This window comes from Salvia hispanica, chromosome 5, assembly GCF_029641045.1.
Source record: "Salvia hispanica isolate PSC_SH4W2 chromosome 5, Shi_PSC_v1, whole genome shotgun sequence".
Lineage (NCBI taxonomy): Eukaryota > Viridiplantae > Streptophyta > Magnoliopsida > Lamiales > Lamiaceae > Salvia > Salvia hispanica.
The window spans coordinates 33427495-33499583 of NC_142696.1; the positions used below are offsets into that span (position 1 = coordinate 33427495).

Here is a 72089-nt window from a genome sequence, read left to right on the forward strand (position 1 = left end):
AAAGCTACATAATATTCCCTCACTCTTTTTTTTGCAAATATTAGAATTCCTAACTCTAAACAAATAATACTCCGCACTATCTTATAATATTAGCAGAGTTTATGATTCTTATTACTTTTAATTATTAATCAATTAGTAGTAGTTGACATGTGGTATATTAAAATAATCTAAAATGAGAAAAGTAGATTCATCCAATTATTTTTGTATTAAATTAATAATTTCTTTGATTTTTAACATTTAAAACGATATATTTGAATCTGAATAAAAATTAATTGTATTTTCTTAACTCATCTATTTAATATTTTAAAATTAAATAGTTATATTAAAATATTAGACGCCCTAGCTTAATTAAATAAAAAATATTAAATTTAGTTAAAGCAAAGAAAAATAACAAAAAAAATTGAAAAGATAATGAAAAAATAGTATATTATTTTATTATATAAACCAAATTGAATAAGATAAATGTTTAATTTTTTAAATATTTTTTCATATACTATTAAATGAATGATTTCATTGTTACTATATTGACAAAATGTTTCAGAAAATTTAAGGAAAAAAATAAGTTATGAAAGAATAGCACAACGTAAAATCTATTTGAAAAAGCATATGATGCTATTTAAGTAATCAAATTATTTTACAATTAAATATAATAATTTAGTTATGTAGTGTGTTAATTAATACTGGTAATCTAAATTACTGATTTTTTAATTAATTGTTTTAAAAATTTACACGACAAGAATGATTTTGATTGAAAAAATTTTAAATTCATTACTCTAGTTGCATGATTAAGTTTATCTCCAATTAACATATATGCATTTAGATAAGAATAATTAATTTGGTTAAATTTTCCTTAATTAGGTATATATCTATTTAATACTTTAATGTTAGGGTAAATTAGTCACAATGTTATTATGGCTTGGAGACATTATGTCTCTAAATCACTACTCTTATAATTAATTCATTGTACCACTGCAAAGCAGAAAAAAAAAAAAAAAAAAAAACAGAAATTAATGATATTTATAGTAGTTATGTTATGTTCCAAACAAGATGTACAATTAGGCGACTTGCCGTTGGTTTGGGCCTTGGGGTGCTCGAAATCTAATGTCGGGAGGTGGGTAAATCAGGGCCTAATTAATTAGAGAAGTTGGGACAATTAATGGATCACAAAAGCTATATACAAAGCATTAATAGAGAAGTGATGAAAGCCAGTTTGATCACTAAGGGTAACAAAATCTGATTTCATGCATTGATTACAATGGACTAGACTGCAGGGAATTTTGGTTATGATGCATCACTTATTGAAATGATCCTTTTTTTGTTACATATCAAAGTAGATGGGATTGAATGCAATGTTCCTCTTGTGAAATGAGAGTTTGGATGGATTGGGTTGGATGGCAGATCTTCTTCTCTTTTTAATTTGAGAATTTTATGGCAGATTCTGAAAGGGTGAAATTTTATTGCATATTGTGAAACAGTGGGAGAGCAGACGTTAATCTTGGAGATAATAAGGATATGGGCTCAAAATAAATCATCCTCTTGGGCTTTATTTGATTGATTTCGGCTTCTAATAATTGAGCCTAAAGGTTAGTTAAATTAATCCCTTAGGCCCAATTGTATTATATTCACATTTTGCTTATTTAACGCCCACTTCTCTTAATTAATTAAATACTTGTACTTCGATTTTATTGCTTGAGCAGGCCTAAGTAAGTATTTATATTTTAAAACATTTCGTTCAAATTATTTAATAAACTCTTTGGTTTGTAACGACACACTATTATTTGCCTCGTAGTATTTTGGTATTATTCCATATATCAACATAAATTAAAATCCTCTTGATCATAACAAAAAGTAATGCTTTTTCTTCATTCGACAAAAAAATCAAACGCCAAATTCATCTTAAACAAATGATGTCATTTCAAGTATAATTAAAAAGAGATCGTCCATTACACAATATTCTACTCCCTCCGTCCCACTTAAAATGCAACATTTGAGAATCGGCACAGGATTTTATATAGTGTTGTTTTGTGAGTTAATGAATAGAGAGTAAAGTAAGAGAGATGAAAAAGTAGAGAGAGAGTTGTTTCCATTTAAGGAAACGTTTCATTTTTAATGGGACAACCAAAAAAGAAAAATGTTGCATTTTTAATGGGATAGAGGGAGTATTTCTTTAAATTGTGTTGTCTCCGTCCTATAATAGATGACAAATTTGGATAATGGTACGAGACGTTGTTTTGTGTTTTAAGTGGAGAGAGAAAATAATATATTTATATTAATATGAAAGAGAACTTTTTTTTGAAAAGAAAATGTGAAATCTTTTATGAAACAAATTAAAAAAAAAAATGTATGAACACCTATTATGGGATAGAGGAGATTTTTTAGATTTGAGATTTGTTTCGAGTGTAGGGAAAAGAACATTTTGTAAGCTTATTATGGTACATAGTAGAATTTTTTCTCTAGAATTCGGTCTCGTGGTTTTTTTAAAATTTGGGTTTCCATGTACAATTCTTGGCTCGTAATTTAATATATTGCATTATTTTTCTTTTTATTGGTTTGGACCCATTTTTAATCAAGCAACAGAGTAAACAATTAATTTGATTTCGTTGTGGAAGTATCACCTTTATTAAAATGGTAGATAGACACACATTTCACTAACTTATTTTATTCATATTTTATTATCAAACTATATAAAAAAAAGTTCACACATTCATTCCACTATATTTTTCTATCCACTTTCATTTATGTTTCTTAAAACTACTTGTTGAAAACAAATAGTAAGAATTTTCCTAAGATACATTGCACATAGGACAGATTGATTCCAATGCCTAAGCCGAGATATAACACTAAATTCGTAGACCTTTATATAAATGAAAGAGATCTCGCGCGGGTGCTCCACATTGTTACGTGTTATTCATACGTCGATGATGTATGAATAACCTTTTAGGGTAAAGTAAATTGAATCCTGAAGGCTGAAGTTTTCAGATCAAGTTTGAGGCAATAAGAGGATGCATTAATCCCATATATACAAAAGGAAGCAATCCTAATGTAGAAAATAATGATAAGATATGTTACTGATTAAAAATTAAAATAACAGATCAAACCAATATCATCAGCAACGGACCGAAAACTGTTTAAACATCACCCCGAAAAAGGAAAAAAAAAAAAACACATGCCAAAGTAATGCTACATTTAAAACAAACTTACTAAAATGACTCAGAAAAATGATGCACGAAAGCATTGTGTTTGTTCTATCCAGATTCATCACCAAAATTTTCGATGTTACTTGTAAGCTTTACTTGCAAAGTTTGTAGATCGATACTCGGACGTCCTTCCTGTAAAATATAAATGATTCAATACATAAGTCAAATTGGATATTGCAATCACCAAATTGGATAGTAACACTCACACACATCAATACCTCACATTGGATGGTGCAATGTAACCTCCCATCAAATTTGGTGCAGTTACAGTCCACCACGTTCAGCCCTTCCTCGACCAACAGCTGCAGGATGCTCGATAGGCGAAGGCTTCTCCCTTCCGCTGTCGCGAAGATCAGCACCTCGGCGCTACCCGTGCATCGCTGAACCCTTACTGTGATAGGCAAACCCTTGCTAGAGCTCAACAAACCCTTTTTGTTATTTTCAGCCGATTTCATCATCTTATCCCTCTTCACTTTTAGTTGCCTCACTTTATTCTGCATATATCTTATATACTTTGTAGCCTCAGCAATTTGATCAGATGCCGATCGCAAGCCCTTCAAATTTAAATAAAAAATCATTAAGATCATCTTTTTTTCCCAATTCATCAAGATTAATCACATTGTTTTATTTGATAAATATAAATAAAAAAATAAAAATTACAAAATTGATAATTTAAATTGCTTTTTTACCTTGATAGAGTTGGAAGGGAGGACTGAACGGAGAGAATCATAAAGGGCGGCCATTTCTTTTCTTCTTTGCCTCTCAATTTCTTTGTGCAATTTTTTTTTCTCCACCTCATTGATTCTTGCATCTTCGATCACTTGTAAATCACCCTCACCCATTTTATTTCCTTCGAGATTGGTTGGATCGTTGTGAAATAAGATTTGATCAAAACCGGCTTCCCATATCGAGAAATCTGGAGTACTAATGGGAATTTCATGTTCTTGTGAAGGGATGAATTGGTTGCTACAATCTTTTTCCATGTTGTTTTTGGGACTATTTAATTATTTAAACTATAGAAATACTTAGAGAAATGGGACGAAATAAACAAATATAGAGAGAAATATATGTATCATGATGTGTACATTGCATGATTGATATCTTTAGTAGGTATTTTTCGAGTGGCTTGGGATCATTGGAAATCTATTAATATAATTAAGTAATCAAGTATATTGGTGTCACTATTGATTTGGCGCCTTTGTCTGCGTGTGTACAGAGATAGGATACTGAGATTTCCGACAGGTTTTCTTATCCATCGGCTGTTGTGGGACAGCTGCTACGCCAATAAGTGCGTATATGTTTCATTTCAACGATATATACAGATTCACATTGTATTGATGTATATAAGTAATATATTCTCAACCACAAATTCAAGTTTTTTGGAATTTATATTCTAATAATAGTAGCAAAAATTATAAATTTTGGTAATTGTCCCACAACTTTGAAAATCGGACATAAACACCGTAAACTAAAATTAAAACATCTTTTCTATTTCTGAAACATGTTTAGATTTGGTGTTTCACTTTGACGGTGTGATTGAGTTATTTGTGTTGAAAAAATGATAAAACTCAAGGACGATGTCAAACTTGTAGATTTTGGGATATTACATTAAAATACATCACTTTAGTTAAACCTCATGGAAAATTGAGAAGATGTTAAAATTTAGAGGGAACATCATTTTTGGTCCACGAACTTTGCCAAAGTATATTTTAGGTCCGTGAACTTTGAAAATATCATTTCAGGTCCATCAACTATGGGTTGATATCATTTGGAGTGCTTTTTAACTATTTTCAAGTTTTTTTGGACAAAAATACCCTTGATACCTTAAAGTGTATATATTTTTAATAAACTTATGATATACTCATATTTTTTATAAATATCTTTACTATATATTATTGATAAATTTTCTAAATATAATTTGACCTTCAATATTATCACTTAATTTTGTGACATGCAAGAAATAATCCTTATTCAATTTTTTTATTATTAAAGAAGTTCTATATTCAATTTTAAAATTCTTTAATATAAATAATTGAAGAAGCAATTTAACTTGCATGTCACAATATGGTCAAATTATATTTAGAAAAATCGTCAAAAATATATTGTAAAGATATTTATAAAAAATATGAGTACATGATAAGTTTATTAAAAATATATACCCTTTAAGGTATCGAGGGTATTTTCGTCTAGAAAAACTTGGAAATAGTAAAAGAGTACTTCAAATGATATTATCCCATAGTTGATGGACCTCAAATGATATTTTCAAAGTTCACGGACCTAAAATGATACTTTGGCAAAGTTCATGGACCAAAAAAGAAGTTCCCTCTAAAATTTATGGTTTTCACAATCGATTGTAAAAGTTATGGGACAAATTAAAATTTCACTAAAATTCATGATTTTTATAATAATTTTAACTTTTATATATATATATATATACATATAGTTGCTGAGATGCTATACTCAAATACTGAATTTCCATAATACTCTCCCGTAACAAAAAATAGACATAGGTTTTTAATATATATTACTAGTTGATAAAGTAAGAGAGAGGGAGGGGAAAAAGATATAAAAATAATGTTAGTGGATTGTGGAATGCACATTATTAGTTGTTGAAATATATATTATTAAGTTGATATTTTAATGAAATACTCCCTCCGTCCCAGATTTGTAGTAACATTTTGCCATAAAAGTCCGTCTCATATTTGGAGTAACATTTAGAATTTACCATATTTGCACATAAAATTTTACCCCATTATTCACTAAAATTACACCCAAATGCCATTATCTATATTAAAATAAATCAAAACAAAAATAGAAAACCAAAAAGTCAAAGAGGGACCATCTCATTTCATTTATATACACTCCATCATCTCACTTCATTTATTACACACTTCATCATCTCACTCTACCATCTCCATCTCATTTCATTTATTACGCACTCCACCTCTCACTTCATTAATTACACACTCCACCAATTCCTTAAAATCCGTGCCATAACTAAATGCTACTACAAATATGGGACGGAGGGAATATGTTGATATCGGTAAAACCCTAAAAGTTATTATATTATGAAAAATTGGCGATTTTACCCTTTTAATGATTTTTATCCACTATTTAATGATACTGGTGAGATTGATATCATTCACTTATATTGACATCTAATGATTTAAGATTGGTTTTAGTTATGTACTGGAGTTCTATATGCATTTGAGATGTGATCAATTGTAAGGCTGGGGAAAAATATCGAAATATTGAAATACCGGTCTTATCGTACCGAAAAAATATCAAAAATACCGAATTTTTGGTATACCGTGACTTACGGTACGGTATGATACCTTACCGAAAAATTCCGGTAAGGTGGCGGTATGAATTTTCAAATACCGCGGTATACCTCTGCATCGAAATTCGGTATATACCGTAAATTAAGGTATATACCACAAAAATATAAACACAATTATATATAAAATATATTTTATATATTTTTAAATTATAAAATCTATTGTGAAATATAAATATAATTATGAATAAATTATATTTAATTTATTTTTAAAATTTTAAAATATAAATAATATTCTAAAAACTCTAATTTTCTATTTTCATTGATGTTGAAAGTGAGGTATACCGAACTTCAATACGGTATATCGAAAATGAGGTACGGTATCGATATAAAAATTCATCATACGGAAAATAAGGTATACCGAAGTTCGGTATACCGAAAACTTTGGTAAGGTAAAGGTATGACTTTTCCGCATACCGTATTTACGGTAAGTTATACGGTATGGTGATTTCGGTAAGGTATACCGTACCTACCCACCCCTAATCAATTGGTAACTTATCCTTTAATTGCTAACTAAAACTAACTTATGATCATAGGATTTTAGAGATCTAGTGGTCTATAATTTGCCATGTGTAATTTTGTTTTTTATTTTTTAATATTGAAAAAATAATAACAACTATCAAATTTGAGGTTTAGGAACTCAATGTCAAAGTAATGTATTAAATATATCAACACGAAGACATGAAAATGTCAACACAATTTCATATTGACATTGTAGAAGCATTATGTTGACATATTATGTAAGCCGTGTTGATATGAACTGCTTCTTCAAAAATACGAAAATTCAAGATTTTTTTAAAAAAAATTGACTTCGAGATATATGCATGTAGGATCTCGTAGGAATCCTTATAAAATTATCTTTAATTTGATATATGTTGTGTGAAAAAATAATTTAAATGAGATAGTTATATGCATTTAAAGTTTTGAGATATTTTTAAAAAATTAGTTATAACTACTTTGTTGTTAATTGACTTAAATACCCCAATTAATATTTTTTGTTCACTATATTGATACTCGGAATTGAATGATATTAGCCTTTGATTTGATGATCTAATGCCTATATTTTAGGCGTGAGTTAGCAATTTAGGCGTGAGTTAACAATATAACACACCTCATATGCATTTTAACATAATTCATGTTGGAAAGAGGAAGATGGCCGCCCAAATTAATCAGGGAGAGTTCCTAGAGCATTGAATAAGTGTAGAGTCCCTAGTGTTGTATGTTTCTAATTACTCCCTCCGTCCGCCATTAGGAGTCCATTCATGGGCGGCACGGTTTTAAGAAATGTTAAGAAAAGTGGGTGGAAAAAAGTTAGTGGAATAGGAATCCCTTTTGTTTATATTAGTTTTAAATGAAATGTGAGTGTAATGAGTTAGTGGAAGGTGGGACCCTATTACCATTTATGGCATAAGTGAACTGGGACTCCTATTGACGGACGGACTAAAATGGAAAAACGTGACTCTTATTCGCGGACAGAGGGAGTATCATTTATTGGTGTAATTCACAAGACACTAATTTCCCTGTAAATACTAGGGAAATTAGCAAGATCATAGGCAAGAAACATTCACAACAAGAAATACAATTTTCTCTACATTCTACCTCAACATGTCTATCCAATCTTTCTTTATCTCTCTCGATTACCATCTTTAAGATGGTATCAGAGCAGGAAATCAACAAAGATCCTCAAATGGAGGTCAGCCAAATACACACTCTCGAGCTATTGATCGAGACTATCTCAAATCTAATTGATTTGTACAAAGCCAACACAAATCAAAAGCAAAAATCCTACCAGTCAAAGAACTTTGGCGTAGAGTCCATTCCTACTGCATCAACAACACAGATCCAGTATGTGGCTTCTCTGGTTCGTGGTGGTGGGGAGTTCGACTTGACCTCGAATCATTCCTCTACAGCAACAGCCACGAGCCCCTGGCTTTCCAAGAAGTCCCAAAATCTAAATCTAGTCCCTACTCCGAAGAAAACCAGCGGCAAATCTGCCACTACTTCGAAGAAAACCAGCGGCAAATCTGCCACTACTCCGAAGAAGACCAACGGCGGCAAACCTGACATCTCTTTTTTTTCACAAACGCAAAAGCTCAATGGATGAATTTGATGGAACTGGCAGCGAAAGCGGTGTTACATGGATTAACATAATTTAACAATTATTAATCACACCAATAAATCACATAATAATCAGATCTATTTAGCAGATTATTTAGACAAAATATATTCGCGTAATTCTTACATGTATCATGCTCATAACTTGAATTAATCATGCTTTAAGTATATTGAAACCTAAAACATGCTTTTCTACGGTGCAGAAAAATACCTTATTAATTCTCCAAAGAATTGAAGATGGCTAGCTGCTTCTCTACGTGACGCTTTGAATACTAGACCACAAATCTTCTCTCTGGTTCCCGAACTGTACTCCGATATCAATGTGGGCTGATCTCACCAGAATACTAGGACTTAAATAAAGAAGACAGAAGAAATCCTTTTGGGAATATGAGTAGAATTCGAAATCCTCTTCAGCTAGAGGAGTCGAAATTTTCGAAAATTTTAAGTATAAAAATTGTGTTGATTCTGTCTCCTTTATTCTCCTATTTATATTAAGTTACTTTTGGACCCAGACAGGGATCTATGGAAGGTTTTGGGTATGGGCTCATCCTATTTACTTTTTACTAATTAAATAGAACCCACTACAGAAGTAATATTGAACTCTCCCCATCCAAATCCAAAATTACAAGTAATCCGGATTTCCGTTCAACTTTCATTTCCCGCGCTTAAGATAAAAATGTCCATTAATTAATTAATGTCTGCTATGAACTTAATTAATTAACTTCTTATTAATTCCAAGAGTGGACTTAGCATGAAACGCTTATTTATTATTCATAGAGTAATCAAACTCCAACTAGCTAGGTTCCGAATAATAAAAACTTGTTTCGCGCTCCTCTTGAGGACATTATCAAACGATACTCAGCTCGTGCACGATTCAATATAATAGCAATCATAGCACCGCTAGATATTGATCACCACTACCCAATATATCAGGATCATTGGGTTACGAAAAACACGCACCATTTGATAAGTCAAAGTAATGCATAATCAATACCGTATGCTCAATGCTAACGTACATTGATTAAGAAACAAATATTTATCAAGACCTCGCCTTTCAGTAGATAGCCTAAAGACAAGTCTTTCTGTTAGATCCGTTCAGTGCTATACCACACCAATGTCATCTTATTTCAGTAAGGCTTAGAAATATGCGGACTGACATTGCAACCTTTCTCGATGGATAGTCAAATTCCAACTAGGTTGTGAAATTCATCTTTTTTTCTTTGTTTAGAACTGACCGTGTTACCTTAAAGTGGATGCCACCCACAACCGGTCTACTAAAACAAAGACTTAGACTTTGTTAAATTAACTTATACATTTAAACATGCATTAACATCCATTAAATGTAAAACAAAACAACATTATGACAAAAATAATCTGTTTTATTCATTAGAAAATAAAATAAGGGTTTTACAGTATTCAATCACTCGAAACGTGATTTCTAGTATACAAACTCTAACAGTATTTGGAGGTGGTGATGCCTCCCGCTCGTGTAACCGCAGCAACGATTCATCTTCCGATCGACTCCTCGGAGTATACAGTCAACAGCTGGCGGGACCAGCGCTAGAGCTCTCGGAGGGTGAACGAGCGTCGGCGGCTTTACGGTGGGGAAGGGGGAAGAAGCAAAGGAGGTGCAGGGCCAACGCACCGACGGATAGCGCCCATCCATCGGATGTCTTCGAAAATAGCGTCGGCGTCGGTGGCTTTGCGTTGGGGAAGGGGGAAGAAGTGAAGGAGAATGAAGGGGAGGCGTCTAGGATGAGCGAGGGTCCGATTTGGGGGTTTTCTAAAAACCTCACCTCTATTTTGCAGCTCACCTCTATTTTGCAGCTTACCCTCCCCCCCCCCCCCCCCCCCCCCCCGCCCCCAATTTTGCAAAAAAAAACCCCTTTAGTCCGAATTTCGAAAATACACCCCGAACTTTCGGAAAAACTGAAATTACACCCCGATTTTGTGAATTTCATCCTTCTATTACTTGTGCAAACACTTTTCAAGCCCTCGCATAATCATCTTCCTTAACCATAGGACCTTAAGACCACCACTGGATTTTTTATTGTGAGGCAACCGATACCATGTCATTTGATGCATCGGATTTCCTCGATATTTCCCGTTCCACAAAACAATTCGTCCAAACCGCCAGTGGGGATTTAGCACAAGTACAGGGGGCGGGCACTATTACTATCTCACCAACCCTTCACCTCTCCAAATGTCTTTATTTCCCGTCATTGTCCCACAAACTTTTGTCTATGAGCCATGTCACAAAGGATCTCAACTGCAAATTGCTAATGCAACCTCGTTTTTGCATATTACGGGATATCAAGACGGGAACGCTAGTTGGGCGTGGCACTGAACGGCATGGATTGTACTACGTGGATGAGATAGCCCAACAGAGTACTGCGATGCTAACTCACGGCGTGACTGACATACAGATTTGGCTCTTACATCGCCGGTTAGGACACCCTTCTATAGGATATCTTCGCCTACTATTTGCTTAGTTTCTTCCAAACATGTTTTGAATTGCGAAACTTGTGTTTTGTCAAAGAGCCATAGACATTCTTTCAAAATAAACAACACTAGAGAAAAATCTCCTTTTGCTTTGGTTCACACTGATGTGTGGGGTCCTGCCCGGTAACTGGAGGACAAGGGTTTCGATATTTTTTGTTGTGTATTGATGACTTTTCTCGTATGAATTGGATTTATTTTTTGAAAACAAAATCAGAAAATTTTGAGAAATTCACCGAGTTCTATCGTCTTGTTCAAACCCAATATAACTCCAAAATTCAAGTCCTTAGATCTGATAACGGGAGGGAATACGTGAATTCTAGGATGACATCTTTCTTCACTGAAAAAGGTCATGTCCACCAAACTTCGTCACTACAAAAAAGGCGTGAAATAGTGACGAAAATAGTGACATAACTCAATTGCTCAAAAATTAGTGACGAAAAAGTGTCAGTCAATAACTAGTGACAAATTTTCCATCACTAATGTGATATAGTTGCCTATTATTTCCGTCACAGTAACTTTAGTGGCGGAAATATTCGTCACTAAATTTTTTATTGACAAGTATTAGTGACAGATCTGCTGAAACTTGATTTGCCACCAATTTATTTAGTGAAGAAATTTCACTGTTAGTGACGGAAAAATCCATCACTAATTGGCGAATTTTTTGTAGTGCGTGTGCATATACACCAGAACAAAATGGGGTAGTTGAGCGGAAAAATCGATGTATCTTAGAAATTACTCGTGCCCTCCTCATTGAATCAAACATCCCGAAATCTTTTTGGCTAGAAGCTATCGCAACTGCTGTATATCTCTTAAACCGTCTACCCACAGGGATCCTTAACATCAAAACCACTCTTGATATCTTCTCTTCCCATAACACGGTGCCATCCTCCCTTCTTCTCGACCCCAAAATTTTCGGATGTACCGTGTTTGTCCACATTCCAAAACATGACTGTGATAAATTCTCGCCTTGTGAAGTTAAATGTGTCTTTTTGGGTTATGGAAAAAACCAAAAAGGTTATCTGTGTTATGATCCTTCGACAGATCGTATGAACACAACTATGAACTGTGACTTTGTTGAAAGTGAATACTTCTATAGCCAATCTAGCGGTCAGGGGGAGAGTGGTGAGTTGGTGAAATCAAGTAGTGACACACTAAATTGGCTACCTCTTTGGGAAGAAATCATTCAGGTGGAGGAAGAGAACGATCAAACCCAACAGCCCGACCAAAATCCTGTCACAAATGTCGGTCCAACAGCCATTCAGGGGGAGGAAAAGAACAACCAAACACAACAGCCCGACCAAAATCCTGTCACAAATGTCGGTCCAATAGAGGAAGTTAGCAATACCACCGGGCAATCAGATCTCCAAGTACAGAACATGCCGCTTCAGGACACTGCTGAGCTATCCGACCAGTCTTTAAATCCTAAGGTGAATACTCTTGATCCCAATATTGGTCCTCTGCCTGAAAATACTAACAGTGACAGGGAAACCAGAAGTGATACCGATGAATCAGTGCCAGAACAAGTGACAACGCACGACAGACTGCCCCATAGAAGCACATGGGGCGCTCCTCCCCGAAGATACTCACTAGATTGGAAGGGTCGGATTTCTAAATACTCTGTGGCAAATCTTACTCAGGGTCACCTCACCAAAATGGCTAGGGCATTTGAAGCTGCACTTTACGAAGAGGAAGAAATTCCGCAATCCTCCGAGAAGGAAAACCATGAAGAGAGAAATTGATGCCTTGATAAAAAATGAAACATGGGAGAAGTGTTATCTACCTCCGGGCAAGAAGCCAGTTGGATGTCGTTGGATCTTCACCATAAAACGACGAGCAGATGGTTAAATCGAGAGATACAAGGCAAGATTGGTTGCTAAGGGATATATACTCAGGTGTATGGAGTAGACTATGAAGAGACTTTCTCACCCGTGACCAAACTAAATACAGTAAGAACTCTTCTTCCTGTAGCTGCGTGTAAAGAATGGTCATTATATCAGTTCGATGTTACAAATGCCTTCCTTAATGGAGAACTGGAGAAAAATAAAGAAGTCTACATGGAAGTTCCCCCGGGATTCTATGCAGAATTTGGAAAAGGGCACGTGTGCAGATTGAAAAAACCCTTTATGGGTTAAAGCAGTCTCCCAGAGTGTGGTTTGGAAGATTCTGTCAGGCAATGTTCAAACTGACTCAACTTTATTTTACCCAAATAATACCTGCAAGTGTACAGGGTTATTGTAGCAAATAGCAAGCAAGAGTATATCGTATCCCACAGAGACAATTAAGTGTAAACCTAAGTACCACGAACAAATTTCAACTACTATCCAGACGATCAAGAGTTTTGGGTTTTTTTCTAACAACTACGAAAAGCATATAAATTCAGAGATTAAAATAAACACTTAAACAAGAGAATAAAGAAGCAAGTTGTAAAAATGATAGAGAAATATGCAGAATTCAAGGATCCGATGCTCAACTCATAGCCTAACCCAATTGAAACCGATTTACCATTTAAAGTCTCCAGAATTGTTGAATCAATCACAAATATAGATTAAACCCCCTCCCGAAGTGAGAAATCCGTAGATTAGGTGTAATAATTGAAGTCCCCTTCTAATTCTTAGACCTAACTCCTAATAGTTCGATTAGATTAAAGATCCCACTCAAAACCTCAACTCTCCCGAGTTTTATTGAATTAAGGTGTGAATAATTCTTCTTTCAAGGTTAAATATTTCATCTCCCGATTATTCTAAGAAACCCTACACTCCCAAGTGGTGATCAAGCAATTGTTAGGAAAAAACACAAGAATAATTCAAACAATTGCAAGAGCAAGATAAAAACAAAGTCAATTGGATTAAAACTATAAATCAATGCATCTTCACCAAGAATTCTACATAAAAGATGTTTAGCTAATCATGTTCATGGTAGAAAACAAATAGAAACAAGGAAAAACAGTGGAAATCATGATGCGAATCGCAATTGGCGAAGGAATTGAAGCTTGGATCTTCAATCTTCTTCCAAGAGTTCTTCACAAAGAGAGAGTGTGTGTTTTCATCGCTTGTCGAGAATGAATAGAATTGACCTAATTCTTCCTTCTTATTTTTTTCTTCAAAAAATTGCGTTTCAGCTCTAAAAAAAACGCCAAACTGACGGACCCGGCCGGGTGGAATTAATCCATTGGAAATTCACCCGGCCGGGTGGGACTTCTTTGGTACTCTCTGGAATCTCGCAGGCATAAATACGCCACCCGGCCGGGTGGAATTATCGGGTAATAATTCACCCGGCCGCATGAGATTTTCTGGACAGCGCAGTGTTCGTATAACAGCCATAACTTCTTCTACCGAACTCCGATTGAGGCGTGCGAGATACCCACGCGAAGCTCTTTCGAAGATATTGGTATGCATTAGGGGCTGATTGGACTTCAAAATCTCCAGTATATATTGTCTCAAACCAAGGCTGCTGCACATCCACATATTTTGTACCTTTTTCTACACATTCTTAACAAAATGGTCAACATACCAACATAATAGAGAAGTAGATATAAACACGCCTAATAATAGACGAAATATGCTCAAATTCATACAAACCCACCCTCTAAAACCATGTAAAATCCAAGTATGTCACAAACATGACTTCAAACAAAGCCATTCAGATCACACACTATTTCTAAAGAACATGAAAGGCAAAATGACATGTCTGATTATATATGTTGATGATATGATCATAACAGGAGACGATGCCGAAGAGATCCAAAATCTGAAGGAAAACTTGTTCAAAGAGTTTGAAATGAAGGACTTGGGAGCATTGAAATACTTTCTAGGAATTGAAGTGTTAAGGTCTAAACACGGGATATTCTTAAGACAGAGAAAATATGTTCTTGACATGTTAGCGGAAACGAGCTTACTGGAATGCAAACCTGCTGAAACTCCAATGGTACCCAATCATGGGTTGAAAATTGTGGATGGGGCCAAGCCTACAGATCGTGAAAGACACCAACGGTTAGTAGGGAAGCTTATCTACCTTTCTCATACTCGGCCAGACATCACATATGCAGTTGGAGTTGTCAGTCAATTCATGCATCAGCCTCAGGAGGATCATATGAATGTTGTCATGAGAATTGTGAGGTATTTGAAAGGAACAACTAGTTATGAGGTTTTCTTAGAAAAAAAGGAAGATCTGGAAATCGATGGATACACCGATGTCGATTGGGCTAGTAATCCAGTTGATAGAAAATCCACTACAGGGTATTTTACCTTTGTTGGAGGTAACTTAGTCACTTGGAGGAGCAAGAAGCAGAAAGTCGTGGCACTATCAAGCGCGGAAGCCGAATTTCAGGGGATTAGGAGTGGCCTTATGGAGATACTTTGGTTTAGAAGATTGTTAACAGAAATTGGCTTTCCACCTACACGGAAAAGCCAACTTTTTTGTGACAACAAAGCGGCAATCAGCATTTTAGAGAATCCCGTACAACATGACAGAACGAAACATGTCGAAGTTGATCGTCACTTCATCAAAGAAAAACTCGAAAGTGGCATCGTTGAATTTCCATTCGTTCGATCTGAGGAACAACTCGCAGACATATTAACGAATGCATTATGTCCGAAAGTCTTCAAAGAATTTCTTGACAAGTTGAGTATCGGCGATACCGTTTCTCAACTTGAGGGGGGGTGTTGGAAAGAGGAAGATGGCCGCCCAAATTAATCAGGGAGAGTTCCTAGAGCATTGAATAAGTGTAGAGTCCCTAGTAGGGATGTCAATCGGGCCGGCCCATCGGGTTTCGGGCTGGCCCTACTCGGGTTGCGGTTTAATCGGGGTGGACTAATCGGGTTGTGATTTTTTTCAGGTTATAAAAGTTCAACCCTAACCCTAAAAGCTTGGGTTTCGGGCTAGCCCAACGGGTTAATCTGGTTACTACCAATAAGATTAACATGCGATCAATCAAATAAATAATGATGAAAATTAGTTATATTCATAAAGTGTAAAATATTTAATTATGATAAATTTGAGATATATGCTCAAACTCAATCATAAACACGATCAAATACTAATTTTTGAGATATTTCGTGAAATTTTAATGCATGCTTTAGGAATTTAAATATTTTTTAAAGTGAATTTGAAGTTTTTAATTACTCCATTTATTAATTATTGTATTAATAAAAATTCAATATATAATTTTTATATTTAATAAAAAATTAAAAGGTATTTTTTTAGTTATTTTTACTCTAAAATTAATCAATGAAGTGTCGAATTAGAAGTAAAATAATAGAATAATATAAACTTTATCAGGTTTTCGGGCTAGTCCATCGGGTTTTCGGGCCTGGCCCTAACGGGTCGCGGGTTAATCGGATGCGGGCTAATCGAGTTTTAATTTTATTGGGCTAGAAATTTCTAGCCCTAACCCTACAAATTTGACGGGCTATTCGGGCCAGCCCACGGGCTACGGGCTACATTGACATCCCTAGTCCCTAGTGTTGTATGTTTCCAATTATAATTTATTGGTGTAATTCACGAGACACTAATTTCCTTATAAATACTAGGGAAATTAGCAAGATCATAGGCAAGAAACATTCACAACAAGAAATACAATTTTCTCTACATTCTATCTCAACATGCCTAACAATCTTTCTTTATCTCTCTTGATTACCATCTTTAACAATTCAATATAATGGTAAATTAATTAATTTTCATGTGGCTGCCATAATTAAAATAGCCCAGCTGCCCATGAGCTGATGCAGCTCAGCTTTAAAATGCGCCCATAGCATGAATGGCCCAACAGTCATATGCCCAATCACAATGACTCAAGTCCAAACCTAACCCAGTTATGGTTTATTGCAGAGAAACATGCGTTGCCTCTTCAGGCTTCAGCAACGCCGCCACCCACGGTGACATGCCCACCGGTAAGATTATTTTTCATTAAAGTACATGCTATCCAACAATAATGAGATTATTTTTTATAGATGAAAGGACTATAGTTTATGTAAATGTTTGAATTATCTTACTATCTTAGTATAAGATGAAATATTATCAATGTCTGACGTGCCTAGAGTTTTGGGATATAGTTGTACATGAGAAAATATGCCTCTTCATTTCAACTTTTGTAAATAACATTGTATATAATTAAATACTACTTCCTCCGTTCCTATAACATAGACAATATTGAACATGACACGAGTTTTAATGAACAACGGTTAATGTAAAAAATCAACAAGTTTGATCAAATAATATTGGTCAATACTGCAGGTTTAAAAATTAGCCGTTATATAATAATTTTGACATTTTTCATTTTGACATTTTTCTCAGTGTCACATGATAGAAAATTATATTATAATTTTGACATTTTTCTCAATTTTCACATGACAGAAAATTTTGGCATGCTAAGCATCTGAATTTATTGACGTAAAACAATACATGTGTAAAAGTTACAGACATGACTAATTAAATATAAAACAATTCGTTTAAGTAGACGAAACTTTTTTCCACGTATTATTTTCTGTTTCACGCATCATATATAATATCCCTAAAATAAGAAATTACGATGAAATTGAAAAAATATCGAAATTATGATATAATTGACCACTTTTTAAAATATGAAAATATAATTTAACTAAACCTAGTGATTTTTATTACAATTTTCCCTTTAATTTATATCTTAGCATACAAACATGCAATACTCTTACTACCTAATACTACTATATAAATATCGATTTGAAATAAATGAATATATTTATATTATGAAGAGTACTTTTGTAGTACTCCACTAGATAGATTTACGGGTCAAAATCGTAACATGATACAGTAAATAATATTGATAAAACTTTACATAACAAATCGAGAATGTCAAGCAAAATAGTTTATTTTAATTTCCCCTTCTTAACAAGGACCGATCCCTCACGTGGAGCTACCTACACCATTAATTGGTTGCTACTTTTATATTCTCTGTTTAACTAAAGGTATATGATAGCTCATTGAATAAAAGTATCGAAAATATCAGTCTCACTATTAAAACATAGCAAGATATAATCAAAAAAATATTTATTGGAATTATTCTTTTTAAAGTAGAAAAGGCATAAAGTGACTATCTTCTTTACATTATTATTACAAGGGCAATGCGGAATTCAGTCAGCATCCCCACCAACTATATCCATTGCAAGCTTAAAGATGTCAAATTGAAAATTAGATATTAGCACCCTCATACATATTTAATTATATGCACGTATATTCTTTTTCCTTTACAACCCTTGATGATCAATGAGGACGAAATCCTAGATGATATGATTCTCATCATGTATTAATTCTAGCTAGGGTTGCAATATGAATAATTTCACAACCACCAAAAGCAGACAGCTGGGGCAGGAACAAAAAACAGTCCAAGATACATGGATCTGAATTCAATATCATGATCGCTATCTGATTTTATTTATTTTTTAAGTATTGTGATCGCAATCTGATTTCTTTATCAGATGCATCCATCACTATTCATACTATTATATAGTAGTACTATACTTGAGCCCTATCAAAATTTAGTAATATAATACTAATATAATAAGTAAATTCAGAAATATATTTATATACTAATATTGAATATAATAAACTACTCCCTCCGTCCCAAATAATTCGACCCAGTATTTCATTTCGGGCCGTCCCATATAATTTGTCTCATTTCACTTTTACCATTTTTGGCAGTTGACCTCATATTCCACTAACTCATTCATACTCATATTTTATTATAAAACTAATACTTTAAAAGTAGGACCCACATCCCACCAACTTTTTCAACTCACTTTCCATTAGATTTCTTAAAACTCGTGCCGGGTCAAAGCGTCCCAAATTATCTGGGACGGAGGGAGTATAATGGATATTCGTATACTCAACAATTATTTCTAATGAGCAATAAAGTGTATGCTCTATTAACAGTCATATGGAAGAAACTTGAGAAATTGCTGATTAAGATTGAATCAAGAGAGACGTACCAATTAAAACAAATTATCCTTTAGATAGTGAAATGAAGAATAGAATTAATACTTTTAATAAAAGTGTGTGAATGCATTTTAGTGATACAAAACCCCAAACTGAAAGCTTTCCTAAATTTCCGGCGCCTCACGACAATGATAATAATGCGTTTATTTCAACGTATGAATTGCTTTCTTTAATCTATTTGTCTATAATCAGTCACTATACACATTAACACAAGTTTAAAATAAAAATATTCAACGTAGGGTCATATCATCCCTTTTCTTTGAAAGATTTTTCATGAGTTATAGAGATCTCAACGCACTGAACCAACCAAATCCTCTTCTCCGACAAAAATCCCATTGAATATAGGATTTTGAAGATCCTCAAATAACTCAAGATGTTTCCCTTCCAACCAAGCCACGATGACTTAGGTTTTGGAATCCCAACTACTTCTCAATCATGCCAAATCCAGGATGATATTAGTATGGATTATCATTTCTTGGAACCTAATTTAATCAATTTCTCTGTGGGAAGCAATGATGGAGAAGTGAGTAAAAGAATAGATCTGGAGTTTTGCAAAAAAGGGCAAAAAGAGAGGAGCAACCATGGAGGCACTAGCAAGAAGGTTATGCACCGCGAGGTGGAGAGGAAAAGGAGGCAAGAAATGTCACACCTTTATGCTTCTCTCCGCTCCCATCTTCCTCATCATCTGCTTAAGGTCAATTTATTTTGTTTTTTTAGTTCGAATCATGCCATTCTAAAAAAAGTCTCTAGATCGAAGCTCAAACCCATAGGTCGAATACGCTTTTTTTTTTTTAATTTTAAGAAGGATCGATGATAATTAATTCCCTGTTTCTCATATGTGTGACTTGAGCCACTGATCTATTGGTTTGAAGGGAAGTTCCTTACGAACTGAGTTGCGCTTTGTTGTCTTGAGTTTAGATGGTTTGAATTTGCATAGCTTCTGATTTTAGGGTTTGAGTAATAATATTATGTACCATAGTCCATTGTTACTTAGATAGCTTAACTACGATCTATGTATATTATATTATAGTTAAAGTTGTCTTCGTGGTATTGAAATTTTAGGGAAAACACAGTGTTTGTGATCAATTACAAGAAGCTACCAGTCACATTAAAAAGATGGAGAAAAATATTGAAGAATTGAAAGGTCGTAGAAACAAGTTGAAGAGTTTGCTTAGTTCTTCAGGTGGAAAGGATGAAAGTTCAAATGGCAGAGGCAATGTGGCAGTAAACATAGTCTCGGATGGAATGGAGATTCTTATCTCACACAGCATCGAAAGATCTGATGATTTTGAGCTGTCTCAAGTTCTTGCAGAATTACAGCGGAGTGAGCTTGATGTTATTCACATTGTTTCTTCTAGAACTAACGAGAGATATGTCCACAAAATCCAGGTTGAGGTAAAATTCAAGAGACTAAATATACTAGTAGTAATATTTCTTCAAGAAGTAGAAGAGCTTGTGTTTTGGTTGAGTTTCTAGCTTAATTTATGTGTTGTTGCAGAGCCAAGGAATGGATAAACATGGAGCGTTGGTTCTGCAAGAGAGATTGAGCAAGGCCATACAGTAATATTCTATGAATACTTTGTCCCTTTGAGTTAGAAACATGGTGTGGTTAAAATGTAACTTATATATATGCTTTCTGGTTATTCTAAAAATGATCATATATATTCTGTATGAGCAACATTGCTAGTGATTTTCGGTGAAAGATATCAAATAATGATGAACATTATTCACTTGTTACTTAGTATATATATAACAGCATTGTTAGTGATTTTTTTCCCCTTTTGTAAGTTGCAACATATCAACCAGCCAGCATGACCTTGAGAGAACATGCATGAGAAATCTGAATATATGTCTGGGTGATGGATATGTGATATGGGGTTAGTATATAAAATTATTCTTGGGTACTTCTCGTACGGATAATATCATACTTGTATATCTATTTATCATGGCAATATATAATGAAGCAGCCTGCTGTACTCGGATAGATATCATCTTGAATTTGATAGTTGATTGTGATTTGTGTAAATCATCATAATGTCAATAGTTGTGGGTTTCAATATTCTCTCTTTTATTCCTGTGTGAGTTCATCACCATGCAGTCAGCTTCGGAAGAACTGAGATGAGATGCTAACACGGACCTATACATAAACATATTGTATTCTAATAGTAATATTCATATTGTTATTTAGCTGCATTTTACTTATAATATATAGAGTATTTCTTAGGAGTTGATATAATTATTTTCATAGTTTTAGGAATTTATTTGATTTATTTTAGTATGTAACTATATATATATATATATATATATAGGGGTGCGCTATGGTCCATAAGTGGAATCCTGTCAAAAATCAAAGCTAATCTCAGCCCTTGGATTCTTAGATTGGATGGTCGTGATCATAATATCCGAGCTACATTATTACAGTATAAGCGTTACGTTATTAGCCGAGCTACATTATTAGACTATACAGTTTACATTATTAGACTAAAGCGTGTTACATTATTCATCGAGCTACATTATTAGACTACACAATCTACATTATTATATGACACGTGTCATTAATCTAACGGTTACATCACAAGATCCAATGACTGAGATTTGCTTTGATTTTTGACAGAATTTCAGTTATGGACCTGATCACGTCCCTATATATATATATATATATATATATATATATATAGGGAGATTATCAAAACAAGTATGAGTTTAAATCCAGAAATGCAGCCCAAATCTTGGCCCTAGGATTAGATGATCTAATGGTCAATAATTAACCCAAAACACGGAAGGTCATAATTAAGTAGTTTTAGGTCATATTATAAGATTTGGGTTTATGTCATGTTAAGATCATTTTAGGTCATGCTTTGTTAGCATGACCTAAAAATAAACTAACTATGACCTAAAAATGCCTTACGTATGACCGTGTTCTGCATTTCTGTATTTAAATCTGGTCTTCATAGATCAAAACCCTATATATATATATATATATATATATATATATATATAGAGTTGTGATCAGTGTCGAACCAATTTTAAAGACCGAACTAGAGACCAAATCTGGGCCATTAGATCTAGTTATTTTGATGAGATGTGCTGCTGTGAAAATTTTTTCTGCTTCATTACTAGCCATTTTACTTCATTGTATAGGTTTATTACTTCATTCTGTACCTAATACCTTGAAACTACAACATGTTTTTACTTGCTTCCAGTAGGTTTTGAAATGATTCAACATATGTTTCATTCAAATTCATTGACGTGAGTTTTTGCTTGATTGACATTTAAAGATGCAATTTATTCAAGTGAGTTTATTACTTCGTGTTCGTGTCGTGTTCATGTTACACGTTAAGAAATAATATTAATATATTATAATATTATTATCTTTTATTTATTTTAAAATATTAAAATTAGAATCTAATATTTAATATTAGAAATAATATTAATATATTATAATATTATTATTATAGTGTCGTTATTGTGGCGTGTCATAGTGTTGTTATTGTGTTGTGTTGATCCGAAGTGGTTTGTGTCGTTAATGTGTTCGTGTCGTGTTCGTGTCTGGGGAAGCGGGTCGTGTTCGTGTTTGTGTTTGGAGTTTTCTTAACGGATTGTGTTCGTGTTTGTTGTTATCGTGTCGTTGACACGATAACGATACAATACGCATGATTTGCCACCCCTGGACTGTTAACCCCTAATAGCACTACTTGGATTCTAATAAATTTGAACTATACGTTGTTGAAGTGCATGGTTTAAAATTGAACATTATTACTAGGAGATGAGGCTCGCCTCATTAACAGCAAATTTGCCGTAAATAGATATAAACTTAACAAAACTATTTTCATAAAAGTAGTGATTTAGAGACATGTCTCCATGCCATAATGTCCCTATGTTTTTTTGCCATAAGAATAATTTATATATGTACTAATATACCCTTATTTCAAAAGAAAGGAAATTAGATCCGTTTGATTATAAAAGAAAAGTCCAATCAAAGTACATTAACTATTAACTTTCAATAATTTTGGAGAATTATAATTAAGTCGTTAATAACCCTCTTTAATTTTGCATAATATAAAAGGATTTGAATTGGTTTACCTTCAAATGAAAATTCTTATTTTATTTTATTTTATTCAAACACTAATATAAAAATTAACTTTTCAATTGAATTTGTTCATCTAATAGTAATCAATAGCAACTAATTATTTTATTATTAGATAATTCTTAAAATTCTAAATTATAAAAATAGTTTATATACATGTATATTAATTTCTTAGTATTATTATCAAACAAATAATCAAGTCTTTTGATCTAATTATTTTATGAGTATTAAATCACTTTTAAAATTTGACTTATTAGTAGTCATCCACATCTATTTATTTTATTGGTATTAAAAACTTACTTATTTAGTAGTCATTCATAATAAATTATTTTATTATTAAAGAATTAACTTTATACCATGGAATTACTACGATTAAATATACGGAAAAACTTGTAAATATATTTTTTCATCGAGATTCTACATAATGTTCCAAAACTTAATGAATAAATTATGAGATAGAAAGAGAAAAAATTAAGAACAAATTTCCATAAATAAAAATGATACTGCTGATTATAGTGAATGGACCAAAATGAACATAACCAAAAGAATTAGTATTTTTATAAAATTATTAATGCATTAGAAATTTTAATTTTTGAAAAATATTTATTTTTTTATATTTTCATTTTCAAACAAAAAGAATAGGTGAAATTGATAAAATTTTCTTATACTTTTCTCTTTTCTATTATAAACTGATTATAAAAATTTGAAGTGAATTACATTTAAAAAATTATAAAAGTGTGTAACAAAATGTGGGTCCCATTTCTCTAATATTCTATCTTCTTTAGGTATATATTTTAATTTTAATTCATATCTTCCACATTTATATATATTCCATAATTAAGCTAGCACATCCTTATTTAAGCCATTATGCGCATAGTTGCTTTTTTTAAGATGTAGGGGCAAAAAGGTAGATGTAAAAAAGTGTAGATTTAATTAAAAATATAATATAGTATAAGATTACAATTTTAACCTTATTATGGCATTATGGCTTGGAGACATTATGTCTCTAAAACATTTTTCTTTTCGTAAATGAGTGTAAATGTTCACGTCGTACACCAAGATTTTGCATTGAGCACTGTAGTTAAATACTCCATCTGTCTATAATTTAAATAACCATTTTGCCATTTTAAAATATTCATAATTTAAAGAACCAATTATTTTTTCCACTTTAAAGTTAGTGGAAATTTTCACTAACTTTTTCACTCACAATCCATTACTCCCTTCGTCTCATGTTACTTGAATCATTTCTTTTTGCACTTGTTAGGAAAAATGATACTATAAATAGTTAAAGGGAGAAAGAGTAAAGTAAAAGAGAGAATAATGTATAGAATAGTATTCTTGTTCGTTTTTTTTTTTTCTTATTTTACTCTCTCTACTTTAACTATTTATTAAAAAAAATTCGAAATGAGTGCAAAAGAGAAGTGACCCAAATAACATGGGACAGATGGAGTGTAAAATATTAAAAATGAGACTCATATTTCACTAATTACTTAATTTTCAAAGTTAAAAAATTTCCTAAAACTCGTACGGCTCTTTAAATGATAGATGGAGTGAGTATTTAATAAATTATTGTAAACTAGACTGTGTTTTATATATTAACATTCCTTCATTTTATTCAACTCTTGATTAACTAATATATAAAAATAAGACACGCATTGATTCCACTGACTTTTTCAAATTACTTTTTACTTTATATTTTTTTTAAGACTTTGTCCAGCACTGACTTTTTCAAATTACTTTTTACTTTATATTTTTTTTAAGACTTTGTCCAGCACAAAAATGGACTAAAATGTTGGACTAAAAAATAGAGGAATGAGAAAGTATCTCAATTATCTAATCATTATTTATATGACTTTCGTTTATTTTCACAAACTTTGAAGTAGGTAAATATTACTACTATGAATTTTGTAGGAGTGTGAACTTCCCATTAAATCCCGTTTATTAGAAATGATGTGGAAGATCAATTTCCATTGTTTCCATTATGTGTGGAAGATTGAATTAAACATTTTTTACGAAAATAGATGACATGACACTTAAAGTTACTCCATCGGTTCCACCTTGAATATTTTTTTCTATATTAGAAAGTTCTATTTTTAGTTGAATCATTTTTATACATAGTAATAATTAATTCAATTTTCATTTTTCTCTTATTTATTCTAGTTGAATCATTGTATATAGTTACTTTATTTTTTCTATTTTTTTTTCTTTCTCTTACATTTTTCTCTTTTTCGTTCAATACAATAATAGTGCAAAATATACACACCACCACAGCTACAAATGACATCACCTCATCAAAAAAGTACTCCATATATTAAAAAATCATAAATTAAAACCCCATTTTCCCCACCATTTCACGCCCACCCCGACAGTAGATCACGACGACACATCATTAATGTAGGATCTTGAAGTGGGAATCCCCCGAGCTTGCCGCCTGCCGTGTCTAACAACGTCGATGGATCAGGGCATGGGCAAGGATTTTATTTTAATAGATCTGGGTAAAATTTAGAAAATTTGAATTTAATTGTAAATCTTCAAAAAACAAAGGGACGCAGTTTAATGAAACTACTTATGAGTTCACTATTGCATACCGATCGTGCCACGTCGTATGAAAAATTAACACTTCTTTCGTTTCGTTATAAGCGAGGTGATTTTTTAGCATAAAATTTAAAATTTGAATATTTAAAAAATTAATTAGAGACACAGTCAAATATGAGAGATAAGAAAATATCAAATTTTTAATATTAAAAGCAGTGTGACTAAGGAAGTAATTACAGTCAGATATTTATAATAAAATAAATAGGGTCCTATTGAAATACTACCATTATCATTGTAATACCCGCTCTTTGTTACCTTTTCTTTAAGACTAATGTCAACCTAGAGAAATGTTTGTTGTTTTCAAATCAGAAATATTAGTCGATGGTCTTGCTTGGTTGCTAATTTGAAGAGTGTCGATCAAACTAAAACAGATTTTCGTATATAGTGTGAAATACAATAAACGTCAAGAAATAAAAATGATTTACACATGTGTTGACAAAAAAAAAAAAAAAGAATTTAAGAATACAAATATACAAAGAGTTGGGCCTCGACTCTCGAACACGAGATTTCTTTCGGCCCAAAGACTTAGAGGGCAGCCCGAAGGCCCGTGCAGCCAGCCCGACTGCCTCGTCTCGATCCCAGGCCACATCCCCAATTTTTTTTTAAAAAAACCCTTTTCCTTTATCTGCCATTAAACCTGCAAGAACCTACAAAACTAATAAATATTTTAGATTACTTTTCCCAACATCAAACCAAACAAGGAAGGAGGCATCCTTTCTTTACCAAAGGAGGTCTAAATGATCCCAAAATGGGAGGTACACTCCTACACAGCCAATGCACCAAACCGAGAGCTGTATGTGAAAAACAAAAATTCTTAAAACTTAGGAGTACAAGGCTGCAAACCTGTGTACTAAGTAATAAATGAAAGAAGGGACAACTGAGATAAAACATTTAGAATTTACCTCTCATTGCTGCCAAGAATTTGAGACTTGCCTCTTTTGGAGTGGCAACCTATCCTTTGACCGATACCTTGCTGATCAGCTAGCCCAAAACGTGTCCCTCCAGCTGCGCCAAATCAGCCCAAACCGAACAGCCACCTGCTTCCCCTGCACATCAAACAAAGTAACCTAATGAAGGTAGTACTTATGTTTCAAGAAAGAGACAAAGGAAGTAAACTAAAGGTGCCATCTGCAGCATGAAAATAAAGAGCTTTGACAGCCATTTAAGGCCTCACGAGTACACCACACTTCGCCTATATAAACCACCATAAACCGCCCCTGACTCCCTCCCCAGAAACCACAAATTCACTCACAATCAAGGAGTGCAGCAAGGAATCGGGAGGAGCAAGAAGGCGAGGAGGGGCAGCGGCAACACGGAGAAGCAGCCGTAAAACGAGAATCGCAAAGGAGAGGTATTCCATAGCCCACCCTCACCAATGCATCATGATAGCCAATCATAGATAATCAAGAACTTAGAACTATAGGTGCTCAAAAATCCAATGTGAACTTAGCAATATCGACTGATAGAACCCATACTTTGAGTAAGAATACAAACCAACACAGTAGGCCTCATGTACAAGTTTTGATATCAAAGTTTTCCCCAATTAAATTACTACCCAAGATGGTTTCAACATCACACAGTAAGATACACTAAGACTTCATCTTTGAAACATAGTATTGTTACAAGGAAATAAATGAGAGGAAAAAAACTTAGCTTTGGAGCGAGGAGTGATGGGAGAGCTGCCGGACGGCGAGCTGCGATGACGGCGGTAGAGAATTCGCCGGAGGGAGCCAGGAGAACGCCGGAGGCAGGGAGAAAGAGAGGCGATGCCTCCTTCCTGTCGGCGACTCCGCTAATAAAGATGAGGCGACGGCGGGCTGGTCTTCAAGGCGGGCCAAGCCGCGTCTACCTCAGCCGGAGACGTCGGCGACGGCGCTGAATCGCCGAGAACGAGCAAAGGATGAGCGGAGAGGGGAATTTCAGAGGCGCGGCGTAGCAGCCGAAGGAGGGAGAGATTAGAAGGGAAGAAGGAGAGAGAGAGTTGGAGCAGCGGCGACGGCGGAGCTCGCCGCGCGATAACGGCGACACAGGCGCGCCGTCGATCCAGAGCTGGAGCCGGCGACGAAGGGGGGGGAGATGCGCCGTCGTTCCTCTCCGAAGCAAGGATTAGGAATTGGGGTTTTTGATTTTGATTTTGGGGATTTTGTGTTTTGAGAGAGAGAGGCCGATAGTTTTGAGGGAGGAAGAAATTGGGCCTCTTTCATTTGGGCCTCTCCTTTTCTTCTTTTGGGCCTCTATAAATTAAATGCATGGGCTAAGGTTTTGTTAATTAATGGACCAATTCTTTAAATAATCTAAAGAGTTAGGCTAATAATTAAAATAAAATGGGAGTTTGCTCTAGCCTAATTAAATCATGAGCCCACCTATGTTGCTAAATCAAATAATTGAGGTTAAGTAATGGTCCGCTAATTTTTTTTTTTTTTTTTTCCACGATGATAAATTTAATTCCCAGACTTTAGTATTAGCGCTCGAGTAATTTATGGTGCGAAATGATGAAAAGACCTCGAGTCTATTTTAGTACTCAGGGACTCTTTTTATGAATTAAGGAAAAGGAATAAAATGATCACGCACTTAGGATGCATCCACGTTTAAGCTTAATTGATTTATCAAAGTCTAATTAAATATTATGTTATTTCCTAAAGGGGCGTCTACGAACGTCATCTAAGGCCAAGTTAAGGAAATTACGGAAAGAGCTTTAGCTTTTGAGGTGGGCATTCTTTCAAACGTGATTTCAGTATGAAAATGTGATTCTTTGCTCAAGTATATTGTCATGCCATGTTTTGTTTTATGATTACCTATCTGCTTGGCTATGCCAATTCAAGTTAAATCGAATTCGGGTCCCAGTAGGGCCGCAAACCCTACTCGGACTAGTGTACACATGAGGGGACCGTGAGCTAACAAAAGGGGTTGGCCGGTCCAGTGACCGTCGTGGAATGTGGCCACATTCCCGGTTCACACAAGGTTCAGATATGGTATATCTATGTTATGTGATTGCGCAATCAAATCTTTACTAAAGGAAAAGTATTTTAGTGACTCGGGTCTTTTTAAGTAAAACCCCGTGATCACTCAACTCTGGCATTGACAATTAAAGATAAAACCATTTTTGGCAATGTGCCCACTGAGTATATCAAATACTCAGCCCTGCATGTTATTTTCAAATGTGCAGGTTGAACGTGTACGAGGAGGCGAAGGTGTTGGGACAAGGCTTTTAAATAAGTAGTTAGGTAACCCAAAGTAGCATGTCTTCATACGTGCTATTTTGTCTTGGACTCTTCCGCTGCAAATCTAGAATTATGTGCTAGAAAGCTATGAACTTAGTCTTGATACTCTGAACACGTTTTGACTATGAACCCATATGCCTTTGATACTATTGATTTAAGTGATTTCATCCTTTTATTGTTGTCCCTTGATTATTGAGAATTTTTAGTCGCGAAATAGCTACGCTCACTAGCACTAGGGAGTTGTGGTCGTGACAGAGTGGTATCAGAGCACCGTTCTTTCGCTCTGGACCCAAGAACCTTCTTTTCAAGCCTTAGTCGAGAATGATAGTACTAGACTAGGATAGTACTAAAATGGAAAGCTTAAAAGGACCCAACACCTCGACTCGTCACGTTCAACTGCAGCAATGAGGTAAGAAAGAAGTTTTTACCAGAAAAATTTTCAGTTATTCATGAAAGAACTTGAAAAAAAAAAAAATGATTTCTTTTTGAAGATATTGTGAAAATATTCAGGGTTTTCAAGGAAAAGCATGTAAATTCCATTTTTCCTACGAACCATGGAATTTCAAGTTTAAATTGTTAAGCATAAGGATGTCTTTGAGACAAATGCTAAAGTATTATCAGTTACACATGCTCGATTATGTGAAGTATGATGATAGATTAAGGAACTTTTTAGGAAGTTACGGAATGACTAACGCATGCGAACATAGAATGCCTAAGAAGTACGTTAGACTAAACGCTCTTGAACAGAGTTGTAAGTTGATGACTTCCTTACTGCTTTTCTAAGCGATAAAATGAACGAGTATATGCAAGTTAGGGCAAACCCCTAATTTTGTTTTAAGAATGAGGAAATAATAGATGAATGTGTCTAAAAGTGGACCCCACACCTTTTCCTCTACCTTATCTCTTGACGAGACCACGATCCATGATGTTGTAATTGGAACAATTCCAAATGTACAAGAATGAACCTAACAATTTATAAATAACCCATCTATTCTTAGATGGTAACGATCAGACGAGATACGAGAAACTACCTACGGCACATGGGCGTCTGTTGAACGTTTTAAATGATGGGAACAACATGAAGTTCCCTTTGTCTTCATGAACTCAATCATAATCAAAATGAGCGTACCCTTGATCCAGTAAAGGAGGTGTATCCTTACACGAAAAGATATCGTACTTACGATCAAATTAAGTGATCCAGTCTTGCGTAGCAAGTCAAGGAGGCTACGTGATCTAGAAACAATGCTTATAGCACGCTGTGAAGCACGATGGAGAGTGCAATGTTTTACGAGAATGAACGTCCTGACTTATCGAGATCATTATGAAAATATGACCTTCAACGACAGCTATTAGTTGTAACACCAGGAATCCTAGCTTGGAATCTATGGTTTCCTGGAACGCTCTGATCATGTTCAAGCTCCGAAAGAACAAACAAGAAAGTGTCACATAAGTGGAACAGATGATTATGATCAACAGTACTTACTTGGATTCCCATCGATTTCTTTCTATGAACCTCCTTAATGAAAATGCCCTCGTCTACTTTAGACCTTAGATTGACTTGGATTTATGCAACTAATGCCTCATTTTTTTTTTTCTCCTACGAAAGTTGTGACTCTCTTTCAATTTGTTGGCTATAGTAGTTGAGCTCATTGTTCAGAAAATGTAAGGTGTTGACTTCATAAGCTCCGGTCATAAACCTTCGACTCTAAAGTTGCTTACGGCCATGCCCTCCAGAATAATCTCATTTTGAACATCCTGAACAAGGGTGTCCTGCCGTCTTTTTAAGACTTTTGATTGACTCACGTTTTTGCAAGTAATAAGTCACTATCATTTTATTTATTTATTTTTTTTTACGAAAATGGTGACTTACTTTCAAATCTTAAATTCGAAAGACTTATATGTTCTCAAGCATCTTTGTTGTTTGTTGTCCCCCGTATGACCCACCATTGATAAAATCAATATCCCAGATTCTTTAACTCTCACGGTATAACTTCACCCTTAAGTTGCTGATTTTTTTTCAGACATTTCTTCTTAGAGAATGGCACAATAAGTGGAACTTTTGTTCACCTCCTTATTTGGCAACCATATTGTGACTATTTCGTTCTTATATGAGTGAATTTTTCTTGTCCAGTTCCACTACATGCATTATTTCTAGCTCAAGATTTCTTTCTGAAACACTAAGTTAAGGCTAATGTATTGCATTTTCCTTGATGGTAGTTGACTTTTCCAAAAATATTTCTTTCACTTTGGTCGCTACCTGTGAATCCATTGATGTATTTCCATGATTTCCACATTATAATGTTGGTGAACCATGATCAACGTTAATCAATGGCAATTGTTTACATTTCTAAACCCTCTTGCGACTAATCATCTGAGATCTTGACATGTTGAAATCATCATCCTTGATGTCCGGATCTAGTCAATTTGAACGGACAATTTAACCATCTTATTTGACAAGCCTACTATGGAAATTGAGAGTTCATACAGTATCATCTTATTCTCATGACCTACCTCATGTTCTTTCAAGTTCCCATAAGAATTGAATTCACAAATTCGATGGGTTTAAGTATTTGAAACCATTTGAACCTTGAAGTTCTTTGAATGGATACGATAAGTTCAATTGAACTTAGTACTTGCCTTCAAAATCAATTGTCACGATTTGAGGTCGAAAATTCACAACAGTCGAGCAAGAGATGTTATTCTTATCCCTTTGGATATTCTATAGTCCTTTCAATAAAAGAAATTTGCAGTCATGCTTCTTCTAGGTGACATCAGTACCTATCCAAGTTAAGACTGTTTGATTAATCATCGAGTTCTTAGTACAAGGCAATCACGAAGGGCATAGTTGTTTGGACTTTTCGCACTTGTGTGCCGCCGGTCACGAGCTGCTATGGGATGGATCGTTACGCTATATACATAGAATGTAGGCCACAAAAAGAGAAATGTAAAGGAATCTTATATACGTACAGACCTAATGACTTTTCGTTGTGCAAGACTTATTTATCTAAGTGATTAATCGTTTGGGGCACAAATAACAAAGTGAACTAGGAGAGCCACGAGGAAATGGAGATCAAGATCATCGTTAGGTAACGAAATCTAGTGAAAATATGAACACTCTCATAGATTACGTTTTAATGAACGGATGTCTTCGACAAGAGGAAAATCATCTGAGATATGGCGCAATAAAACCAACGAATGAAGGAACGATCGGGAAAACGAAAACGTACTTCAAATGAGAATAAGAAGCAACAACTTGCCCCAAAACCATCGCAGAATGGCGGTAGAGAAGCCGATCTCAATAAGAAGGTTGAGTACCGACCTAAGGCCCATCCCCGCGCTAAGTGGTCAAGAAACCACCGTGGAAAGTGCATAGTTAGGACACATAGGTGCCTTAATTGTGGCAGAAGCGGACATTTCTCCAGGGAATGCTGTACAAGAATACTAGGACAGAAGGGAGGCAGGACTATTAAGGGTAGCGTCCGTAGTTGCGGGCACTTCAAGCTGAGCCCAGAAGAAGAACAGTCCTAATCACCATATCACCAGCGGCAGCTACGCCAGAGGTTTCCCACTCAGACTATAGTTACTGCACCGAGGCAGAAACAGCCTAAGATTGAGCAGGGAACCAAGAGCAAGACAATTTAGCAAGTATGGGAACTCTCCTCAACATACCTATTGTCATTCTTTCATGTCAGCACCTTGCGTGGATACTTTAGAATTGCCTACTGATGAAATCGAACATAAGATGAGGGTGTTCTCACCCATAGGAGGCCTTAAAGATACCTCACGAACTTGCTCGAACGTAGAATTCACTATGGGAAACCTTAAGTTAGTGGCTCACAATTTACATGTAACGTTGATGTGGAACGTCGACATCATATTGGGAATGGATTGGTTAGCCGAGAACTACGCTACCATTCTTTGTAAGGAAAGGCAGATCTCTGTGCAATACCCAGGGAAAGAACCCACAATCTTTCACGGAATATCCGTGAGGCGACGAAAGTCCATAGATTCTGCGCTACAAGCGGCCACTATGATAAGGAAAGGATGCTCTGCATACCTCGTTTATCTGAATGGAGAAGAGAAAGAGGACCGTAAGATTGAGGATGTAGAAGTGGTACGAGAATTCCCAGATGTCTTTTCGGACGCACTACCAGGATTGCCGCCAGACAGGCAATTAGAATTCACAATCGATCTCGAACCAGGATCGGCCTCGGTATCGAAGGCACCATACAGAATGGCGCCTAAAGAGTTAGAAGAACTCAAGATACAGCTACAGGAATTACTAGACCTCGGTTTCATCCGACCCAGTGTGTCACCATGGGGCGCACCAGTGCTCTTCGTGAAGAAGAAGGACGGAACACTGAGAATGTGTATCGACTACCGAGAGTTGAACAAGCTGACGCTCAAGAACAAGTATCCTCTACCAAGGATTGATGACCTTTTGACCAACTTCGAGGGGCGGGTGTATTCTCGAAGATGGACTTGAGATCAGGCTATCACCAACTGAAAGTCCGACATGACGATGTACCCAAGACGGCGTTCCGCACCAGATACGGCCATTACGAATTCACTGTAATGCCTTTTGGACTTACAAATGCCCTGGCAGTGTTCATGGACTTAATGAACCGCGTGTTCCATCCATACTTGGACAAGTTCGTCCTAGTCCTTATAGATGATGTACTAGTCTATTCGAAGAACGAGAAGGAACACGAGAAACGTCTGAGAACCACCTTAGAGACGTTGAGAGCCGAGAAACTCTATGCTAAGTTTGGAAAATGTGAGTTCTGGCTTAACAAGGTGAACTTCCTTGGACACATAGTAACGGCAGAAAGGACCCGAGTGGACCCTGCAAAGGTGGAAACAGTACAACGTTGGCAGTCACCAACAACGCCTAATGAGATTCGAAGTTCTTAGGTTTGGCTGGATATTATCGAAGGTTTATTGAAGGATTTTCTAAAATAGCCAGACCACTGACTCAACAGCTCAAGAAAGGAGCTAAGGTCAATTGGACGCCGGAGTGCGAAGCAAGCTTCCAACTATTAAAAGAAAAGTTGACCACCGCACCAGTCCTAGCCGTGCCAGCACCAGGAGCAGGCTATGTAGCGTACACCGATGCATCAAAGATTGGACTTGGATGCGTACTGATGCAGAATGGCAAGGTGATTGCGTACGCGTCACGCCAACTCAGGCCACATGAGCTAAATTACCCCACTCATGACCTTGAACTAGCAGCAGTGGTACATGCCTTAAAGATTTGGAGACATCACCTCTACGGAGTTCGATGTGAGATCTTCACGGACCACAAGGGCCTTAAGTACTTCTTCGAGCAGAAGGATTTAAACATGCGACAACGCAGATGGCTCGAATTAGTCAAGGATTATGACTGTGGTATAAATTACCACCCAGGCAAGGCCAATGTAGTGGCAGATGCCTTGAGCAGGAAGACTATGCCCCAAGTGGCCACCTTCCTCACACAGAATGAGGAGCTCATACGGGAATTTGCTAAGATGCGGCTGGAGGTAGTAAGAGCACCAGAGACGGTGGAAGGTAGGATCGCCCCTTTAGTGATTGAACCAGACTTAAGGGCCATAATTGTTGAGGCTCAAAGGAGTGATGAAGCATTAGAGAAAGTTCGTATTAAAGTGAGGTCGGGAAAAGAGGTGAGTTATCATGAAGAAGCGGATGACGCCCTCACTTTTGAAGGGAGATTATGTGTACCCGATGACGAGGTTCTCAGAAATGGGATCATGAGCGAAGCGCATGAAACACCCTATACTGCCCACCCAGGAAGTACGAAAATGTATCAAGATATGAAGAAGCAGTTTCGGTGGGATGGCATAAAGAGGAGCATAGCGTCGTTTGTAGAAAGGTGCCTAGCATGTCAACAAGTGAAGGCTCTACATCAACGACCCTATGGGAAATTGCAACCCCTAGAAATCCCCGAGTGGAAATGGGAACACATTGCTATGGACTTCATGACAGGGTTACCAAGGTCACAAAAGCGCGCACTTCGTGACAGGATTGCTATTTGGGTGATTATAGATCGCCTCACCAAAAGCGCGCACTTCGTACCAGTTCGTATTACTTACGAATCGAACAAGTTAGCTCAAATCTATGTGCAAGAGATCATACGATTACATGGAATACCGGTGACGATCACATCAGACCGTGATACGAAATTTACTTCTAGATTTGGATAAGCCTGCAGCAAGAGCTAGGCACCAGATTGAATTCAGTACGGCATTCCATCCACAGACTGATGGGCAGTCTGAGAGGACAATCCAGACCTTGGAAGATATGCTGAGAGCCGTAGTGCTCAACCGTGGAGGAAACTTGGAGCTAGTACTACCATTTATAGAGTTTGCTTACAACAACAGTTGTCAGCATCTATAAACATGGCCCCAAATGAAGCATTGTATGGAAAGAAATGTAGACCACCGCTTTACAGGAATGAAGTCGGAGAGAGAAAGATACTCAGACCGGATTCTGTAAAGGAAATGATAGAGATTGTCCGTCAGATTCGCGAGAGAATCAAGGAAGCTCAAGATAGGCAGAAGTCTTACGCGGATGCTCGCCGAACCAATCTGCAGTTCAAGGCGGGAGACAAAGTTTTTCTGAAAGTATCTCCGTCTAAAGGGATTACGAGATTCGGCGTCAAGGGCAAGCTAAGGCCACGTTTCATCGGACCCTACGAGATTCTAGAAGAAGTGGGTCCTGTGGCGTACGGATTGGCACTCCCACCGAGTTTCGGGAATGTACACAATGTCTTTCACGTATCATAATTGAGGAAATACGTGTTCGACCCGAAACACATAGTCCACCAAGAGGAAATGGTTTTGGAACCAGACTTAAGCTATGAAGAGAAGCCAGAGGAAATATTGGATAGGAAGGTCAAGGAACTGAAGAACAAATCTATTGTAACGGTGAAAGTTTTATGGAAACACCATGGTCACGAGGAAGCTACGTGGGAATTTGAAGACAAGATGAAGGAAAGGTACCCAGAGCTGTTTGAGTAACATAAGCAAAATTTCGGGACGAAATTTTTGCTAAGGTGGGTAGAATGTAATACCCGCTCTTTGTTACCTTTTCTTTAAGACTAATGTCAACCTAGAGAAATGTTTGTTGTTTTCAAATCAGAAATATTAGTCGATGGTCTTGCTTGGTTGCTAATTTGAAGAGTGTCGATCAAACTAAAACAGATTTTCGTATATAGTGTGAAATACAATAAACGTCAAGAAATAAAAATGATTTACACATGTGTTGACAAAAAAAAAAAAAAAGAATTTAAGAATACAAATATACAAAGAGTTGGGCCTCGACTCTCGAACACGAGATTTCTTTCGGCCCAAAGACTTAGAGGGCAGCCCGAAGGCCCGTGCAGCCAGCCCGACTGCCTCGTCTCGATCCCAGGCCACATCCCCAATTTTTTTTTAAAAAAACCCTTTTCCTTTATCTGCCATTAAACCTGCAAGAACCTACAAAACTAATAAATATTTTAGATTACTTTTCCCAACATCAAACCAAACAAGGAAGGAGGCATCCTTTCTTTACCAAAGGAGGTCTAAATGATCCCAAAATGGGAGGTACACTCCTACACAGCCAATGCACCAAACCGAGAGCTGTATGTGAAAAACAAAAATTCTTAAAACTTAGGAGTACAAGGCTGCAAACCTGTGTACTAAGTAATAAATGAAAGAAGGGACAACTGAGATAAAACATTTAGAATTTACCTCTCATTGCTGCCAAGAATTTGAGACTTGCCTCTTTTGGAGTGGCAACCTATCCTTTGACCGATACCTTGCTGATCAGCTAGCCCAAAACGTGTCCCTCCAGCTGCGCCAAATCAGCCCAAACCGAACAGCCACCTGCTTCCCCTGCACATCAAACAAAGTAACCTAATGAAGGTAGTACTTATGTTTCAAGAAAGAGACAAAGGAAGTAAACTAAAGGTGCCATCTGCAGCATGAAAATAAAGAGCTTTGACAGCCATTTAAGGCCTCACGAGTACACCACACTTCGCCTATATAAACCACCATAAACCGCCCCTGACTCCCTCCCCAGAAACCACAAATTCACTCACAATCAAGGAGTGCAGCAAGGAATCGGGAGGAGCAAGAAGGCGAGGAGGGGCAGCGGCAACACGGAGAAGCAGCCGTAAAACGAGAATCGCAAAGGAGAGGTATTCCATAGCCCACCCTCACCAATGCATCATGATAGCCAATCATAGATAATCAAGAACTTAGAACTATAGGTGCTCAAAAATCCAATGTGAACTTAGCAATATCGACTGATAGAACCCATACTTTGAGTAAGAATACAAACCAACACAGTAGGCCTCATGTACAAGTTTTGATATCAAAGTTTTCCCCAATTAAATTACTACCCAAGATGGTTTCAACATCACACAGTAAGATACACTAAGACTTCATCTTTGAAACATAGTATTGTTACAAGGAAATAAATGAGAGGAAAAAAACTTAGCTTTGGAGCGAGGAGTGATGGGAGAGCTGCCGGACGGCGAGCTGCGATGACGGCGGTAGAGAATTCGCCGGAGGGAGCCAGGAGAACGCCGGAGGCAGGGAGAAAGAGAGGCGATGCCTCCTTCCTGTCGGCGACTCCGCTAATAAAGATGAGGCGACGGCGGGCTGGTCTTCAAGGCGGGCCAAGCCGCGTCTACCTCAGCCGGAGACGTCGGCGACGGCGCTGAATCGCCGAGAACGAGCAAAGGATGAGCGGAGAGGGGAATTTCAGAGGCGCGGCGTAGCAGCCGAAGGAGGGAGAGATTAGAAGGGAAGAAGGAGAGAGAGAGTTGGAGCAGCGGCGACGGCGGAGCTCGCCGCGCGATAACGGCGACACAGGCGCGCCGTCGATCCAGAGCTGGAGCCGGCGACGAAGGGGGGGGAGATGCGCCGTCGTTCCTCTCCGAAGCAAGGATTAGGAATTGGGGTTTTTGATTTTGATTTTGGGGATTTTGTGTTTTGAGAGAGAGAGGCCGATAGTTTTGAGGGAGGAAGAAATTGGGCCTCTTTCATTTGGGCCTCTCCTTTTCTTCTTTTGGGCCTCTATAAATTAAATGCATGGGCTAAGGTTTTGTTAATTAATGGACCAATTCTTTAAATAATCTAAAGAGTTAGGCTAATAATTAAAATAAAATGGGAGTTTGCTCTAGCCTAATTAAATCATGAGCCCACCTATGTTGCTAAATCAAATAATTGAGGTTAAGTAATGGTCCGCTAATTTTTTTTTTTTTTTTTTCCACGATGATAAATTTAATTCCCAGACTTTAGTATTAGCGCTCGAGTAATTTATGGTGCGAAATGATGAAAAGACCTCGAGTCTATTTTAGTACTCAGGGACTCTTTTTATGAATTAAGGAAAAGGAATAAAATGATCACGCACTTAGGATGCATCCACGTTTAAGCTTAATTGATTTATCAAAGTCTAATTAAATATTATGTTATTTCCTAAAGGGGCGTCTACGAACGTCATCTAAGGCCAAGTTAAGGAAATTACGGAAAGAGCTTTAGCTTTTGAGGTGGGCATTCTTTCAAACGTGATTTCAGTATGAAAATGTGATTCTTTGCTCAAGTATATTGTCATGCCATGTTTTGTTTTATGATTACCTATCTGCTTGGCTATGCCAATTCAAGTTAAATCGAATTCGGGTCCCAGTAGGGCCGCAAACCCTACTCGGACTAGTGTACACATGAGGGGACCGTGAGCTAACAAAAGGGGTTGGCCGGTCCAGTGACCGTCGTGGAATGTGGCCACATTCCCGGTTCACACAAGGTTCAGATATGGTATATCTATGTTATGTGATTGCGCAATCAAATCTTTACTAAAGGAAAAGTATTTTAGTGACTCGGGTCTTTTTAAGTAAAACCCCGTGATCACTCAACTCTGGCATTGACAATTAAAGATAAAACCATTTTTGGCAATGTGCCCACTGAGTATATCAAATACTCAGCCCTGCATGTTATTTTCAAATGTGCAGGTTGAACGTGTACGAGGAGGCGAAGGTGTTGGGACAAGGCTTTTAAATAAGTAGTTAGGTAACCCAAAGTAGCATGTCTTCATACGTGCTATTTTGTCTTGGACTCTTCCGCTGCAAATCTAGAATTATGTGCTAGAAAGCTATGAACTTAGTCTTGATACTCTGAACACGTTTTGACTATGAACCCATATGCCTTTGATACTATTGATTTAAGTGATTTCATCCTTTTATTGTTGTCCCTTGATTATTGAGAATTTTTAGTCGCGAAATAGCTACGCTCACTAGCACTAGGGAGTTGTGGTCGTGACAATCATATTGGATAACAACTACTCCCCCGTTCCAATTAAGTTAGGGAAAACTTTTGGACACAGACATTAAGAAAAAGTGTGTTAAATGATTAAATAAAATAAAACAGAAGATGAGAGATTAAAAAAATAGAACAGATAAGAGAGAGTAAAATAAATAATAGAATAAGGTAAAAATAATTAGATGTTTTATTTTTTTAAAAAAATGAAAATGACTTAACTTTGTTGAAACATCTCAAATAAGAATACGACTTAATTTAGTTGGGACAGAGGGAGTATCTAGTATGAATGTGGTTGGATTTAGAGAATTGACCACCGAGATTAAATCATATGAATGTCAACTCTTTTTTATAAAGATGACAACCGTGAAAATAACATATGAATATCAATTAGCTTTATAGAAATGTCTACCGAGGTTAAATACGACATTTGTTGACATCATATCTATACATCTAACAACCTTAAAATGATACAGAGTAGTATTTGTTATTATCAAAGAAATAGTTATCGTTTTATTACATCTCAAAATAGAAATATAGATAAATGTACAATACATTTAAGACTACCAACAAAAATTTTTAGTCGTGTGGAATTTTAGTGATAAACTTACATAATTGTATATACATAATGCGATAATTTTGTCATTTTCATACTTTTCTAAAATAATGAAAATTATTTATTTTAATTGATATTTTTTATTTTAATAAAAAAAGGTGTGTTACTAAATAGAGTTTTTCAAAAAGAAATTCTACTAATTCAGGTTAAAGAACTTAATAATCAGATTTAATTAGTATGGATATATGAGTACATCAGAGGACAGAGGGTACCTTGTTAGATTATTATGACAAGATCGACATCCTGACCAACTATATCTCTATCTTGATTACACACTCCTAATGCCCAATTGAATTGGATATGGAGATCCTGAAATATTATATATTTAATTATATATAAATAACTAATTGAAGATGATTCCTTTACAACCAACATGAGCTCATGGAATCCAAACCACTCCTCAAGAGGATAAAATCTCGGACAATATATGATCCTATCTGTATAGTACTATTATGCATTCATGCGATAATATACTAACTAATTAATAATTTTTCACAACCAGCAACAACAGACAGCTGGGGCGCAATAGTCAGAGAAATATGCATGGATGAATTTAATATCAAGATTGAAATTTCCTAGGTGATAAAGAGAAGCTCATAAACATTTGTCAAATATGTCAGATTCTATCCACAATCTGATTTCCTTATATTTGGAGATTGGGTCATGATATTGCTCATCATCACTGCCAGCTACCGCACTTGCTCATACATTCCCCTCGTAAAGTTCACTAATTGTGGCATTCATTAATTAGTACTAATTGTACTAATTAATTAAGCAAGGGCAACAATTAGACAATTGGTGAGGGAAGTTAGCTAGCCAAATCTGAAAAGAGAGATTTGTCCGTTTATATTAGACCATTGCCTATGTGGATTGGATGAAAAGTTCTGGTGGAAATTAATCTAAAATAATATAACTGATATATAAAACTAATGCAAATCTCAACCAGTTTTTAGCCTCACACAATTGACATTAAAAATAAGTATTCTAATTGGAAATATAAGTACAACATTCCGTACACGAAAAATCACCAAAATTATTTTTCTGGTAAAAATTTTCTCTTTAATGAATTGTGTCTCATTTTTCACTAATAACACCTCAATAATTTTTTCTTTTATCTTCCACTTAATTTACAATTATGCTATTGAGGGAGTAATATGAAGGAATAAAAATGGAATGGAATGATTGCTATTTGGTAAATGGAAGGAATGATTATTTCTATGGAAAATGGAATGGTGATTTCTAAGACAAAATATATACGCTCCGTTTCTATTAAGATGACACACTTTCTTTTTTAATTTGCCCAAAATAAGATGATACATTTTTATTTTTAGAAACAATAAAATAATTTCTCTCTCCAAGTAATACATCAAACCACTTTTTCTTTCTCAAATTAATATATTCAACTCATTTTCCCTTCATTTAACACTTGCACTCATATATTTTCTTTTCAATTAAACACATTAACTAACAACTTCTAAAATCTCGCACCCACTGATAAATTTGTACTTTTAGCTGAAATAGAGGGAGTATCATGCTAAGGAACATCAAACTAAGAAGGGCCTTAGGAAACAAAGTGTTGTGGCTCTCACTCAACAACTGCACCACCATCAAGGGTTCGCTAGGGTTGTAAAGGAATGATTCCTTTACAAAAACAAGCCGAGCTCGAGTGAGTCATGATTGGAGGTACAAAATCGCTATTAAACTCTAGTACTCCCTCCATTCACTAATAATAATTTTATTGACCCTTAATACGAGTTTAAATGCAAACTTGATAAAATATGAGATAGAAATAGATAAAGTAAATTAGAGAATATATGAATACAATTGGAGAAATAAAGGTAAAACGATGAGTAATAAAAAATTGAGGGTAACTTTCAATTTTGAATATGAAACGAATTTTAGTAGACGGTGGGGATATAAAATATAGAACCTAAAGTAAAACCTGATAATAAATCAAAATTATTTGCGCTCCATAATAAATTAAAACTGGAAAAAAAATGAAATAATGTAGAAGATGGACGTCAAGAAGGGAAGTAGGTTATCCCAATTATTATTTAGAAAATCCGGCAATAAACTATGCGTGTTGATTTGATGATAGAGCAATATTCGGTGGGAACATCCCTTTGTGAATGCATTTTTAATAGTGAAGAGAAAGCAAGTCATTACAGTCCATTAATAAACATTTAAAATGAGTAATACTATTAAGGTGGGGTCTGGTTTCTTCCTTTTCTTGTTTCTGCAGTGGAATTAAAGGGGCATTACATTTACAGACTCCCCAACCGTTCCATCAAATTCCAATTCAAAATTAGATTCGAAGATCTAAACATGTTCTCCTTCCAGCCATGTGATGAGCTGGTTTTCGGTTCCCCAACCACTCCTCGACAACATCCGATTATGATGGACCACTCCTTGCTTGAGACCAATTTATTAAGTTTCTCTTCCACTTCAAGAGAAGATCAGCCGATCGGAGCTTCAAACTTGGGATCGCCGCCGCCGCCGCCAAGGCAAAAGGGTCAGACCAGGTTTGGATCATATAATAAGAGGGTTTTGCACAGAGATATTGAAAGGAAGAGGAGGGAAGAAATGTCCAAGCTTTGTGTTTCTCTCAACACCCTTCTTCCCGTTGAGAACAAAAAGGTCAATTTGTTTATTTATTTTCATTTTTCTTGCTGAAAAATTTAGGGTTTTATGGTCTATGGTTTAGGTTAGAGCTGAACCCTAATTATCAAAATTCAGACAAAAAAAAGAGGCTCAAAATTAGGGCTTTTCATACACTGCTTGTTACTAAATGGTTTTAGGTCTATCTCTAAATTTTTTTATTTTTGGGCTCTCCATGTTTTTATGATAGGGGAAAAGCTCTGTGAGCGATCAAATGGAGGAGGCGACGAAGTACATAAAACAGATGCATGAGAAAATGGAAGAATTGCGAACTCGAAGAGATAAGCTAAAGAAATCATACTACAATTCTTCTTCTTCTTCCTCTTCTTCTCGTGGCACGAACGTTGAATTTATTTCAGATGGTAGCACTAGTAGATTGCATAAAGGTGTGGCGGTGCACCGGATCATGGACGGATTGGAGATCATCATCACCACCAAGAGCCCTCAGTTCGAGCTCTCTCACGTGCTTGCGCTACTCCTTCAAAGAGAGCTCGATGTGGTTAGCTGTGTTTCCACCGCAACAAATGGTGGATTTCTCCATACAATCGTTACTAAGGTTATTGAAAAAAAAAACTGTGTTTTTCACAAATATACACTGACTATGATTGAGTGTAACGCCCTTCATTTGCAGGCCAGCAATAGGAGTAGCCTTGATGTGTGGGGGCTGCACGACAGATTGACTGAGACTATCAAGTAATGAGGGTTATTTATAGCAAGTGAGTGAGAATTTGGAGTTTATGAATAATTGGCTTGTTTGATATAGGGAACTTACATGACATGACATGTGTGACCGGTCTGGTAACTATGCACATTTGATTTTAGAATTATCTTGGTGGTGCCCAAACAATAGTGCATAATTTGATTTTTGTACTGACAACTCCAGAGGATGGGCATAAGGTAAAAAATAATCTCAATTTTGGATCACTAGTTAGTTGTAGCATTTTTCTCGGCCATGTTCACGAAATTAGAAATCATGCATCTCCATTATTTCATTTTTTTTTCACGAAATTTGCTCCAAGACTGTTGCACAAATCTTGGAATTTATTTTGATAATCGACCATTTTTATTTATATACTCCTACATTACTAGTTCATCTTTTAATTCTCGATGGGGACTCTATTTCTCATTACTAGAGGTTTTGTTTGTTCTTATATCCTGTTTGGTTGTCATTTATCTTACAAACTTGCACTGTGAAGATGTACATCGGGCCGTCTCCAAACTGTTAAGATTTATAATTGTGTTTAATGATTATCCATCCTAACTACCTCTACTCATGTGACTAATTTTATCCATATTAAGAATATTTAGATAGTTCTCCCTTCGTCCATTATTAGGAGCCCGGTTGATCATTTTAGTCTGTCTGTCATTAGGAGTCTCGGTTCACTTTTACCATATATTATAGAACTAATATACATAAATAGGTCTCACATTCCACTATATATCTTTTTCCGTTCATTTTCCTTTGTATTTCTTAAAACCCGTGCCGTACTCAAATGGGACTTCTAATTGCGGATGGAGGGAGTATCATTTTGTTTAACGTATGGAACACCACCTATATGTTCGCATGCTATACTTGGTCTCATTATATTCTTTACAATTTAAGTTGAATGTTTGTATTTTTGGTCTCTTATTTAGCTTAAAAGGTTTTGCATGTGCATGTTAGCGAATCGTGCTAATAATTAGTAATGTTAGTTACACTGATGGCTAAATTTTGACAGTGGTCCATATATAGGACAAAATTTACTCAGTATGCAAGTTGGCTATCCTATGATGTAGCCTATAAATTATAACAACCTTCTGCATGCATGAGTGCTCTGAATTATTGAGATGATTTGGAACGATATTAATTAATACAGTTGGTACTGAGCTAGTAGCCATTTATTTAATCAGCTCAATCTTTTGTTCGTTGATAATATCTGAATGAATATAGTACATACGTTAGTGTTGTGTTGTTTATACTTTATTTAAAGCGTGGAGGATTGAGAGGGTTCATTTCAGATTGATAAATTTGTTTTTGTATCTCAATTTTTTTGCCTGAGCCAACAAATGTCTTTTGACAGGATTTTGGTACTAACATTTATAGATGCTTGCATAAATAATTCACTAAACATTTTAATTTCTGAAAACAGCTTGCAGTTTGTTGGCCTGTTTTTCAAGAAAGTGTGATCTTTAATCAGATCATGCAAGATTTCATGCCCTTGAAAAGTGGCTGGACTTCCAAAACCAGCTCATAATTTGATTAATCTATATAACATCTTTAATTTTGTTATACGCGTATATTAAAATCATTTCTTCCATCTGGCTTACGATCAAGAAGCTGATATGGTAGGTCAGCTCCATACATGGCAATCTGATCTATAATATCTAAGATTCCATTTATTGGAAATAAATGTTTTTAAATAGGAGAGATATGAAATGGCCCTACACATATATTTCCAATTTCGCTCCCCTCATCCCGGCCCGGCTGTATTGTGACTTGTGAGGGGTGTTCAATTAGGGTATGCAGTGGCCAGCTAAATGGGAATCGATCCTTGCCCACTTATGCAATTCTACCCCTCCAACTGTGCTGCCCGTGCGGGCTATATTTCTAATTTTTCATATTACGTATAGGGACTGACTTGCTTCCTACCTCCCGATCTCTAGAATTTTATGAATATTTACAAGAATGCTATTTTGATTTAAAACTATTCCCTCCGTCCCCGATTAAAAGTCACACTTTTTCATTTCGGTATGTTCCCAATTAAGAGTCACACTTCATTTTTACCATAAATAGTAAGTATATCTAACATTCCATTAACTCAATTCACTCACATTTTATTATAAAACCAATATAAAAGAATGGATCCCACATTCCAATAACTTTTTCAACCAACTTTTCTTTACATTTCTTAAAACTCGTGTCCGGTCAAAGTGTGACTCTTGATCGGAGACGGAGAGGGTATAATTTAATAAATATTGATTTTCGTTAAAGAATTTTGTACAATTAAACTTACGTTGCTTCAATTACTGGAACATATCAATCACTTTTAATGCCATTTTGAATAATAAAATCAGATAAAAATAGCTAGATAATACTCCCTTCGTCCTATTCAAGATGGTCACCTTTCCTTTTTTTTTGTCCCAATTAAGATGACCACTTTCCAATTTTAGAAATAACCTTCTCTCTCCTCTCTCTTCATTAAAATATTCAACTACATTTTTCCTCTCTACTTTATTCCACATAATAACACTTCTTAAAATCTCGTGCCACTCTAGAATGTGGTCATCTTGAGTGGGTGACTCGATTTATTTTAAACACGAGAATTACCCGCAAGTGTACGGGGCTAGTGTAGCAATAAACAAGTACGAGTATTGTATCCACGAAGACAAATTGTGCAACTCAAGTACCACGAACCGATTTTGACTACTATCTAGAAAATCCGGAAAGGTTGGTTTTGATTTTGAAAAACAATTAAACATGCACAAGACAAAAGCACGCAACAAAAAACGAGTTTCAAGTAAGAGAACGAGGTAGAGTCTTGGATCCAACTACAACAAACACGATGTGAACAACTCAACAACTTCGATTACCCATTTGAAGTCTCTAGGATTACTAGGAAAGCCGCTAGTCTAGACTAAGCCCTCTCTCGAGTGCACTTAACCAGTTGATTAATCATTAATATTGAAGTCTCCTTCTAATACGTCACAATTAACTCCTTAAAACAAAAGGCTCAAGCCCTCACTCTAGAATTCCTTCTCTCGAATGCAAATTATCTAGGTGTTGTTCATTCTTTTATCAATCCTAATTAGGTATCTCTCGATTACTCAAAACTAGGTCAACAAATCCAATTGGTAGCTAAGCAATTGAATTGAAAAAGCACAAGAACGGAACAAAGAAATCACAAGAGCAAAGGTAATCAAAAGTCCTAGAATTAATCACAAGTATTCATTGTAGTCTTCACCAAAACTCTACAAATGATTTAGCTACTCATATCCAAAGCAAATTCACAAGAGAAATCCATAGAAAGAGAATTGAACATAGTAAAACTAAATAAGATACTCCCAAGGGTGAATTGAATGGGCAAATCGTCTTCGTCTTCAAACTTGTTGATGAATCGGACTCTTTGTCGCTTCAAACTGCTCTCAAAATGTGGAAACTGCTTTTGGGGCGTGTGGAAAGTGTCTGGAGTCGAACCCTAGGTCCTATTTATACCCGGGGCGAAAAATAGAAATAAAGCAGCATACGAGCAAATCGCCCGGCCGGGCGATTTTGAGTGACAAAACACCCGACCGGGCGTTCTTCTTAGAAGAGCGACCTTACGCAAAATGCCCGACCCGGGCGATTTCAGAAGGAAAAACGCCCGGGGACAGAGAGTTCGCCCGGCCTGAGGGGCAAAACGCCCGGCCTACTTCAGTAGAACGCCCGGCTTGTTCAGTAAAGCGCCCGGCTTGATCTTTTGGCTGCCATTTCGTCCGTTTCCACCTGTTTTGACTACAAAAACTCGACAAACTTATCAGAACACTAAACTAAGGGATCATAGATGAAAACTCAAGTAATGTGCTACAATATACTCAATTAAGTACTTTAAATCATCCAAAACACTTACAAAACTACGAGTTTATCAGTGGGACGGAGAGAGTATTATAAGAAATCTTCATTCTAAGCTATATATTAACACATTATTTTTTTTCTTATCATATTATCGTGGTGATGGGATTTGGAATTGTGAAAAACGTTACTATTATGTATAAGAAATAAATTTGTGTAAATAACGTGTGAAAGGATTAAGACGTTATTTTACATTAACAAATGAGTTTTTAGTTTAAGGGACACTAAGGGGTTAGAAAAGTTTTGATTTGATTTCTTCAAGGTATTTCTTCTAAGGTAATGGATTAGTTTATTACTATATTTTAGTGTTTTATCTATACATTGATTTGAATAACAAGTTATCGAATCGACGGACCATGAGGAGGCCGATATAATTTTAGCTTTTTTTTTTATTTATGTCGGTCCATTATTTAAAGAACCATTTTGCCATTTTAAATTGTTCACGATTTATAGAACTTTTTATGTATTCCATCTTTGGTATACGGACCTCACATTCCCTCAACTTTTTACATTCATAATTTAATACTCCTTCTGTCCCATAGAAATAGTCAATATCCATTTATGGAAACCTTTTTCTCCTTCTTTTTCCTTTATCATTTATAGGCCCCAAAATCCACTACACAATTATAACTATTTTTTCTCATTCTCTCTTACTTTACCAATTATACATTAAAATCTGTGCCGACCCCAAATGGCTTATTTCTATGGGACAGAGGGAGTATAAAACTATTGTTTTAAATAGGTCTCACATTCCACTCACTTTCTTCTTTTACTTTTCTTCACAAAGTTAAACAATTTCTTAAAACTCGTGTCGAGTCAAAATGGTTCTTTAAATGGCAGACCAGAGGGAGTATTTGTTCACTCTTGAACATCTTAGAGCTAACCGAAACCGATCTAGAATCAGTTAAAATCTAAACTTTAATACTCCATTCGTCCCATATGTGCACTTTCCATTTTCATCCATCCCATAAAAATAAATATGTGCATGATAAGGCTAATTGCATGCATCGGTTATGGGGTGAGAAAACATTTTATTTTGCTGAGTCTAACGCAATTTTTAAGACAGGTATGTGAAGGAGACGCTAGATCCAGGAAGAGCTGGAGACAATAGACTAGCAAAGGAAAATGAAGGAAAGTAAGCAGAACTGAAGGGAAAAGAATGGCTAGAAGAAGGAAGTCAATAGCTGAGGGCAACAAAGACTATTCATACCTCGCTGGACCCACTTCAACGCCTATAAATAAAGGAGCATGCATCACACGCCATATATGATTTTTGCTCTTAGCTCACACACTCACACACACACTTGGTAAATGGGAATTCTGGGATAGTTTAGGGTTTCTAAGGGGTTCATCTTCGGCGAAAGTCAGTGTAACACCGTCCTCTCGGAGGGCGAAGAAACAATCTGCTTTTAATTCGGTTTTCGCACTTTTAATCCGTCGAACTTCATTGTTTTGGAAGTCGACTTGGTTGTTGCTACTATTCGGTTAACTATGCATTTGGTTTTTGTCAAGTTGGTGTTATCTTATGTTGATTTATGATTCTGGGTTTTTGTTTGAAGTTTTATTTCAGCAGTTGAATGTTAATCTCTGTTTTGGATAATTTTGTACTTGATCTGGGGAAGAGGTTGTGGATCTGAATTGTTGTTGTTGATCGGTGGTTGTTTGTTGAATCTGAAGCTATGGATACACTTTTGGTTGGAGTTTGTGTCGGATGCTTAGATCCGGAGTGGATTTAGCATCCGAGGTTGGATCTGAACAGGGGAATCAAGTTGTGCATGGATTTCGAACTCTTTTGCTCTCTTTTCAATTTACTCCGTCTAGTAGCCGTAGATCTGCTTAGTTTTTAATTGTTAATCGTTAAATTGTTTTAAATCCAGTCTGCTTCGTTTCTGATTCACATTCCACCTCTGTTTTTACTGAATTTTTATGCAAATCGATTGGAGAAGATGATGTCGCTATTAGTTAGTACTTTAGTTAGTTGTTTTCTAGCTTTTCGTCTGTACTCTACCTTTTCAGCAAATGGTCCACACCGTCAGTTTATTTCTCAGGTCTAGGTAATTTAGAAATAATTTCTTAGATCTAGTAAATGTCTCATTTCCAGTTTACATGCATGATTTCTGTTCTGCCTAGATCTAGCTGTTAGCGTACCAGATTTCACTCAAGTTAGTTTAATTTCCTCAACCCAAAAAATGCGTGGCAGCAGCCAACCCAAAAATATTCTCGAATCCTTGAGCATGCTTAATTACGCATTCATCTCTGTAGGATCGATCCCTACTTCCCTGTGCTAATTTTAGTATAAGTGGTTGAGGATTTTTTAAGCGATATTCTGTGTGTCCGACGACCGAGATCTTCCAACGATTCGTGGGTTCCTAGACCTTGTGATCTAGTGGATTCACTGGACATAGGAGACTTGTTATTCTTTTCTGTGCACACGGTATTAACACACATACACTCGAGAGTGCGAGCTTCAAATGGCGCCGTTGCCGGGGATGGATGGCGTTAATTGTTTATGCGTTTGAGGATTTGGTGTAAATAGTTTAATTTCTGTTATTTTGTTTTCTTGACAGTTGAAAAGAGGTGATTTACACGGTGTGCGCACAGAAAGAATATAACAGGTTTCCTTGGTCCAGCAAATCCTCTAGATCACGCGGTTTAGGAACTCGTTGGTCGTCGGAAAATCCTGATCGTCGGACACACAGAGCACTCTTTCAAAAACCCTCAACCACTTTACTAAACCTAGTATAGGGAAGTAGGGATCGATCCCACAGAGATGGATGCGTAATAATCATGTTCAAGGATTTGGACTTGTTTTTAGGGTTGGCTGCTGCCACGCATTTTTCTTGGGTTGAGGAAAATAAACTTAACTTGGGTATTTAAAACTGCTACGCTAACAGCCAGATCTAGGCGAAACAACAAAAGCATGCACGAAAACTACCCGAACTATCACTAGATCTAAGGAACTACTCTAATTACCTAGACCTGGGAAACAAACTGACCGTGGGGACCATGACTGAAAAAGCAGAGTACGGACGAAAAGCTGGCAAAACAACTAACTCTGGTACTAACGAACAACGACATCATCTTCTTCAACCAAATTGCGTAAAAGCTCAGAATAAAAATAACATGAACCAAATCGGAACAGAGCAGACTGAATCTAAACCATTTTAATGAGTAACAATGAAGAACTAAACAGATCTACAGATGCTAGACGAAGTAAAACAGAAAGCAAGCGGAAAACTCAAAATCCATGCACAACTCAACCTCCTCGCTTCGGATCCAACCTCAAACGCTAAATCCACTCCGAATCCAAGCGTCTGACACAAACTCCAACCAAAAGAAACATTTCATAACTTCAAATTTAAACAACAACCTCCAATCAATCAAAAAACCACAGATCTATCACAAAATTCCCAGCTCGAGTACTACCGCAGCAAAAACAGAGATCGACATATAACTTGTCAAAATAAACTCTCAACAGCAGGATCTATGTAAATCAACTTGAACAGATCACAGATAAACGCAAACAAACAGAGTGAATAGATAATCAGTAGCATCGACAACCGAATCGACTCCCAAAAGTGAAGTTCGACCGTAAAAGTTCAAAACAAACTGAAATTTAAAGAGATTGTATCTTCGCCCACACGCGGACGGTGTTGCAACTGAAACCTTCTGAAGAAATGAACCCCTTCGTAACCCAAACTACCCCAGATCTCCCATTCCCAAGTGTGTGTTATGTGTGTGAGCTAAGAGTGAGCGAAAAAAAAGTGATGATTTGTGTGTTGCATGCTCTTCTATTTATAGGCGTTGGAGTGGGGCCCAACGAGGTATAGATAGACTTTGTTACCCTCAGCTACTGACTCCCTCCTTCACGCCTTCTTTTTCCTTAGATTCTGCTCATTTTACTTCATTCCTTCGCTAGATTGTTTCCTTCAGCACTTCCTTGATCTAGCGATTCTGTCACACACCTGGCTTATAAACCGTGTTAGACCCAGCAAAATGTAACGCTTTTCACCATATAACCGATGCATGAAATTAGCCTTATCAAACTGCTCACACTTAAACCATACTTGTCCTCAAGTATAAAGACAAGAGAAAGGAAAAAGAATAAGGCAAATTTCAAGCAAGGTTATCCCCTGACCGACTCCTTAGACTCTAGACAGACTCCTAGACCTAGACACAATCAAAAACTTAAAAAGTTTAAGAAATAACATACAAACACATAAACACATATGCATGAGCTAGCTTCAACTTTTAGGCAACCGTCCCCACAAGATTAAGGTCAATCCAATAGGTTGCACTCCTCCAAATAGGCCCTTTCCCTTCCTCTACCTAGACAATCTGTCAGCTTGTCAAGATAACCCTTTTTCTTACCCAATTGTTGGATTCACTCGATCACTCATTCCTCACCAGGGATGTTAGGATCGATTCTCTCTTAAGTTATTGCCACACCACTGAAGCGTCGGGTTATGAGAGTTCCTCCTTTTCCTGGATCAGGCTATTACTGTTCCTACCCTTTAGGCAACTTCCCCCCTGGACTTCGTCCAACTTATTCCTCCTTATATATATTTTTTATTTTCTCCCCCCTTTTTATTTTTATTTTTTTTTCTCTGGACTTTGTCCAGCTTATTCCTCCATTTCCTCCTCTCTTCTGGACTTCGTCCAGCTTATAACACCTTACCCTAGACTTCGTCCAGCTTATACCTTCATAACCCGATTTCCTATTTTTCTCCTTCACAACTCTTCTCCCTAAGCATTCAGTGGCGGCCCTTAAACATGTGTTAGCTCGAAGTTATTTAAGGCTTATAACTCGCTATTATAGTAGGGCTACACAACTAAGTAAGCAAAGGCATCCTCCATCGTTCTCACTTCACTCATATTGACTTGGCTTTTTAAAGGAAAAAGCTTCTAAGTTGAAATGCCTCCTACTTTCAATTACTTTCACTAAGGGAATCATGCCGTATTATATTCACTGGCTCATCCGACAAAACTTAGACCTAAAGACTCTTAACATGCAGACAAATTCATGCATTGACTCCTCTCCCCCTCCCACTTCACTCAAGCTTGTCCCCAAGCCATCGTCGTGAAGGGGGGAAACAGAGAGATCAATGCAAAACAACAAAACAGGTTATAAAAACAAAAACTTCTCACACTTAGACCAAGCATTGGGCTAAGTGGGAGAAAAGCACAATAAAACAGAAAATACAAACTTCTCACACTTAGACCACGCAGTGGGCTAAGTGGGAGAAGACACAGACAATCACAAAACACACATAGGTAACAGAAATAATAATAAAAAAACTGAAAGCAAGAAAATTAAAAGTTACTTGGTCATGGGGTGGTGATTCACTTCTGGGGCTGGCTCCCTCGAGAGCCAGACTGGGGTGGGATACCGGGTCGGGTCATCCTTACTTTCTTCTTTGCTGGCTGCTCCAGCTCTTCCTCTTCCTGTGCTGACTGTTCGGGTATTGGCTTCCTCACTATAGACTTTGATTTAGATGGGGCTGGAACTTGTTTGGGAACGGGCGGGGAGATCAACTGCTTGAGCGATTGCTGCGGTTGCTTGACGGAGGGACTGCTCTGAATGGGCTGCTTGACTTCACTGCTAGACCCAGGAGTTACCTTCGACTGGGTCAAGGGGAGCATCTGCTGCAGCCACTTCAACATTTTCATCGAAAGCTCCACCGCTTCCGTCATTCGCTCATTTTGTTTGGCGCACTTCACCGCCAAATTTGCAATGTTGCCCCTCAGGGTCTTCACTTCCTCCCGATTCCCGTTCAATTCCTTTCTGATCCCACCAAGTTCCTTAATCATTTCCTTCCTCATCAACTGCATCTCCTTCTTCACATCCTGGACTTACTTTCGTAGCTCTTCAACCTCTTCACTTGGCATGGCTTCCTCGGCTTCCTCGGGCTCTGCTTTTACCTTGTCTCCTAACGAGTAGAAGAGGGTCTTGGCGCCATGAGTCTGCAGCAACCCCTTGTTGAAAAAATAATCAACACTGAACACCTCCGGGGGTTCGCACATGACTACCAACGGAGCGGCCTTGGCAATCTTCATTTCTATGTTTCGTTGGAGGTAGGCGTCGAGGAGGTGGCAGGTATACATATGACGCGCTGGGTTGCTCGTCATTTGGTGGCATGCCTGAGCCAGCCAATAGCCTAGGTGCACCTTCACGCCTTTCGCCATAAACCATGTGAAGTAGAGGTCGGTAGTTGTAAGAGCTGAATTAGCGGTTCCCATCAAGTTGTAACTGACAAACGTTTGAGCAAAGCGGAGAATTCGGTCTTCGATGTGAGAGGCTTTGGAGTAGCTGGACTTAAACGTTCCCGCCTTGGGGTGAGTGATCAGTTCCCATGCCGTTTGCACCTTGAAACCGGGCGTGTTCTTCGGCACTCCAATCATCCTTTCATTCCATGCCCCCTCTTCATCCTTGGCTTGGGTAAACAACCCCATTCGCAGAGACCATTCTCGGATGCTCATCTCATATTCTTCATTAAAAAGCCTGAACATTATTGAATCCGCGTCAAGATCAGTGGTGTTTTATAAACGAAAGGTGGAGAAAAACTCCCTTGCTAGATCCACGGGCACCCTCTCCTGGCTGGGCTGTAATAACCATCAAATCCTATCGAATAGATACAAGCGTGGAATTCCTTGTCACATGCAATCATTTTAAGCTCCCTTGAGCTGTACTGCTTCCCAGATTTGACCATCTTCCCAGCGCTACATCTTTCCTTGTACACTGCGGTCCTCTTCTGGTCATCGAACTGCCTCATCTCCTCTAACAGCTCTTTAGTCAGCCAGACTTCCGGACGACCTGGAATAGGTTCTTCTTCAGCTTCTTCAGATTCATAATCGGGCTCAGGGATGGGCTCATCTTGTTCCTCGACAGAGGGATCCTTGGTCATAGGGGAAAGGGTCTCCTCGACCTCCTTGACGGAGGGAGCTTTCCTTGACCGAGTAGATGAGGTCGCCGCCGCCTTCCCTTTTCTCGCCCTTTCCTTGGCCAGGCGGCGTTCCTCTGCCTCCGCAGCATCAGGAACTAAGTCATCGACTTCATCGAGGAGACTCCACCTGGTGCGCCTCCTTTCTGCCCTCTCGTCTATCTTGGGTTCATCTTCATCCTGGTCACCCACCAGGTCCACAATCAATTTCAGCCCTCCCTCGGGCTCCGGTACTCCAGTCGCAAGTAGATCTGCTTCTTCCAACAACTTTTCTGGGGTTTCCCCTTCACGTTCCACTATCGGGGTCGCCCCCTCAATATAAATGGGGTTCTCCCCCCAGACACCACTTGGGGTCGCCCCCTCTTCCACGAATTCAGGGGTCGCACCCCTAAAATCAATTGGGGTCTCATCCCCAGTTTCCAAAGGGGTTTCCCCCTCTGCAACATCTTTCACAATAGGGGTTTCCCCCTCAACCGTACTGTCCACAATAGGGGTTTCCCCCTCCACAACTTCATCTAAAACAGGGGTTTCCCCCTCACCAACTTCCTTCCCTTCAAAATTAGGGTTCTCGTCACCTTGATTCTCTGTCTCCACCATCATCCCGCCGTTTGTTGGTCTATCCTCCTCCGGCCGTTCGTGCACCGCCTCCTCTTTCTCCGCCTCCTGTGAAGCGGTTTCTGCGTGTTGAGATTCAGAATCTTGCGGCCTTTCTTCACGAAGATTCGCCGGTTGTGCAGCCAATTCTGCCGGAATCGTCAGTGGTGGTACGACCGGCGCGGACGTCATCAGGCTAGCGTCGAACAGGGCATATACTTCTTTTGCTTTCTCAACGCTCCCCAATTTTCTGCGTCAATTCCGCCAACAGAGTTGAATCGTACACCGTTATTTGTGAACTTCCGGTGAGTTGGGTTGAATCCATCACTGCAGATCTGAAATTGACAAAAAAAATCTGGTCGAATTTGGGTTAGGGTTTGTTTTCTAGAGAGAGAATGAAAGTAGAGAGAAGGGAGAGTAAATTCAATTTTTTCGCCGATTTGGGATTATTGGAGAGCGAGAAGCGACGGTTGCTTTTCTGATGAAAGGATGGTGCAGTTGCAAGCATGAGGTAAGCAACCGTACAACTTCCATAATTATCGGCAGATTTGAAATTCAAATTTTCTCCGTCCCACCTTGACCTCTTCCTTCAAGCTTTCCTTGACTTCTTCCTTCAGATTCTCCTCTAGATGATTCCCTTGATCATGATCCTATACCTAAAAAAATTGATGGTGCCAGACTCCCAGGTCAAGGTTAGAGTATAAAGTATCGGTTTCCTTCGGAGTCTGGTGCTTCGAAAATATTTTTAGATTTTCTTAGTTTGAAAAATAATTAAACTATTTACACACTTCTTTAGAGTATTCCCGAGATTCCCTGGTTCAGTTTGTATTTTCAAAATTGTTAACCTACTACTTGACCCAGGAATTCATCGAGAATACCTCCTCGTCCGTCTAGGCAATAGTTGGGAATGCATGTAGTGGAACTTCATCCACCACACACAACTCGGAATTATCCCTATAGACTTTCACTCTATGACCATTGACAAGGAAAGGGACAGAATTAGGAGCACTTCCCTGGATCTCCACTGCTCCGTTTGCGCGGATGTCGACGATGGTATATGGGCCGATCCATTTAGACTTCAATTTTCCTGGCATTAGCTTGAGCCGGGACTGGAAAAGGAGCACCTTCTGTCCCACATGAAGTTCCTTGACCCGGAGATTCTTATCATGCCATAACTTCGTCCTTTCTTTGTACCACATGGCAGACTCAAATGACTCCAACCGAAGTTCCTCCAATTCTTGCAATTGTAACTTCCTCTCTTCTTCGCAAGCTATCGGCTTCATGTTCAGCTCTTTTACTGCCCAGTACGCCTTGTGCTCAATACCAACAGGTAAGTGACAAATCTTGCCAAACACAAGCCTGTAAGGCGACATTCCAATAGGCGTTTTAAAAGCAGTTCTGTAGGCCCACAATGCGTCTCCGAGCCTCTTGCTCCAGTCCTTCCTTGACGGATTAACTGTTTTCTCCAATATCGTCTTGATCTCGCGATTAGTAATCTCTGCTTGGCCATTAGACTGGGGATGGTACGGAGTCGACACTCTATTGTGAACACCATATTTCTTCATCAAAGCCTCGATGGTGCGATTTCGGAAATGAGTTCCTTGATCTGAGACGATGGCCCGGGGAACTCCATATCTGTTGAAAATATTGGCCTTCAAAAATTTTGCCACCTCCTTCGACTCGCATGTTGTGGTGGCCTTAGCTTCTATCCACTTAGACACATAGTCTACTGCAACCAATATATACGTGTTCCCACAAGATGATGGGAACGGTCCCATAAAGTCCATTCCCCACACATCAAAAATTTCGCAGACGATCACCGGGACCTGAGGCATCTCGTCCCTCCTTGAAATTCCCCCCGTCTGCTGGCACCTCTCGCAATATTGGCAGAACTCAAAGGCATCCCTATTTAGCGCCGGCCAATAAAAACCGCTGTCCAGAACTTTCCTCGCTATCTTCCTCGGTCCAAAGTGACCTCCACATGCTAAAGTGTGGCAATGAATTAACACATCTTTTTGTTCCCATTCGGGAATGCAGCGTCTAATCACTTGATCTGAGCACATTTTCCACAGGTAAGGGTCGTCCCAAAAGTAATATTTAGCTTCGCTTCTAATCTTCATCCTCTGGGCCCGGGAAACTTCGTCTGAACTTGGCATCTCTCCCGTGACCAAGTAGTTGGCTAAATCAGCAAAACACGGTTCTACGTTCAGTGTGCGCTTCCCTTTATCCGATTCCCCTAGACCGGTTAGAGCCAAAACTACTTCCCAGTTAAGTGGTCTAGGAAATTTCTCCAGAAGGTACAAATGCTCCTCAGGGAAGGCATCGGGTATGGCCTCTTCTGTTTCCCCCTGATGTATTCTGCTCAAGTGATCGGCTACTCTATTCTCCATTCCTCTTTTGTCTCTTACTTCCCAATCAAACTCCTGCAAGAGTAACACCCAACGGATTAATCTCGGCTTAGACTCCTTCTTAGCCAGCAAGTACTTTATCACCGCGTGATCCGTGAAGACTATAACCCTCGACCCAAGGAGGTAGGGTTGGAATTTTTCAAACGAGTATACGACTGCCAACATTTCCTTCTCCGTGGTGTCATAATTCTTCTGAGCCTGATTCAGTGTCTTGGAAGCATAGAAGATCACATAGCTTTTTCCATCAATTTTCTGTCCTAGGACAGCTCCCACAGCAAAATCACTCGCGTCACACATTATCTCGAAAGGATGGTTCCAGTCTGGCGCCCTGATAATTGGTGCTGATACTAACCTGTCCTTAAGCAATTGGAATGCCTTTTTGCATCCTTCGTCAAAGACGAATTCCACATCATTGTGTAACAACCAAGTGAGTGGTTGCGCGATTTTTGCGAAATCCTTGATAAACCTCCTATAGAACCCTGCATGACCTAGGAAGCCTCTCACCTCTTTTTGGTTCGTAGGGTATGGTAACTTTGATATCACATCCACCTTTGCTTTGTCTACTTATATACCTCTCTCAGAAACCACGTGACCCAGGACAATGCCTTCAGTCACCATGAAATGGCATTTCTCGAAATTCAACACTAAATGCTTCTCTTGGCATCTCTGTAACACTAGATCAAGGCTGGCTAAACAAGTATCAAATGAGTTCCCATATACGGTGAAATCGTCCATGAATATCTCAATGCATACTTCCAACAGGTCCGAAAAAATGCTCATCATACACCGCTGGAAAGTTCCTGGTGCATTACACAATCCAAACGACATTCTTCGGTATGTATAGGTACCAAAGGGGCACGTGAATGTGGTTTTCCCTTGGTCCTCTGGATTAACCTAGATTTGGAAATAGCCACTGTATCCATCAAGGAAACAAAAGTACCGTTTGCCAGCCAGTCTTTCTAGCATCTGATCAATGAAAGGTAGGGGAAAATGATCCTTCTTTGTGGCTTCGTTCAACTTCCTGTAGTCGATGCACATCCTCCACCCTGTCACTAGTCTTGTGGGTACCAGCTCATTTTTTTCATTCTTAACAACCTGTATTCCAGATTGTTTTGGTACCATATGGACAGGACTGACCCACTCGCTGTCTGGAATGGAGTAGATGATCCCCAGGGCAAGCAATTTTAACACCTCCTTCAGGACCTCCTCTCGCATGTTCGGATTCAGTTTCCGTTGTGCATCTCGATGAGCCTTCGCACCTTCTTCTAAACGAATGTGGTGCATACAAAGATCAGGACTTATTCCTACCAAATCTTAGAGAGTCCACCCTATTGCTTTCTTGTTTCTTTTGATGACTTCCAATAACTCCTTCTCTTGCTCCTTGGTCAGGTTGTTGTTGACTATTACCGGAGATGTCTCATTTTCCTCCAAGTAAGCGTACTTGAGGCCTGGTGGAAGCGTCTTCAGTTCCTTCTTTGTTCCGTTCGTCTCCTGGGGAAGGAGATTTTTGTCCGCGATTTCTGGTAACGCCTCCTTCCCAGACCCAGAAGATTTCTCCAGACTAGCCACGTGAGTCGATCCCTTAAATTTGGCTGACTCGGGACTTCTGCAAAATTCCATAATGGCCTCCGTGAGTTCCTCAACTGTCAATTCTTCTGTGTTCATTGCTGCACACCATCGTACAACTTCTCTGTCAATCGAATGACTCAACTCCGAGTTGTCGATTTGTTCCTGTATCAATTCTGTCTCAAGATATTCTTGGACCAAGGGGTTAATAACATCAATAGCATAGAGATTCTCAACATCTAAAGGCCTTTTCATCCCCTCATCTATGCTAAAAGTATACTTCTCCCCGTTATAATCCAAGCAAATTGTTCCATCGAAGACATCGATAATGGTCTTAGCGGTACGCAAAAATGGTCTCCCTAAAAGTACACCACTAGACTCAGCAGACTCAATATCATTCATCTTGATCACATAAAATTCAGCAGGATATAGAAAATCATGCACTTTGACTATAACATTTTCCAACACTCCTTCAGGGCAGATGCAAGTTCTATCTGCTAACTGGATCACTACCTTAGTAGCAACCATCCTCACTCCAGTCAATTTCTTATAGATTGAAAGCGGTAAAACATTTATGGACGCCCCTAGATCACACATAGCATGCTCGACTTTGATGTCCCCTAGAGAGATGGGTAATGTGAACATACCTGGGTCGTTGCATTTTGAGGGCATCCTTTTCTTTTGTATCACAACAGACACATTTTCCCCGATCACAATCTTCCCATCTGGCTTGGTCTTCCCTGCAATGAACTCCTTGATGAACTTGCTGAAAGCAGGCATTTTTAGGGCTTGCAAAAATGGCAGGTTGATTTCCAACTTGCTAAAAATCTCCATGAGATCCTCTGTATCATCCTTTTTCTTTTTCGCTTCCCCTCGGTATGGAAATGGCTTTGGTCGCTTTACTACATTGGTGGAAGTCCCAACCTGGGTTTCATCAACTCCCCTGTTTCCTTCCTTGCTCACTTCTTCAGGTTCTGGGTCTAGGAAGAATGGGTCCTTTGGTCGAGGTAGGGATCCCCCTAAATATCCCTTCTGGAGGTCTTCCTAAACAAGGATTTCCCTGGGTCTAGCGTTTTCCTCTTGATGCAGCTGACTCTTTTTTCCTTCACTAGCCTGCATAGGCACTTCCTCATCAATTTCCAACGTCGGCCCTTCATAACCCCGCCCAGATCTCAAGGTGATTTGACTAATGTTTGCTCGGTCCAGCGGTTTGACGGTGGCAGGAAGTTTCCCTTCATTTCCCCGCATCTCATTCAAGGAGACTGCAATCTGGGACAGTTGCTTTGCCATCATATCCATGGCAAAGCATCTTGTAACTTGTGCACCACGTCATTGTTGGAGTGTAGGTTACTCTGCATGAACTGCTATGAATTCACTAGGTCGTGGACCATGTCATCCAAACTCCTCTGTGGTCTGGAGTTGAATTGACCAATGTCATCCAAACTCCTCTGTGGTCTGGAGTTGAATTGACCAGAATTTGGTCCTTGACCTTGGTTCTGATGATAGTTCCCTTGATGATTGTTGTATTGGTTGTTAGACCCTTGATTTCCCTGATGGTTGTTGTACTGGTTACCAGACCCTTGATTCCCTTGATTATTTGGTTGGGAATTCTGGTAGTTCCCTTGGTTATTTCTCTGGTGAGGTGGCACATAGGAGCTCCCTGGATTGTTCTGATTCCTATTTCCCCAATTAGTATGGTCCTGATTCCTGTACCCCAGCTGCAATTGCCCCTCTTGACCTTTTCCTAACCAGTTGGACTGCCTCTCCGGAGGGTGTGCATAATTCGTGAGCTGAAGTGGGGGTGGCTGGCCTTGATCATGGTCGGTCCACCTAAAGTTTGGGTGAGTCCTCCATGGAGCATCCCTCTGTCTTCCTTGGTTCCAACTTCTGTCGGGATTCCAACTTCCCATCGAATTTGCTTGAGCTTGGCACTCCCCTTCGCACGGCTGACTGTAATACGGCTGAAGTTGTCTTTCCTCTTGACCAGGAGGTTTCTCAATTTCCACTGGAGCATGTGGATTGTATTTCTCTATTGCATTTAGCAAGGCATTTTCCAGTTTATCGATCCTATCTTCCACCTTCTTGTCATCTTGTTCCATTACTGCATTGGTTGATCCTCTCCTCAATATGCTTCGCGGGTTATCATAGGTCTTCTTCGCCTCGATCAGCCTTCCCAAAGTTTCCCGAGCTTCACTTGCTTTATTCTTGGTAAATTTCCCCCGCTCAAGGTGTTCATCAAGTCCTTTGATTCAGGATTTGCACCTTCGTAGAACAGATAGTAGGTCTCCTTCTTCAAGGCATTCGTCTTGTTGGACGGAAAAAAGTAATCCAAAAACTCTAGTTTAAAGTCCTTCCATGTATTGATCGAGTCCGGTGAGAGCCTTAGCAGCCAAGTGTTCGCCTCCCCTTTGAGAGCAAACGGGATTGCCCGAAGACGGTAGTCCTCCTCTGTTGCCTCGTTGGGTCGCTTTTGAATGCTGCATAGTTTATTGAACTTGTTCAAAAATTCATAAGGGCATTCGCTCCTTCGCCCAGAGAAAGTGGGTAAAACTCCGAATACATTCGTTTTGATATCGATCGACCTCCGTCGTGGGTTCGAGACTATAGCATGAGCGGGTTCCCCGTCGAGATGTGCGGTGAGCGACCCTATTTCCGGATCGGGATCTATTAGATGAGCCATATTCGGGTCCTCCTCCTCCTCGGTCTCGGAATGCTCTGTTTCTGTTGATGACTTCGGGTTCTCGGAATTCCACTCTTTTTCACTCTCTGACTCGAACGGGAATGGATCCTCCGTCCTCAATCCTGATCTGGTGGTGATGGTAGATGTAGATTCTTGACTCGCCACTTGTATTGGCCACTCCCTGACCCAGATGAGCTCGCCCAACTTCCAGAATGAAAGCCTGCGTTCATAAACTGTCAAGGAGAAAGAAAATACAGAAATTAAAATATTTACACCAAATCCTTAAACGCAATAACAATAAACGCCATCCTTCCCCGGCAACGGCGCCATTTGACAAGAGGTGATTTACACGGTGTGCGCACAGAAAGAATATAAAAGATTTCCTTGGTCCAGCAAATCCTCTAGATCACGCGGTCTAGGAACTCGTTGGTCGTCGGAAAATCCTGGTCGTCGGACACACAGAGCACTCTTTAAAAAACCCTCAACCACTTTATTAAACCTAGTATAGGGAAGTAGGGATCGATCCCATAGAGATGGATGCGTAATAATCATGTTCAAGGATTTGGACTTGTTTTTGGGGTTGGCTGCTGCCACGCATTTTTCTTGGGTTGAGGAAAATAAACTTAACTTGGGTATTTAAAACTGCTACGCTAACAGCCAGATCTAGGCGAAACAACAAAAGCATGCACGAAAACTACCCGAACTATCACTAGATCTAAGGAACTACTCTAATTACCTAGACCTGGGAAACAAACTGACCGTGGGGACCATGACTGAAAAAGCAGAGTACGGACGAAAAGCTGGCAAAACAACTAACTCTGGTACTAACGAACAACGACATCATCTTCTTCAACCAAATTGCGTAAAAGCTCAGAATAAAAATAACATGAACCAAATCGGAACAGAGCAGACTGAATCTAAACCATTTTAATGAGTAACAATGAAGAACTAAACAGATCTACAGATGCTAGACGAAGTAAAACAGAAAGCAAGCGGAAAACTCAAAATCCATGCACAACTCAACCTCCTCGCTTCGGATCCAACCTCAGACGCTAAATCCACTCCGGATCCAAGCGTCTGACACAAACTCCAACCAAAAGAAACATTTCATAACTTCAAATTTAAACAACAACCTCCAATCAATCAAAAAACCACAGATCTATCACAAAATTCCCAGCTCGAGTACTACCGCAGCAAAAACAGAGATCGACATATAACTTGTCAAAATAAACTCTCAACAGCAGGATCTATGTAAATCAACTTGAACAGATCACAGATAAATGCAAACAAACAGAGTGAATAGATAATCAGTAGCATCGACAACCGAATCGACTCCCAAAAGTGAAGTTCGACCGTAAAAGTGCAAAACAAACTAAAATTTAAAGAGATTGTATCTTCGCCCACACGCGGAGAAGAGGACCCGAAGTCTTCCACAGAAACAGAGCATTCCGAGACCGAGGAAGAGGAAGACGTGAATATGGCACATTTAGTGGATCCCGATCCGGAGATAGGATCACTCACCGAGCATCTAGACGGTGAGCCCGCCCATGCCATAGTGTCAAACCCGCGCCGGAGGTCTATCGATATCAAGACAAATGTGCTCGGGGTTTTGCCCACATTCTCTGGACGAAGGAACGAATGTCCTTACAAATTCCTAAACGAGTTTAGTAAGCTTTGCAGCATTCAAAAGAGGCCCAACGAGGCGACTGAGGAGGGCTACCGTTTGCGTGTAGTCCCGTTTGCCCTCAAGGGGGAGGCTAATACTTGGCTGTTGAGGCTCCCACCAGACTCGATCAACACATGGAAGGACTTCAAGCTGGAGTTCTTGGATTATTTTTTCCCGTCCAACAAGACAAACACCTTGAAGAAGGAGATCCAGGAGTGCAAGCAAGAATATGATGAGTCTCTGAGCTCTTACTTGTCCCGGTTCAAGGGACTGTTGGATGCTTGTCCGAACCACAGGATGATCGAGGCAGAGACTTACTATTTGTTTTACGAGGGTACAAACCCTGAATCGAAAGACTTGATGAATTCCTCGAGCAGGGGAAATTTTACCAAGAATAAAGCAAGTGAAGCCAGAAAAACTTTGGGGAGATTGATCGAGGCGAAGAAGGCCTATGATAACCCGCGGAGCATTTTGAGAAGGGGATCAGCCAATGCAATAACAGAGCAAGATGACAAGAAGGTGGAAGACAGAATAGACAAATTGGAGAAAGCACTGCTGAATGCAATTGAGAAGTACAACCCTCATGCTCCATCGGAAAATGAGAAATTCCCTGGTCCAGAGGAAAGGCAACTTCAGCCTTATTATGGTCAACCTTGTGAAGGGAAATGCCAAGCCCAGGAAAATTCAATGGGAAACTGGAATCCGGATGGAAGTTGGAACCAAGGGAGATAAAGGGATACCCCATGGAGAACTCACCCCAATTTTAGATGGACTAACAATGATCAAAGTCAGCCACCCCCACTACAGCTCACAAATTATGCACACCCTCCAGAGAGGCAGTCCAACTGGTCAGGGAAAAATCAAGAGGGGCAATTGCAACTGGGGTACAGGAATCAGGATCATACTAATTGGGGAAACAGGAATCAGAACAATCCAGGGAACTCATATGTGCCACCTCACCAGAGGAATAACCAAGGGAACTATCAGAATTCCCAACCACATACCCAAGGGAATCAAGGGTCTAGCAACCAGTACAATACCCACCAAGGAAATCAGGGGAACTATCGACAACCCCAAGGACAACACCAAGGTCAAGGATCAAATTCTAATCAATTCAACTCCAGGCCACTAAGGAGTTTGGATGACATGGTCCACGACCTAGTGAATTCACAGCAGTTCATGCAGAATAACTTACATTCCAATAACGACGTGGTGCACAAATTGCAAGACGCTCAGTCGGAACACAAAGCTGCCATGGACATGATGGCAAAACAGTTGTCCCAGATCGCGGTTTCTTTGAACGAGATGCGGGGAAATGAAGGAAAACTTCCTGCCACGGTCAAGCCACCTGACCGAGCAAATATTAGTCACATCACCTTGAGATCCGGAAGGGGTTATGAAGGGCCAACATTGGAGATCGATGAGGAAGTACCCGCACAAGCAAGTAAGGGGAAGGAGAGTCAGGTGTTTCAAGGAGATAGCCCTAGATCCAGAGAAGTTCCTGTTCAGGATGACCTCCAGAAAGGAGATTTAGGGGGATCTTTACCTCGAGCAGCTGATCCATTTTTCCTGGATCCAGAGCCTGAGTTAGTAAGTAAAGAAGGAAGTAGGGAAGCTGGCAAACCCCCAGCTGGGAGTTCCACAAATGCAGTTAAACGGGCAAAGCCGTTTCCATACCGAGGGGAAGCAAAGAAAAAGAAGGATGATATAGAGGACCTCATGGAGATTTTTAGCAAGCTGGAAATCAACCTGCCCTTCTTGCAAGCCCTGAAGATGCACGCCTTTAGCAAGTTCATCAAGGAATTCATAGCAGGGAAGACCAAGCCGGACGGGAAGATTGTGATCGGGGAGAACGTGTCTGCTGTGATACAAAAGAGAAGGATGCCTTCGAAATGCACAGACCCAGGTATGTTCACATTACCCATTTCTCTAGGGGATATCAAAGTCAAGCATGTTATGTGTGATCTAGGGGCGTCTATAAATGTTTTACCGCTTTCAATCTACAAGAAACTGACAGGGGTTAGGATGGTCGCCACTAAGGTGGTAATCCAGTTAGCAGATAGAACTTGCATCTGTCCTGAAGGTGTGCTAGAAAATGTCATAGTCAAGGTGCATGATTTTCTATACCCTGCCGATTTCTATGTTATCAAAATGAATGATAATGAGTCTGCTGAGTCTAGTGGCGTGCTTTTAGGGAGAACATTCTTGCGCACTGCTAAAACCATTATCGATGTCTTCGATGGAACAATTTGCTTGGATTATAATGGGGAAAAATATACATTTAGCATAGATGAGGGAATGAAAAGACCATTGGATGTTGAGAATTTATATGCTATAGATGTTATTAACTCCTTGGTCCAAGAATATCTTGAGACGGAATTGATACAGGAACAGATTGACAACTCGGAGTTGAGCCATTTAATCGACAGAGAAGTTGTAGAGTGGTGTGCAGCAATGAACACAACGGAATGGACAGACGAGGAACTCACAGAGGCCATCATGGAGTTTTGCAGAAATCCCGAGTCAGCTAGATCTAGGGGATCAGCTCACGTGGCTATTCTGGAGAATTCTCCTGGGTTTGGGAAGGAAACATTACCTGATATTGCAGAAAAAAATCCCTTGCCCCAGGAAACGAATAACACAAGGAAGGAACTGAAGACACTCCCACCAGGCCTCAAGTATGCTTCTTTGGAGGAGGATGAGGCATTCCCAGTAATAGTCAACAGTAACTTGACTGAGGAGCAAGAGAAGGAACTGTTGGAAGTGATCCGGCGGAACAAGAAAGCACAAGGGTGGACCCTCTCTGATTTAGTAGGAATCAGTCCTGATCTCTGCATGCACCACATCCATTTTGAAGAAGGTGTGAAGGTTAACCGAGACGCACAACGGAAACTGAATCCAAACATGCGAGAGGAAGTTCTGAAAGAGGTGTTGAAATTGCTCTCTCTAGGGATCATCTACTCTATTCCGGATAGTGAGTGGGTCAGTCCTGTCCATATGGTGCCCAAAAAGTCTGGAATACAGGTTGTCAAGAATGATAAGAACGAATTGGTGCCCACTAGGCTGGTGACGGGGTGGATGTGCATCGACTACAGGAAGCTGAATGAGGCCACAAAGAAGGATCACTTCCCCCTACCTTCCATTGATCAGATGTTAGAAAGATTGGCTGGCAAACAGTATTTTTGTTTCCTTGATGGATACAGTGGTTATTTCCAGATCTACGTTAACCCAGAGGACCAAGGGAAAACCACGTTCACGTACCCTTTTGGTACGTATGCATACCGAAGAATGTCGTTTGGGTTGTGTAACGCACCAGGAACGTTCCAGCGGTGTATGATGAGTATCTTTTCGAACTTGCTTGAAGTATGCATTGAGATATTCATGGATGATTTTACTATATACGGGAATTCGTTCGACACTTGTTTGGCCAACCTTGACCTAGTGTTAAAAAGATGTCAAGAGAAGCACCTAGTTTTGAACTTCGAAAAATGCCACTTCATGGTGACTGAAGGTATTGTCCTGGGTCACGTGGTTTCTGAAAGAGGAATACAGGTGGACAAGGCAAAGGTCGAGGTGATATCAAAGTTACCTTACCCACGAACCAAAAAGAAGTTAGAGGTTTCCTGGGTCACGCAGGATTTTATAGGAGGTTTATCAAGGATTTCGCGAAAATCGCGCAACCACTCACTCATTTGTTGCACAACGATGTGGAATTCATCTTTGACGAAGGATGCAAGACTGGAATCACCCATTTGAGATAATGTGCGACGCGAGTGATTTCGCTGTGGGAGCTGTTTTAGGGCAAAAGATAGACGGAAAAAGTTATTTGATCTTCTATGCATCCAAGACTCTAAATCAAGCTCAGAAGAACTATGATACCACGGAGAAAGAAATGTTGGTTGTCGTTTACTCGTTCGAAAAATACCGACCTTATCTTCTTGGGTCAAGGGTTATAGTCTTCACAGATCACGTAGCAATAAAGTACTTACTGGCTAAGAAAGAGTCTAAGCCGAGGTTAATCCGTTGGGTGTTGCTTTTGCAGGAGTTTGATTGGGAAGTGAGAGATAAAAGAGGAACGGAGAATCGAGTAGCCGATCACTTGAGCATAATTCATCAAGGGGAAACGGAAGAGACCATACCCGATGCTTTTCCTGAAGAGCATTTGTATTATCTAGGGGATTTTCCTGGACGGGTCAGTTGGGAAGCAGTTTTGGCATTAACCGGCCTAGGAGAATCCGACAAGGGAAAGCGAACACTGAACGCGGAACCATGGTTTGCTGACTTAGCAAACTACTTGGTCACGGGAGAGGTGCCAAGTTCAGACGAAGTTTCCCGGGCCTAGAGGATGAAAATTAAAAGCAAAGCAAAATATTACTTTTGGGACGACCCTTACTTATGGAAGATGTGTTCGGATCAAGTGATTAGACGCTGCATTCCCGAATAGGAACAAAGAGATGTGCTGATTCATTGCCACACCTTGGCGTGTGGAGGTCACTTTGGACCAAGGAAAACAGCAGGGAAGGTATTGGACAGCGGTTTCTACTGGCCAACGCTTAACAAAGATGCCTTTGAGTTTTGTCAATGTTGCGAGAGATACCAACAGACAGGGGGGATTTCAAGGAGGGACGAGATGCCTCAGGTCCCGGTGATTGTTTGCGAAATTTTTGACGTGTGGGGAATGGACTTCATGGGACCATTTCCATCATCCTGTGGGAACACATATATATTGGTTGTAGTAGACTATGTGTCTAAATGGATAGAAGCTAAAGCCACCACGACATGTGAATCGAAGGAGGTGGCAAAATTTCTGAAGGCCAATATCTTCAACAGATACGGAGTTCCTCGAGCCATTGTCTCAGATCAAGGAACACATTTCTGTAATCGCACCATTGAGGCTCTGATGAAGAAATATGGTGTTCACCATAGGGTATCTACCCCGTACCACCCTCAGTCTAACGGCCAAGCGGAAATTTCTAATCGCGAGAGCAAGGTAATATTGGAGAAGACAGTTAATCCATCGAGGAAAGACTGGAGTAAGAGGCTCGGCGATGCATTATGGGCCTACAGAACTGCTTTGAAGACCCTATCGAAATGTCGCCTTATTGGCTGGTGTTTGGCAAAATGTGCCACTTGCCCGTGGGGATTGAGCACAAGGCGTACTGGACAGTAAAGGAGATGAATATGAAGCCTTCGGCTTGTGAGGAAGAAAGAAAGTTACAGTTACAAGAACTGGATGAACTGAGGCTGGAGTCTTACGAGTCTGCCATGTGGTATAAGGAAAGGACAAAATTATGGCATGACAAGAATCTCCAGGTCAAGGAACTCCATGTGGGACAGAGGGTGCTCCTTTTGCAATCCCGGCTCAAGCTGATGCCAGGGAAGTTGAGTCTAAGTGGATCGGTCCATATACCATTGTCGGCCTCCGTGCAAATGGAGCAGTAGAGATCCAGGGAAGTGCCTCTAACTCTGTCCCTTTTCTTGTTAACGGTCATAGAGTGAAAATCTATAGGGATAATTCTGAGCTGTGTGTAGTGGAGGAAGTGCCACTACACGCACTCTCTATTATATCCTAGACAGATGAGGAGGTATTCTCGATGAATTCCTTGGTCAAGTAAATTGGTTGACATTTTGAATATATGCATTGAACCAGGGAATCTCGGGAATACTCAAAAGGAGTGTGTAAATAGTTTAATTGCTTTTCAAATAAAGGAAAATCCAAAAAAAATGTATATACAATTTTAAATCTTCCAAAAATATTTTCGAAGCACCAGACTCCGTAGGAAAACCGATGCCTTATATTCTAACCTTGACCTAGGAGTCTGGCGTCTTCATATTTTTTTAAGTATATGGTCATGGTCAGGGGAATCAGCTAGGGAAGGAGAGCCTGGGGGAAAAAGTCAAGGAGGGATGGAGATAATTTGAATTTCAAAATTGCCGATATTTATGGGAGGTGTACGGTTGCTTACATCACGTCTGCAACCGCACCATCTTTTCACCAGAAAAGGCTAACCGGCATTTCTCTCTCCAATGATCCCAATCGACGAAACTGCATTCTCTCTCCCTTCTCTCTACTTTGTTTCTCTCTCAAGAAACACAAACCCTAACCAATTTCGACCGAGTTTTCTTTTCGATTTCAGATTTACAGTAATGGATCCAACCCAGGCCACCAGTAGTTCACAGCCGGCGGTGTACGACGCGGTTCTGTTGGCAGAATTGACGCAAAAATTAGGAAACGTCGAGAAGTAAAAAGAAGTTTACGCTCTGTTCTCCACCAGTCTGATGGCGTCCGCGGCGGCCGTACCATCACCGACGATCCCAGCGGATTCGGCGGCGCAACCTGCAGTTCCCCAAGTAGAAAGGCCTCAAGATTCAACCAGGGTACCGGACTCTGGTTCTCAACAAGCGGAAACCGCTTCACTGGAGGCGGATAAACAAGAGGCGACGAATGAACTGCCGGCTGATGGTGGGCAGAACGACGGCGAAACGGAGGTGGAGACCGAAAGACAAGGTAATGGAAACCCTAACTTTGAGGGTGAGAAAGTTGTTGAGGGGGAAACCCCTGTTCACGAAAAGATTGCTGAGGGGGGGACCCCTGTTATGGAAGTCAATGTGGAGGGGGAGACCCCTATTGTGGAGAAAGTTGCTGAGGGGGAAACCCCTGTTCAAGAAGAGATTGTTGAGGGGGAAACCCCTGTTTTGGTAGAAGTTGTTGAGGGGGAAACCCTTGTTCGAGAGTTGATGAATGAGGGGGAAACCCCTATGGAGGCTGGGGATGAAACCCCAAAGGATTTCAGGGGTGCAACCCCTGAACCCATGGAGGAGGGGGTGACCCCAAGTGATGTTAGGGGGGAAACCCTTGTGTATATTGAGGGGACAGATCTATACACTACTGGAGTACTGGAGCCCGTTAAGGAAGGGCTAAATCTGATTGTGGACCTGGTGGACGACCAGGAAGAAGAGGCACCCCGGGTGGACGAAAGGGCAGAGAGGAGAAGGGCCAGGCGGAGTCTACTTGATGAAGTAGATGACTTGGTCTATTCCGAGAGGGAGGAATTCCCTGCCCGACGGAAGCGGAAGTGGCAGAGGAGAGTCTCCTGGTCAAGGAAAGGGCGAGAAAAGGAAAAGCATGTACGACCGGGTCAACACGATCGAGGAAAGCTCCCTCCGTCAAGGAGCTTGAGGAGACCGTTTCCCCAGTAACCGAAGCTCCCTCTACCGAGGAACAAGACAAGCCTACTCATGGGTACGACTCTGAACTTGGAGAATCTGAAGAGGAGTTTGTGCAAGGACGTCCGGAGGTATGGCTGACTAAGGAACTGCTGGAATCGATGAGGCATTTCGACGATCAGAAACGAGCCACAGTATACAAAGAGAGATGCAGTGCTGGAAAGATGACTAAGTCTGGAAAGTAGTACAGCTCAGGGAACTCATGACGATTGCATGTGATGAGGACTTCCGCGCATGTATCTATTCAATCGGTATCGAGTGGTTGCTAAAGCACAGCCAGGAGAAGGTGCCGGTGGACCTAGCATGGGAATTTTTCTCAACATTCCGATTAAAGAACACCTCTGACCTCGACGCGGACTCCATAACATTCAGGCTTTTCAATGAAAAACACGAGATGAGCATCCGGGAATGGTCTTTGAAGATGGGGTTGTTTACCCATGCTGAGGATGATGAAGGAATATGGAACGAGAGGATGATCGGCATGCCGAAGAATACGTCGGGTTTCAAAGTACAAGCAGCATGGGAACTAATCACTCACTCCAAGGCAGGGGCGTTCAAGTCAAGCTACTCCAAGGCTTCTCACATCGAGAACAGAATCCTCCATTTTGCTCAGACGTTTATCAGCTACAACTTAATGGGAACTGCAAATTCAGTTCTGACGACAACCAACCTTTATTTCACTTGGTGCATGGCAAAAGGCGTTAAGGTGCATCTAGGCTATTGGCTGGCTCAAGCATGTCATCAAATGACCAGCAACCCTGCCCGACACATGTATACCTGCCATCTCCTAGGCGCCTACCTCCAGCGGAACATTGAAATGAAGATAGCCAAAACCGCTCCCTTGGTCGTGATGTGCGAGCCCCCAGAAGTTTTCACCGTTGAGTACTTTTTCAACAAGGGGTTACTCCAAGCTCACGGCAAACAAATCTTCTTCTACACGGTAGGAGATAAGGTGAAAGCGGAGGCTGAGGAGGCTGCGGAGGCTATGCCGAGTGAAGAGGTTGAGGAGCTGAGAAAGGATGTCCAGGATGTGAGGAGAGAAATGCAGGTGATGAGGAAAGAAATAGTGAAAGAACTTGGTGGGATAAGGAAAGATTTGAACGGGAGCCGTGAAGAGGTGAAGACCCTGCGGGGCAATATTGCGGACTTGGCGGTGAAGTCCACCAAACAGAACGAGCGGATGACGGAGGCTATGGAGCTTGTAATGAAAATGTTGAAATGGTTGGAGAAGACACTCCCCTTGACCCAGTCGAAGGCAACTCCTGGGTCCAGCAGCGAGGTCAAGCAACCAGGCCAGAGCAGTCCCTCCGTCCAGTGACCACCGCACCCGCTCAAGCAAATGGTTACCCCGTCCGCGTCTAAGCCAGTGTCAATTCTATCCAGATCAAAGTCCATGATGTTGAAAAAACCAGAGTCTGATGAACCAGAGGAAGAGGAGAAGGAGCTGGAGATGCTGGCGAAAAAGAAAGTGAAGATGACCCGACCCGGAATCCTACCCCAATCTGGCTCTCGAGGGAGCCAGACCCAGAAGTGAATCACCCCCATGACCAAGTAACCCTTATTTTCTGTTTTCCGTTATATCTGTTTTTTTATGTTTGTTGTTATTTTTTTGTGTCTCTGTGAATATTTGCTATATGTGTTTACCTTCTCCCACTTAGCCCAATGCTTGGTCTAAGTGTGAGAAGTTTATATTTTCTATTTTTTATTGTGTCTTCTCCCACTTAGCCCGTTGCTCGGTCTAAGTGTGAGAAGTTTATCTGTTTTGTTTTATTAGTATCTTCTCCTACTTAGACCAATGCTCGGTCTAAGTGTGAGAAGTTTTTAT

At 39.0% G+C, this 72089-nt stretch overlaps 4 protein-coding genes, 2 long non-coding RNA genes and 1 pseudogene across 6 annotated transcripts; 3 read left to right on the top strand and 4 right to left on the bottom strand.

The window, feature by feature from the left end:
- Positions 1-3069: 3069 nt before the first annotated feature.
- LOC125188868 (transcription factor bHLH36-like) lies at positions 3070-4310 on the bottom strand. Its single transcript, XM_048085935.2, has 3 exons — positions 3887-4310; positions 3416-3751; positions 3070-3329 (listed from the first exon to the last, which is right to left on the bottom strand). The coding sequence occupies exons 1-3, from the start codon at positions 4178-4180 to the stop codon at positions 3246-3248; spliced, it is 714 nt and encodes a 237-aa protein (XP_047941892.2). The 5' UTR covers positions 4181-4310; the 3' UTR covers positions 3070-3245.
- Positions 4311-10718: 6408 nt separating this feature from the next.
- On the top strand, positions 10719-12890 carry LOC148926681 (uncharacterized). Its single transcript, XM_089059215.1, has 3 exons — positions 10719-11113; positions 12125-12338; positions 12414-12890. The coding sequence occupies exons 1-3, from the start codon at positions 10719-10721 to the stop codon at positions 12888-12890; spliced, it is 1086 nt and encodes a 361-aa protein (XP_088915341.1).
- Positions 12891-15141: 2251 nt separating this feature from the next.
- Positions 15142-16922, bottom strand: LOC148926682 (uncharacterized; annotated as a pseudogene).
- A 2518-nt stretch (positions 16923-19440) lies between these two features.
- Positions 19441-20849, top strand: LOC125188866 (transcription factor bHLH36-like). Its single transcript, XM_048085932.1, has 3 exons — positions 19441-19813; positions 20182-20514; positions 20618-20849. The coding sequence occupies exons 1-3, from the start codon at positions 19493-19495 to the stop codon at positions 20681-20683; spliced, it is 720 nt and encodes a 239-aa protein (XP_047941889.1). The 5' UTR covers positions 19441-19492; the 3' UTR covers positions 20684-20849.
- A 5362-nt stretch (positions 20850-26211) lies between these two features.
- Positions 26212-27894, bottom strand: LOC148926683 (uncharacterized). Its single transcript, XR_016130537.1, has 3 exons — positions 26704-27894; positions 26525-26592; positions 26212-26448 (listed from the first exon to the last, which is right to left on the bottom strand). It is a non-coding gene; the product is annotated as an uncharacterized LOC148926683 (long non-coding RNA).
- An 8366-nt stretch (positions 27895-36260) lies between these two features.
- On the bottom strand, positions 36261-37943 carry LOC148926684 (uncharacterized). Its single transcript, XR_016130535.1, has 3 exons — positions 36753-37943; positions 36574-36641; positions 36261-36497 (listed from the first exon to the last, which is right to left on the bottom strand). It is a non-coding gene; the product is annotated as an uncharacterized LOC148926684 (long non-coding RNA).
- Positions 37944-42166: 4223 nt separating this feature from the next.
- LOC125188865 (transcription factor bHLH118-like) lies at positions 42167-43518 on the top strand. Its single transcript, XM_048085930.2, has 3 exons — positions 42167-42573; positions 42785-43150; positions 43226-43518. The coding sequence occupies exons 1-3, from the start codon at positions 42262-42264 to the stop codon at positions 43289-43291; spliced, it is 744 nt and encodes a 247-aa protein (XP_047941887.1). The 5' UTR covers positions 42167-42261; the 3' UTR covers positions 43292-43518.
- Positions 43519-72089: the final 28571 nt, after the last annotated feature.

Coding starts and splice junctions, on each gene's coding strand:
- LOC125188868 (XM_048085935.2), bottom strand. CDS start 4,180: ATGGAAAAAGATTGTAGCAACCAATTCATCCCTTCACAAGAACATGAA. Junction 3,752..3,886: donor TCCCTTCCAACTCTATCAAG/GTAAAAAAGCAA, acceptor TTAAATTTGAAG/GGCTTGCGATCGGCATCTGA. Junction 3,330..3,415: donor ATTGCACCATCCAATGTGAG/GTATTGATGTGT, acceptor TATATTTTACAG/GAAGGACGTCCGAGTATCGA.
- LOC148926681 (XM_089059215.1), top strand. CDS start 10,719: ATGTCATTTGATGCATCGGATTTCCTCGATATTTCCCGTTCCACAAAA. Junction 11,114..12,124: donor CGGTTAGGACACCCTTCTAT/AGGATATCTTCG, acceptor CTCGCCTTGTGA/AGTTAAATGTGTCTTTTTGG. Junction 12,339..12,413: donor TTTGGGAAGAAATCATTCAG/GTGGAGGAAGAG, acceptor ACAGCCATTCAG/GGGGAGGAAAAGAACAACCA.
- LOC125188866 (XM_048085932.1), top strand. CDS start 19,493: ATGTTTCCCTTCCAACCAAGCCACGATGACTTAGGTTTTGGAATCCCA. Junction 19,814..20,181: donor TTCCTCATCATCTGCTTAAG/GTCAATTTATTT, acceptor TTGAAATTTTAG/GGAAAACACAGTGTTTGTGA. Junction 20,515..20,617: donor TCCACAAAATCCAGGTTGAG/GTAAAATTCAAG, acceptor GTGTTGTTGCAG/AGCCAAGGAATGGATAAACA.
- LOC125188865 (XM_048085930.2), top strand. CDS start 42,262: ATGTTCTCCTTCCAGCCATGTGATGAGCTGGTTTTCGGTTCCCCAACC. Junction 42,574..42,784: donor TTCCCGTTGAGAACAAAAAG/GTCAATTTGTTT, acceptor TTTTTATGATAG/GGGAAAAGCTCTGTGAGCGA. Junction 43,151..43,225: donor TCCATACAATCGTTACTAAG/GTTATTGAAAAA, acceptor CTTCATTTGCAG/GCCAGCAATAGGAGTAGCCT.